The sequence below is a fragment of the Vigna radiata genome, chromosome 5 (assembly GCF_000741045.1).
Source record: "Vigna radiata var. radiata cultivar VC1973A chromosome 5, Vradiata_ver6, whole genome shotgun sequence".
Lineage (NCBI taxonomy): Eukaryota > Viridiplantae > Streptophyta > Magnoliopsida > Fabales > Fabaceae > Vigna > Vigna radiata.
In genome coordinates, this window is record NC_028355.1 from 36,629,464 (window position 1) to 36,701,552 (window position 72,089).

A 72,089-nucleotide genomic window follows, 5' to 3' on the forward strand; every position below is an offset into this window, starting at 1 on the left:
GTTCCCATATCGACAAAATCAAGGATCAATACACCGAATGATTTAAACGATGCAAGCATGATAATCAGATAAGAAAACTCAAACTATTGATAATACAAGCATATGCAAGCATATGAATAAAACAAGAATTTCAATATAAGAGAGTTTCAAAAGATTATATTGTTCCCCAACAAAAATGGATTTAGTTCACCATAGACATGGTGAAACTAGATGAATTGAATGAAAAAGATGAAAAGATAAACCCTAGATTTGGTGATTCGGAGCTCCCGCATCCAAAAACCGCCTCCAAGGAGTGAAGAATAGCTCTGGACGTCTCTGATTTCCAAAAGATTCCTTTTGAAATCGCAGTGGGTCTATTTATAGGCCATAAAAGAAACAAAATTTCGGCCTTGGCCCATTCATATAGGCGCTTAGCGGTAGCTAACACTCAACGGTGGCGACGCTGGACGCTCAGCGGTTCCTGACGCTCAGCGGTCTGTGTCTTGGATGCCCAGCGCTAGGGTAGCGTTGGGCGGTGGTCGCGACACCTCTTTTTCATCTTTTCTTGCCCTTTTCATGTTCCAAGTCCTTCCTTCTTCATCTTCATCATTCAACTTTCGTAAAATCCTGTCAAAATAATGTAAAACCAAGCATAATATCTCCAAAACCACTTTTGACTCTCTTGTACACTAACTTAAACAAAATGCAAGCTAATTCTAGGTCATAAAGGTTGGGTTTTGATATAAAATTAATGTATAAAAATAACGGTTTTTAGACCGCTATCACAACCCCAAACTTAGAACTTTGTTTGTCCTCAAGCAAACAAAACAAAACTTGACCTTCCACCTATCATCAAAATGGTTCAACACCTTTCAAAACATATCTTTTCACAACAAGTAATAACTCAATGAAGCTTTTCAATGAAATCCAATTAAGATGCAAACATGCTTCAAGTCATTCAAGTTCACAGATTGCTCACATAATCAAATTTTTTTTCCAAAAGATGCTATTTTTATGAATGATCAATCCCCTAAGCACAGATGTAATCATGAAATTCATCAATCATTTCCAAGAAAAGTGTTTCACTCAATTACTCAAGTGTTTAACGAGGTCACTCTTCTCTCTACTATCCTCTTGTCACATGCAACAAAATTGACTTTATTCTAATTCAATCAACATTCTCACACACATATGTCATCACAAGGACTTTTTCAAGGCTTATAGCGTGGTTGGGCTACAAGAAACATTGGTGTTTTAGATCACAAAATCCTTGAGTTAAGAGAGTTATTCAATATTCATAGTTCAAGCACAACTCTCTTTCAACCAATCTACTTATTCCCAACTTTCCCTTTTTCTTTTGCATTGAGCTTTATCTTTCATGCTTTTCTTTTCTTTTATTTTCTATTCTTCTCATGCTTTTATCATTCAACACATTTTACTCAATGCTTTCTCTTTTGCCTTTCAACTTCCCCCAACAACCCCAAACTTGAACCATACCATAAAATATTTCTCAACATAACTCAAGGTAAAGATTTTTATCAACAAGGTTTTCAAAGTGTATAGGCTAAGGTTCAAAAAGGGTAGAACACATGGTTCTCTTTACTTTTGGCGAAAATTTGGCTAAGTAAGGGTTTCCAAAAATGGCCTTGATCATATGACATAAGCATCCAATTCAATCAATCATACAGATTCAGACAATATCATTCATGCTTTCAATTGGATAACAAATATATCAACAATTACTCTGAAGCTCAAAACCTCACTCAATTATGCTTTCTCAATCATTCAGTCATACATCCTGCTTAGCATCATAACCACAATCATAACTCAACATGCACCTGTTCACACAACTTGTGAACAATTCACCTGTATAGAAGCATATATAGCAATCTCAATTATCATCCACATCAAACATTATCAAGCATACTCATCATGCATTTAAAACAAGTCAAACCACAATCAGATAAAATGTTCAGACAAGTTCACACAAACCTACACTACCCAACTAAAGCAAACCTATACTACAAATTCAAATTACAAAAGAAAAAGAAAAATAAACCCTGCTTTTATGCATATGACATCCATCAGTAGATGTGAAATCAGACCATGCTGTCATCATAATCATCATCATCATCTCCAACCTCTGCATCCTCAAAGGCGTCATCGTCCTCATCGTCATCCATCACTACAGCTTCAGCTACTCTAGATCCACTGCCCTGTGCCTGCTCTTGTGGCCATGCCATAGTACTATGGAACTCATCCATAGTCCACCTGTGCAGGAGGTGTGTCGTACATGCCTATGATCATCTCGACAATAACAACCTGTCCTTAGGATGGAGAGACCTTGAATGTATGCAAAATTCTTATAATTGATGATGGATGAAACCAAAATGCAGTGCTCTCTCAAACCCCAAACTTGGATTATGAAATGATGCAAAAGTGATCGAGAATGATTTTTCTAAAATGCAACAATTAAACCCTAAATACAATTCCCACTCACTTATGCAACAATTAAACCCTAAGTGCAACTAGAACAATATTAAAATATGAAACAATAATAGATCAATCAACTGGGTTGCCTCCCAGGTAGCGCTTGTTTAACGTCACGAGCCTGACCTAAACCTTTCTAACACTTGTTAGTAAGTGCAAACCTTTCCAACACCTTTCAGTAGATGTGCCTTCCTGTACCCGTCAGTGAGTACCTAAAATATTTAGCTTCTCTCAATAGAAGCTACCCAATACACACAAAAAATTTAAAAATTGTTCATAATTACATCACCAAGATTTAAAAATTAAATTACAAAAATATTGTTCTTGGATCACTGGAGTGCCTCCCAGTAAGCACTCTTTTTTGTCACTAGTTTGACCCGGTAAAGCTCAAACACCCATCAGTAGGTGTTGATACTCCCCTTGCTTGATATTCTTTTCTTTTTCTTCTTCCTACTGAATTTCTTCAAAAAGTTGAGAACACCAAGCATATATTTCCATGTCTCAATCATAGGAACTTTAATCTCCAATTTCTTGCAGATTTCCATAAAGCACGTGAATTTCGTTTTCTTCATATGATATTTCTTTTTATGAGGAAGGGATTTTTCACATGATCTTTTCTTTCTTTTTTTCTCTCCCCTTTTTTCTCTCAACTTTCTCTTTTTATTTTTTCTTGCTTTCTTCTTTATTTTCACAATTTTTGTATTTTTTTCTTTTCTTTCATCCACTGCTTTTTCCTCATCATCATCTTCTTCTTCCTCTACCTCTCTCTCTATCTTTTCCTCCTCTATCTCTATTTTTTTCTCATCAACAACCTTATCACTTTCAGAGATAATGGCTTGGCATTCTTCACTAAGGTTAATTTCAGTACTAACCCTAGAATCATCCAGAGATGCATTCACGCAACCCAATTCTATCTCCTTACATCTTACATCATTACATTCTGCATAGGAGATGGTATTCTGCATTACTTGTTGGAGTGTCTCTTTACAGCTTTCTGATAGAGATGGTTGCCGCCAATGTTGTTCAATTTCCTCCAGCCCATGTTGTTGAATTTCCTTCTTAGTTTCTTCAGGTGAAAGAGGATATTGCTGCCTTTGACGTTCTACTTCTTCAAGTGAAAGAGGATATTGCTGCCTTTAACATTCAATTTCCTCCTCTATCTTCTCTTCATAAAAAACCTCATCATTTTAATAAATAGTGGCCTGACCTTTAACCCTAGGGTTAACATCAGTATTAACCCTTAAATCATCCAAAGGTTCAAATGAAGGATTAAACATCATCTCCTCTGGACCTTTGACATACTATATTTCCCTATTCATGATATCTTGAAAAAAGTTTGTTAGAGTCTGTGTTTTTCTTCTCCTCTGCACCTTTGACATAATATATTTTCCTATTCATGGTATCTTGAAAAAATTTGTCAGAGTCCCTAAGTGGAGTAGTTTGTTGCTCAGCACCTCGCCCAAATTGGCTTTAATCCATGTATGAATGAGGTTCCCACTAGTGGTTGAAATCATTTTGGTTGAGTGCCCATATAATCAAATTCTTATCCAAATTGCATCCTGCAAACATTAGGCATAAAACCCTAGAAAACATTTATCAGAACAAAAATAAAAATAAACATAAAATCAAGTCAAATTTAATCAAAATCACACTAATAGTAAAGTTAAACCACGAGTCCCCGACAATGGCGCCAAAAACTTGTTAAACCCCTGGCAAGTGTACCAGATTGTTATCAAGTAATATAAACGGTAAGACCGAGTATCGTTCTTCCAAAGGACTCAGTGGCCTAGGCGTTCGTGTGATTTGATTTTATAAGACTTAAAAGAAGAATAATTTGTAAAGTTGATGCAAAATAGAATTTAAACACGCAGATGCAAATTTGAATCAGTTGGCAAAAAAGACTATGAATTAATGGAGTTGTTGGGGTTTACAATTTCATCTTTATCCACTCTCCTATATCTACTTGTTAAATTCGCTTTATTATCAATGTCATGCAGCTATATAATCTACTAAAAACCCGATTCCTCGACGAAGAAAGCCTATTATCAATTACTAGTTCACCATTCCGAGTTTCCCTAAGTAACCAATAACGCATGAAAAACAGAAGTTTAAAGCAATTGGTCGTCCTACTCCTATTCCTAGGTAGTATTGCTTAACCAAGAGAATTTCTATCAGTTTGAGACTTCCCCGTACGTTCCCATATTGACAAAATCAAGGATCAACACACCGAATGAGTTAAACGATGCAAGCATGATAATCAGATAAGAAAACTCAAACTATTGATAATACAAGCATATGCAAGCATATGAATAAAACTAGAATTTTGATATAAGAAAGTTTCAAAAGATTACATTGTTCCCCAACAACAATAGGTTTAGTTCACCATAGACATGGTGAAACTAGATGAATTGAATGAAAAAGATGAAAACATAAACCCTAGATTTAGTGATTTAGAGCTCTCACATTAAAAAACCGCCTCCAAGGAGTGAAGAATAGCTCTAGACGTCTCTGATTGCCATAAGATTCCTTTTGAAATCGCACTGGGTCTATTTATAGGCCAAAAAAGTAACAAAATTTTGGCCCAGGCCCATTCATTTAGGCACTCAATGGTAGCTAACGCTCAACGGTGGTGACGCTGGACGCTCAGCGGTTCCTGACGCTCAACGGTTCCTGACGCTCAGCGGTTTGAGTTTTGGACGCCCAACACTAGGGTAGCACTGGGTGGTGGTCGTGGCACCTCTTTTTCATCTTTTCTTGCCCTTTTTATGTTCCAAGTCCTTCCTTCTTCATCTTCATCATTCAACTTTCGTAAAATCCTGTCAAAATAATGTAAAACCAAGCATAATATCTCTAAAACCACTTTTGACTCTCTTGTACACTAACTTAAACAAAATGCATGATTTCAAGCTAATTCTAGGTCACAAAGGTTGTGTTTTGATATCAAATTAATGTATAGAAATAACGGTTTTTAGACCGTTATCACTTACCTTGGTTGTTTTTCTCTGTGGTTGTACTGTATTGCTTGTTCGTGCATCGGCTATGATCATCTGGTGGGTGTGAGTAGAAAGTGATGACATATCAGTGGAACAAGCCTTAGATGGAGAGGGTTCTGGCGTTTAGATCCTTAGTTCCTTTCTGCTTTATTTAGTTATATAGTTATATTAGAGAATCTCTGCATATAGTTTTGGTTTAATGTTTGTATATAAAGTTTAAATTTATGCTTATGTTAAATGACTATAATAGAACTTTATCTTCTCCTAGTTATTAACTGATCTATTATATTAATTATGTGATAGTTCTTTTATATTTAAATAATATATATTTAGATTGTTACAAAGAGAACATTCTAGGAATAATCTAAGTATAAACTTCTATCTAACATGTCGTACAAGTCGCGCTTCAACCAAGACATGATAAAGCACTAACAAGACAAATGGGTGTGACCATCTACCCAAAAGCACTAAAGAAGCCTATAAAAGGGTCAGCTCCACATCCAATGGTCATATCTTCAAAAGACTATATAAAGAAAATTTAAAGAGAGAAGATTGACAAAGCAATGAAAAGAGAAAAGGAAAAGAATGGATCATGATGCCCAAGAGGAGATCAGAGAAAGAAGGAAGAAAAGGAAAGAAAAAGAGGTTGAAACAATTGAAGTTGAAATGAAATGAAGTAGAGAAACGAAGTTAAGAGCATATTGAAAAGAATAGAAGAAAAGAAAGAGAGCACAAATTGAATATTCATTCTATTAAAATTGGGTGAATATTCAACCTAACTACTGCTCAGAGCTTACACAAACTTCGTCAAAGAGAAGAGAAGAAAGAAAGAACTAGTATTCGTCCTACTACTCTTCTCGCTTACATCGTCTAAAGTTATTCCACTCAAGAAGAATCAACCTGATGACATACCCACTAGCCATGGCCAAGCACATTTAAGAAGAGTTGGAGTCACTTGTGGAAGATGAGCCTAGACTCTCTTTCTTGGGTCATCTTGAGCTATCATGAAGCTTCTACTAGAGTAAGAATAACTTTGGACCTTGTATTTTGGGCCAAGTAGTCTAAGATTTATTTGGGCTTTGTATTATGGGCCTAATAGTGTAGGATTTATTTTGGACCTTGTATTTTGGGTCAAGTAGTCTAAGATTTATTTGGGCTTTGTATTGTGGGCCTAGTAGTATAGGATTTATTTTGGACCTTGTATTTTGGGCAAATTAGAATAAGGTTTTGGCCACTCGAGTCAACAAAGGGCTAAGGCCCAATGTTGACCAAAGTGGGACGTTATTTTGGACTTGTTGACCAAAGGGTCAAAGTTTCATCTAACTTGGTGGACAAGGAGGGGTTGGTCGTCCATGCCATGTGTCACCCTCTCTTTGGAGAATTTTTTCTCCTTGTTAGTGGATATGTGCCACTTTAAGAATGAAGAGGATTCTCCATAGGTAGTGGCCACATGTTCCCATCTAATTAGAGAGAATTTTTGTCACTTGTCCTTCTTCTAATGAGAGGATTTTCTAGTTACTAGCCAAGGTATAGTTTTTAGGTCTAGCTTCTACAAATTAAGAGACATCATTAGCTTATAAATAGAGGTGTCTCTCACTCTTATATTCATTTTTTATTTGGAGTATTGTTATGCTCTCAATTTTGTGTCATATTACTCTTATTAGGTCACCCTAAGCTAAAGCAACTCAAGTGGCCTCCTCTAGCCACCTTCCTCCAAAAGTTGGTATAACCTCTTTTAGGCCTTGTTCACTTGAGTGGATTTGAGGGCGAGTAATTGAGAGGATTTGATGATAATTTTTGTTGTTGTTTATTTGAATAGATTTAGAGTTAAGTGAGAGTGAATTTGGAAGTAAATTTTTTCAGTCTGTCATATAAATTAAATCCTACACTAATTCTCACAAATTTTACTTCCAAATCTACTTTCGGTTACCTCCAAATCTATTCAAATAAACAACAAAAAAAAATTACTTTCAAATCCTTTCAATTACTCTCCTCCAAATCCATTCAAGTGAACAAGGCCTTAAAAAATCATTAAACACCACCTGTCACCATAAACCACACAAAATTATGAACTTAACTTCCTTGTCCATCAAAACTTCTACATCATGATTTTTTTTTTCAAATAATTTTTAAAACAAAAGTATAGATTACGATTCTCAAAACAGTAGCTTAAACATGCATTTTTTTTTGTCTTGAAAAGTTAAAGGCTTTGGTTTTTCCATAATTGTAGCCTATAGTTGAGTGTAGGCTACTATTTTTAACTGTAACCTTTACTTACTATGCATATGTATTGATATACTATAGTTCAACAATTGGAGTTTAATAACGAAAATAATGGTAGTAATATCTTTCACTACACTAGTAAGAGTGTTATTTTGAATACACTAATTTTTAAATAGAATTGAATATTATCTAATATTATCACTTTTTTATTAAAATTAAATATTATTAAAATTGAATATTATCTAACGCAATCATTTAACTAAAATTGAATATTATTTGAAACATATTTATTATTTACTAAATATACACTATTTACAATATAATCTTACATATATCACACTCATTCAAAATTTCTCTCAAAATTTTCTTTAACAAATTTTCTAGTATTTTGTAACAATGAGGTTTGACTTACTTTAATATTATAACTTTGCTTTATTTTCAATCAAGAGGCATATACATTTTAAATATTAATAGATTGTCTAATAAAATTAAATATTAACTAATAACAGATTGAATAATAGGTCTAATTGATAAATGTGAGTTTCATTTTGAGGCATATATACATTAAATATTAATATATTGTCTAATAAAATTAAGGGTTAAATATGTTTTTGGTCCTTTAACTTTTAGTGAAAATTGGAATTTGTCCATTTTCAAAATTTTGGTCTAATTTAGTCCTCCAACTTTAGAAATATATGAATTTAGTCCTTTTAACCAAATTTTGTTAACTTTAATTGATGTTTCAAGCGCGTTTCATGATAGCATTTGGGCTGTTTACATTGTTTGACGCATATTTGTTTCAATGTTAACTGAGAAACACGTTTCAAACATCAATTAATGTTAACAAAATTTGGTTAAAAAGACAAAATCTATACATTTCTAAAGTTTGAGGACTAAATTAGAGTAAAGTTTTGAAGGAAGACTAATTCCAATTTTCACTAAAAATTAGGGGACCAAAAACATATTTAGCCCTAAAATTAAATATTAATTAATAGCAGATTGAATAATAGGTATAAATATTAACTAAGAACAGATTGAATAATAGGTATAATTGATAATGGATGGTATAATAGATCATAAACCCAAAAAAAATTCTTGCTAAGATAAACAAGGAATAATTCTAATACTACTTAAAAAATTAAAAAACTTTAAATAAAAATTAACTTTACAAAACCGATTTAACTTTACAAACTGATTTATAAATTTGTTTGAAAGATGTAAAATCTCGAAATTCCATTAATAAATTTAATCTCCATATTTATTCTTATTATTTCAATAATATTTTGCAATTAGTTACATTATTAATATACTTACTATATATATATATATATATATATATATATATATATATATATATATATTTTTTTTTTTTTATGTTTGTAACAATGTTTGAATATCTCATTGATATACACGATAAAAAAATATAAAACACTGTATTAACTATTAATATTCTTAGTTATGAATATTTAAAACTGTAATGAATGGGATTAATTATTTTTCCCATGTGCAAGTGTTTTTTATATTTCGACTTAACTTAATTGTGGTAATTTATTAATTAAGAATTTGTCACACAGAATTTGTAGTGCAATGTAACGTAATATGAGAAAAGAAAAAACTGTCGTATTTAGTGGTGAACAGAATATGGTTCCAAGTGGCATTAATATATAATATTGCTTTTACCAAAAAAGTTATACAATTGCTTCTTATCTCCAAAGAAAGCTAGTTATGTTCATATACGACACCAAAAAAAGAGCATATAACATCAAACTTCAATGTTTTATGCATTACTACAATATCTTAAAAGTCAAAGAGCAACGTTAAAATTTAGTACATAGGTTAATTTAGCACATATGATTCCATCAACTCTTAGCTACAGTGTCATATTCAACTATAACTATCATGGCCATCTCCAAGATGGCCCCCCAAATCTTCAGAACATCTGTATTCAGCAGTGTCCACAACATTGGTATCAGCCTCAGCCGTGGTTGTCTCTGCAACAAATTCTGCAGTCTTCTTTGCTGTCTCCTTTGCCCTTTCTCCCACATTCTCCACCGCCTCTGTTGCATTCACTCCCCCTTCTGCTGCTGCTCCCACAATTGAGTCACCACCCTTAAAATCAAAAGGACAAACAAAAACATCATCAAATTTAACGACCATAAACTAATGATATAAACCCTACAACAGTCTTATACTATGAAATGATCACTGTAAACCGACAAAGAAGTCATACATAACATTTAAAGTAGTTATATAATACTATGAAAAAAAACATTCTACTGTATGATATGATCTCATAAGGGTTAGTTGTACTTGAGTATGCACATGAGCATCCGCATTTGGGATGCAGAACCCTCTGCTACTAACTATAGCAGTTATAGGAGTGGTTGATTGAAGGTGTTTGATGAAGTTTTTGTTGGAAAAAACATGGGGAAATCTCTTAGGCATATTTTCTGTGTATATGATGATACCCTAATAAAAGGACGATGATGAGAAGAAGGTTATATAAGAAGGAATAGAGAGAAGGAAAAAGGAAGAAAAAGGAGTGTGACACGCGGTGGAAGAAAGGAATATGGTCAGCATGAGTCATCAGAAATGGAGAATTAGCAACTCAACACGTTTTGTGTGGTATTTGCATGACACGTGTTAACAGCTTCATCGGTGAAAATGAGGTGAATTCAATGGAGGAGACAAGAACAAAGGGATAATATAATAACACACTATGTTTTGGCAGACATATCTTTCCAAAATAAAGAGATTTATACGCTGAATCTTCTGGTTACATCTGTTTCAAGCTTTTCTCTTTCTCCAATTATTGTACCATGATCATACCTGCACATGCTATTCACTTCTCTTCAGGATTACCTTCTGCTTCTGAACACAAACTTTCTCGTTACTCACATTTTCTTCATTGTAATTATCTTAACCTTTAATTTTATTTTTCATATATTTTTTATTTGTTTCTTTTCATCTAGAATGCTTCTCTTTTATATCAACTATGCTACAAAGTGGTGTTTAGTACTTGAGAAAATTTTTATACCCGGAAAGCATAAAATATTGCAAATCTTAATAAATATAATTCTTATAAATAAATAAATATAAAGTGGATAATAGAAAAAAAAGAAAAAAGGGCATAAGAAAAAATAAGATTAATTTCAGTATGATTTATTACTAATACAACAAAATGTTATTTATAGATATAAAATATAACTAAAGGATACAAATCAAATAGTTAATATAAATATTTAAATATTATAAATAATAATTAATGATTTAATATCATCTATCATATATTTTATTTATTTTCTTCATTTAAATTCGTCTCATTGTAATGATAGAGTTTAATTTTATAAATTAATTGTTCAAAAGTTTCAATAGTAAAGACTGTATAAATGTTAGATTTTCAATAAATAAATCTTTTACTATAAAAAAAACTTCACACGAAAGAAATTCTTGATAAATACTTGTTGGCAATGAAAATTTTCTAATGGATTATGAATGAGTCAAAATCTTTTGATAATCGGAAACAATTATGATGGATCTTGTTCTTCGATAATTATCGGTAAATTTTTATTATCGGTAATTATCAAAAATAAGGATTCGTCGATAGTGAAGGAAAAAAAAGAGTTACATCATCAAAGACCTCAGTCCTTCGATAATTACTGATGGCAAAGATTCGTCTATAATGACATGAAAACGAATTACTTTAACATCGCACAAATTGGTCAATAAGATCGTCTATAATGTCTGAAACATGATCATGTGTAGTGGACAACACTCCCTATCCACCACAATAAACTTGCCAATAATACAATCAATGCAGACATATATCTCAATTCAGACAATGCAATCATCAATCATAATTAAAATCCATATCATTGAATATCATAGTTATTGTGTCATTCAAGCAAGAAAAGAAAACAAATAAGTCTTAAAGTCTCTAAAAATATTTGTAAAACTACTACAAAAAGTCCTAATAGTCATTATAGTCATCTGAATCATTATCTTCTTCTTCATGCTCATGTTGAGGTTGTTGGGGATGTGGTTGTTGTAAGGGAGATGGTTGCACTAGGGTGGGCTGGATTAGAGGGCGTTGTTGATGGGATGGTGATGGGCTGGATTGAGTTTTTCCTTGTTGAGGCAACAATGTCATGACCAAAGTTTCCAGATTCTCAAATCATTGTCTCAATTCATCATAAGTTTGGTCATGAGCTTGTAGTTATCGTTTAAGGTGGACAACGCTATCGCCAAAAGTGATGGATTTAGATGGTTGGTGCTTCAATATACCTCTTCCAGTAGTGTAATTGACAACAAGTTGTCATGTCCTATATGGTCATTATTTCTTTTTACCATCAACGACGTCAATCCAACATTATGTCATAATGATGTCATCATTATCAAGATTTATTTTTGATGCATCATCAACACATAATCCCACCTCTGATCTGGCTTGGAAAATTTTTCCAGTTAAATAATATACAAAGTGTCAGTACAAAAGGAGGAAGTTTAAAAGCAAAAAAATAGTACAAGTTTGAAGTTTGTAAAACAACTGGCTTGCATGTGTCCTGTGAGACCTCTCATCAACAAATAAGTCAGATTCCTTTCGAAGATGAGTTTGTTAAAACACCTCAACAACACAACCAATTACAAAAATAGGGGCTTAGAATAACCACTGCTAAGAATTAACACCTTGTTACCAATAATAGTGACTCAACATTTTCCACTTCATTCATAAATAAACTTACCTCGATGGTAGGACCTCTCGACAACACCAGCCTCTTAATGGTATTGTCAATGCAGGGAACCCTCCACGCTCATCGGTCAAACCCAATGTTGAATTACGGAATGAAGCATTGAACAAAGCTCTGCAATGGAGGATCTACGATTTCGATTGGGTCTAAGCAAATGATAGAGACGTTGTCTGATAAAGACGGCCTCTGGCACTTTGAATAGGGGAACACGAGAATAAGGGAACGCTAGGAGAAGAAGTAGAAGAGCGAAAATGAAATTTGAGGAATAGGGAAAACTTATTCTTCCCAAATCCCTAATCAAATTAACATTGATGCTTACCAATAGATCCTAATTGTCGGTAAAGACTCATACACCTTACCAATGGATTATTGATTGATATTAACACAATTAGGCATTTACCAACGGAACTAACATAAGCCATTAGTAAATTTATCAGTAAATAACAATTACCAATGAAAGTAGATCGATTGTTATTGGTCCATCGGTAATTTCCTTAGTTCTTGTAGTATTTTGGATCTATTTATCATCCTTTCAATTGAACAATACATTATTATCTTCATATATGATGATTGATTCCATTTTTCCTGAGGATATACCATAAGTTTGTCACACATTTTAAATTATAGACCTTAACCAAACATATCCACAACTTACCTTATGTAATGCTAAAATTATGCATAATTTGACGATGTTGCTATTATGGTTTGTTTCACAGGCTGCCATGAAATCGTTGTTCCATCACATGCGAACAAATATTTTGTTTGTGATCAATCATTGTAAGATATGATAAATAACCTACAGTTATAAGGTAGCGAAGCATATGTTTTACTTCACTTCAATGTCTTCTTATAGGTGAAGAACTACATCTTGCTTAACAAATTTACTACAAATGTTATATTAGCTAGGTCGAGTATAATTAGCAAGATGCATTAGTGCTTATATGGCACTAAGATATGATAGTTCTGGACCAAGAAGTTTTTCATCCTTTCCTTCAGGTCTAAAAGGGTCTTTATTAACATCTAACGGCCTCACAACCATTGGAGTGCATAAAGGATGTGATGTGTCCATATAGAACCTCTTAAGTACCTTCATAATATAAGCCTTTTAATGTATAAAAATATCTTTATTTAAATACTCAATTTGTAATCTCAAACAAAACTTTGTATTTCCAATATCCTTCATATCGAATTCTTTAAACAATCAATTTCCTTTGTGAGCTCTTTAGGAGTTTCAATGATGTTTAGATCATCTACATAAGCAAAAATTATGGCAAATTCATTTTCTAATATTTTGATATAAATATAAGGAAAAATGTCCTTCTTTTAACAAGATTTCACTAGGATGGTTATACAACATACGACCTTTTTGTTTAATCCATAAAGGGACTTGTTCAATTTTATTGAATAACTCTCTTTAGAATTTGTCTTGTTAGGAAAATTAAATCCTTTAAGAAGTTTCATATAAATATGATTCTCAAGAGAAGTTCACAAATAGGTTATAACATCATCCATTAGATATAAATGCAAACCATCTTTTGCAACTAGGCTATACAAAGATTAAAATATTGTTTCATCCAATAGTGAATATGTCTCTTAAAAAATCAATACTAGGTCTTTCTGAAAAACCTTGAGCAACTAATCGTGCTTTGTATATAACAATTTTACCATTCCCATTTTGTTTTTGCACAAAAATCCATATGTATCCAGCATGTTTTACACCCTCAAGTGTGTGAACTATAGGTCCAAAATCCTTTCGTTTAATAAGCAAATTTAATTTTGGTTCTATTGCATCTTTCCATTTTGGTTAATCATTTTCTATGACAATCTTCAATGATAATTGGTTCTTGATCTTCTTTATCACTCATAACATTCAATATTATATCATATGTAAAAGCTCATCAATGTTCATTTCATTTTGGTTCCATATTATCTTATTCATGACATTATTTATTAAGATTTCATTATTTTCAACAATTTCAAGTACTTGAGGTTCTTTTACAATTGAATCATTAATTATGTTAAATAACTCTTTTGGGATTTCCATTTTTTTGTTTAAGTTATCTTGTCTTTTAGCTCCTTTTCTCATTCAATGGTTTTTATCTTTGGAACCTATTGATAGGGGGAGCAATGTGAAAGCTTAACACATCCCTTATGTGCTTTGTTTTTTATGATGACAACAACTTTGTTTGATGATAACAACAACAAAAGTATTTCTATACAACAACATAAATGTTTCTATGTTTTTATATGTGCTTATTTGATGATGATATTAAACTGATTGGTTTGAATACCTACTATGTTCATACATGTGTTTATATCTGTTTGTATGCATGTTCATATTTCTGAATGTCAAAACTACTTGCATAATGCATATATGTATCGATTATAGTGTTTATGTAATCCATTAGATTCATCAGATTTCAGCTAATGCTTAAACTGTGACAAACTACAAGTTTGAACCGATTACATTATATGCATAATCGATTAAAACTCGTGTCTTTGCTAACACTTGTTTGTTGTGTGTTGTGATGAGTGTTAAGGAGAAAAAGTTTTCAAAATTGCTTAAGTGTAGTACTTAACCAATTACACAATTTCCTTACTCGGTTAAACTCTATACATATTGAAAATTGTTTTCACAATAAGTCCTAACTAACATAACTGTCATAAAAAGCGTCATATAAATAATTGTCTTGCACGCTGTTCCAAAAAATACATGGGATATACAATTTTATAACTAGCACTGTGATTGAGTTTTGATTATAGAAAGTGTCCAAGAACCATCTTGAAGATTCAAGGATTAAAACTAGGTTGATACATCAAGATTTTGTCAAGAATTGTGCTCAAAGGTTGTTGATCATATATGTTCTATTGGAGAGTCTGTTGTAAAGACCAGGTTTATCTTTTTCAATCAATAGATTGTGGTTTCCTTGTGCGTGTTGCCAGAAGAAGAACGTGTGGTTCTTGTTACTTTGAGAAGGGTCTCAAAAGGGTGTTGTAGAAAGATGATTATTCTTTCTGCATTGTTTTTATCCTATATTAGATTGGTGAGTTGAAGAGGAGATTACATTAAGAGTTGGTCTCTGTAAGTCTTGCTATATAACTCAAATCTTTATAGTAAAAGTTCTTTCAATCTAAGGTTGATTGGAAGGGACTGGATGTAGGTATTGAGGTCAAACCAATATAAAAATCGCTGTGTTTGTTTTCTATCCCTTGACTCTTTTACTGCATTACAATATTTGATTGCTTGTGTTTAAAGAAATTCAAAAAGATTTCCTAAGATTTGAAAAAGAACATATTTTTTATAATAACCAACTCAACCCTCCCCCCTCTTGGTTAGAGAAATAAGGCCTAACTAATCTTGCATAACCAATATACCTACCATGCTTCAAGCATCTATTTGGATCCAATAGGTCCAACAAGCCTACCACGCTTCAAATGTGTTATGAATTAATATTAATTACATTTGGAGCATTAGCAATTGGTATATGTGATTTAGTTACCCTTTTTGTGTCGGTAAAAACATTTGGTAATTGATTGACTAATTTTACAAATGAATTATCTTTTGAACTTTCAGTTCACATTATTTTATGAGGATTAAGACAAGATAATGATAATTCATTGTAATCAATATCTTTTTCCAATTTTTTTTGTCTGCCCTTAATGTTGGAAAAACTTTTTCATCAAAATGACAGTCGACAAATTGAGCTGTATATATGTCTCTTGTTTATAGTTCGAGATATTTTATTGTTGATGGAGAATCATATAAAACATATAGTCTCAATTGTCTATGATGACCCATCATAGTCCTTTTTGGTGGGGAGATTGGAACATATACAACATACCTAAAAATTATTAAATGAGAAATATTAGGTTACTAACGAAAAACCAACTCCATAATAGAGTATTTACTATAATTTGTTGGCTAGATGCGAATCAATAATGTAGTATACAAATTTGCATATCCTTAAGTATCCATTGGAAGATCAACTCTAATAAGTAATGATCTTGCAACTAGTTTTATACGCTTTATTAATGGTTCTGCAAGACCATTTTGAGTATGGACATATGCTACTAGATGTTCAACTTTAATTCCAATTGACATATAGTATTCATCAAAAGCATGACATCTAAGTTCACCAGCATTATCAAGACAAATTTTTTTAATTGAATAACTTGAAAAATTATCTCTTAACATGATTAATTATTCTAATAACTTTGCAAATGCTTGACTGCAAGTTGATAATAAAAAAATTTGGGATCATCTAATCGATGCACTAATATCATGAAAGATCTACATGGGTGTATTGAACCACAAATATCACCCTGCATTCGTTCTGAAAATGAGATTCACTCATATCTATATTTCTAATGATGGTCTTATAATCAAATTTCCTTGTGAACATGTAGTACATGAAAAATCATTGACTAAAGAAGTCTTTGACTCTTAAACGGGTGTCCACATGAGTTTTCAACTATTTTTTCACTCATGATAGATCTAGGACGACCTAATCGATTATGCCAAACAAGAAATTCATTTTGATTTGTAAGCTTCTAGCTTACAATGACACTTATTTCAATTGTACAAATATACGTGTACTGCAAACCATAAGAGAACACTCATAATTTCTCCTATACACATTTTTTATTTAACTCAATTCTAATGATATAAAGATATTTTATATTTCCTTCATTGTTTGTCTCAATATGATATCCATTCAGAAGAACATCCTTGAAACCTAGTTTCTATTATGCTTCTTGGTAGAAGTATAGTTTCTCCTTTAAAGTATTGACTTCTCACATAACCAAAATAGAGAAAAAAAAAAGTATTACTCTTGAGAGTTGTATGAGTCGTTGCACTATCAATAAAACACACTTTATTAGTCTATACAACACTACTACATACCAAATAATCATACATAGGGATGACAAAATTACACGTGCCCGCAAGTATCCGCAGATAAAATTTGTGGTTGATAGTTAATACCGACATGTATTTATTACCCATAGATAATGGGTATTTTAATACGTGTTTATAAGTTGGGCGTGGATATCATACTACTTGTACTCGTGGCATCCATTACTCGCAAAACATTAAAGTTAACTTGTAATTTATATTTTATTAAGTTAAAATTAATTAAAATTATAATTAATTAATATTTTATAAAGTTAAATTTAATTAAAATTAAAATTTAATTTATATTATATTTTATATTTTCTTTTTGTAATTTATTTCTATTTTATTTTAAAAATTGATAAAAATAGCTATTTTTTTTAAAATATTTGCAAGTATCTATAAATACTTGCGAGTTTTAAAATACCTGCGAATATTTTTTGAGGAGGTAACCAAGCGGGTAACGAATTAATTTTTTTATTGTAGATCATGTAACAAGTAGACACTATTTGTAACAAGTAGATCATGTAAAAATGACATGGAAATGGAATTGAGATGGGTTGCAGGGGTTTTGATTTTGGGGCTTCATTTGAGGTTTCAAAAATTAGAAACGTCATTTTTTGCGAGAGGAGCATCCTTCCACCCACAATCGCGAGAGAACCCTTGAGAGAGCATCCTCCCATCCACAAGCATCGTCTGAGCAGAACTGGCCATTCACAGACTTTTCACCATTCAGCAGACTCCCGTCGTTAATCAAAGTCTTGTTTGTCGATGTCTGTCGTTCCGAAGCACCAACGAACACCGAAACCAACATTGACGTAGTTTTTGAAGCTTCCCACCATTTCTTTCGTCAATCCTTTGTTGTTATTAAGTGGATTTAATTTTCTTTTTAATTATTTTTACCATTTAGGGGTTGTTCTGTTTTTGGGTGTTATTCTGATTTTTTTTTATATTATCTAATGTAGGTATTGTTGCGATGAGGTACTCCTTCGCTACAATGATCAATTCAAAGAAGTTGTCTTCTTTGTTGGCATTGGACATACAAGTGATGTTCATGCATTGGTTATCACATTTATATCCAACTCCATGGTCAAGGAACTATTCTTTGTAAAACTCATGGTGTAGAAACAACACTGGGAGCAAAGGCTAAATAAGTGGGGAGTTCAAACAAAGTTTCTGCACACAGGGGTCATATGTTAAAATAACATTGATTTTTAAATGAACTAATTTTTTTTAAGACTTATGGGACATAAAAGTGATTTTCTTATCTTTATTATCACATATATATTAACTTCATAGCCAAGGAACAATTCTTTGTAAAACTCATTCTACAGAAACAACACTAGGAGCAAAAGCCAAATAAGTGGGGAGTTCAGACAAAGTTTCTGTACACAGGGGTCGTCTATTAAAATGGAATTGATTTTTAAGTGAACTAATTTCTTTTAAGACTTACTGGACATACAAGTGATCTTCAAGCATTGATTATCACATTTATATCAAACTTCATGACCAATGAACCATTCTTTGTAAAACTCATTGTGGAGAAACATCACTGGGAGCAAAGGCCAAATAAGTGGGGAGTTCAGACAAAGTTTCTGTACATAGTGGAAAACTGTGAAAATGACATTGATTTTTAAATGAATCGATTTTTTTTTAAGACTTATTGGACATACAAGTGATCTTCAGGCATTGGTTATCACATTTATATCGAACTCCATGGCCAAGGAATAATTCTTTGTAAAACTCATTGTGCAAAAACAACATTGGGAGCAAAGGTCAAATAAGTGGAGAGTTTAAACAAAGTTTCCGCACACAGTGGTCAACTGTGAAAATGACATTGACTTTTAAATGAACCAATGTTTTTTAAGACTTATTGGACATACAAGGGATCTTCAGGCATTGATTATCACATTTATATCGAACTCCATGGCCAAGGAACAATTCTTTGTAAAACTCATTGTGCAAAATCAACACTAGGAGCAAAGGCCAAATAAGTGGTGAGTTCAGACAATGTTTCTGCACATAAGGGTCATGTGTTAAAATGACATTGATTTTTAACTGAACCAATTTTTTTTAAGACTTACTGGACATATAAGTGATCTTCCCACTTATTTGGCCTCTGTTCCCAGTATTCTTTCTGCATAACGAGTTTTGCAAAGAATGGTCCCTTGGTCATGAAGTTGGATATAAACGTGATCATCAATGTTTGAAGATCATTGGTATGTCTAGTAAGTCTTAAAAAAAACAGTTCATTTTAAAATCAATTCCGTTTTAACAGATGACCCCTGTGTGCAGAAACTTTGTCTGAACTCCCCACTTATTTGGTTTTTGCTCCTAGTGTTGTTGTTGTGGAATGAGTTTTACAAAGAATTGTTCATTGGCCATGAAGTTCAATATAAATGTGATAATCAATGCCCACAGATCATTTCTATGTCCAATAAGTCTTAAAAAAATTAGTTCATTTAAAAATCAATGTCATTTTAACATATGACCCTTGTATGCAGAAACTTTGCCTGCACTCCCCACTTATTTGGCCTTTGCTCCCAGTGCACAATGACTTTAACAAGGAATTGTTCCTTGACCATGGAGTTGGATATAAATGTGATAATCAATGCCTGAACATCACTTGTATGTCCAATGTCAGCAAAGAAGACAACTTCTTTGAATTGATCCTTGTAGCGAATAGGGATGACAACGGGTCGGGTCGGGCACGGATAGTGCCTACCCGCAACCCGACCCGCCGGATAAAAATGTGCCCGCCACCCGACCCGCTACCCGCCGGGTACCCGCTTAAAAAATACCCGCGAGTATTTTAAAAATCCGCGGTATCCGCGGATATCCGCAAAAAAAAAAAATATGTTTTATATTTTTTAAAATAAAATTTAAATAAAATAACAAAAGTATATATATAATATAATATAAATTAAATTAAATATAAATTAAAATTTAATTTTAATTAATTTTAATCTAATAAAATATAATTTTATTTTATTTTAATTAAATTTAATTAAAAAATATATAAATTAATTAATTAATTTATTTTTTGTGGGTAGCGGATACCCGTGGGTCGGATAGTATACTACTCGTACCATACCCGTTTAGAAGCGGGTATTAAAATACCCGCTACCCGTTACCCGCGGGTAATAAATATTTGCAGGTAGTAACTACTCGCCACGGGTTTTACCCGCGGATACCCGTGTCCGCTGATTTTTTTGCCATCCCTAGTAGCGAAGGAGTACCTCGTCGCAACAGTACGTGCAATAGATAAGATAAAAAATCAGAATAACACCCAAAAACACAATAACCCCTAAATGGTAAAAATAATTAAAAAGCAAATCAAATCCACTTAATAACAACAAAGATTTAACGAAAGAAACGGCGGGAAGCTTCAAAAATTACGTCAATGCTGGTTTCGGCATTCATTGGTGGTTCGGAACGGCAGACGACGACATACAAGACTTCGATTATCGGCGGGAGTCTGCTGAATGGTGAAAAGTCTGTGAATGGCCGGTTCTGCTCAGACGATGCTTGTGGGTGGGAGGATGCTCTCTCAAGGGTTCTCTCACGATTGTGGGTGGAAGGATGCTCCTCTCGTGAAAATGAGGTTTCTAATTTTTGAAACCTCAAATGAAACCCTGAAATCAAAACCCCTGCAACCTATCTCAATTCCATTTCCATGTCATTTTCAATTTTTAAATTTTTTTCCACATGGGCAATAAGACTACAACACATGGTGGAGTAAAAAAATTATTATAAAATAGGTTTCCAAGTATCATTACCCTATCATATAATATCAAATAAAACTAAATATATAACAAATTCTGAAAATCTTTGAACCTTTTATATATGTATAGTATAACAAAATCAAAATCACAAATTTATACCAAAACACCTATTTCATATTCTTACACATAATACATTAACTTAAAACATATCCATTTCTAATATATGTATAATGTTGGTATTTGAATATTTCCATTCACACTTCTATAACAATTAGTATATAAGATCTGTTACACTCAATTCACATATATATTTTATAATAAGAAAGAAAAATTATGCTTATACATATACATAATAATAGCATTAGACATACATGTTTTAAACCAATATATAGTAAAAATACCATAAAAATTCAGTGATATTATATTAAAAATAAATTAAAAACTTTATCTCATCTCATAGAGACTTCTTTTGTAATTTAAAAATTCCATAAAAACTTTTTTTTTAACACTATTAGATTTTTCACCTATTTGTAGAATTTTTCTTGTCAAAATTTGACCTAGCGCAAAAACTTGATTCAAATTCTCAAATCAAATTCTCGTAAAAAGATTATATCGAATGTATTTTAAATAAGGAGTTGTTTTTTTTCTTTCTAATCTTAAAACATTGCTTGTAACGATTTGAGTGTTTGGCATAAATCATGTAAAAGTAATTGCGGAAAGTAAACAAAATTAAGTTGGATCAAATAATCACCTTCTGTGGAATCCGCCCAATCTTATTTGATGTAGAACAACTAAATTTGGGTCATTTCTTTCTGCACTCCCATTATTTCAACCTGCACCTGTATAAATTTTTGTATTCCAAAATTTATATGTCATATGACGTTATTCGAAATACAAGAATCTATGAAAGTGTAAGAAAAAGATTTATGAGGTACAAGAAGAAGCTTCCACAGTTTGGGCTGCTGGACTCGTAATAAAAATCCAGTAGGAAGTTGGAACAAATCATATCCGAATTATGATATTTGAAAATAATAATTGTGTTAAAGAAAACATATTAAACTCAAGCAAAAGGGTGAATTAGTTTTAAACAAAATGATTTTTTAAAATTCAAAAACAAATCATGAAGATTTTTATGAATTTTGTTGACATATTTAGAATGATATACAATTTATCTATAAATTTAACAAACTAGAAAGCACAAATAATAAATTTTTGACATATGACACTCTCTGATTAATTAACATAAAAAAATTATCACTTAATCAATAGAAGAAATTAATCTCATTATGTCACAATTTACAATTTCGACACTTAAACATCTACTTTTCTTACTTTTAACACCACAATAACCGTTTTCTACATTGCACAAGATATTATATTTATATTTATAACAAATTAAATTTGTATATGTAAAAAATAGGAAACAAAAATAATAAATTTTTTACACATGGCACTCCTTTAATTTACATAAAAAAGTTGGAAAAAGACAATCTCTTACTTAAGTAAAAGAAGAAATCAATCTTTCATTCTAGAATTTTTGTTAACTTAGCAAATTTTTGATACATGACACTCCCTTCATTAATTCACATAAAAAGATGAAAAAATGTATTCCTTCACTTAACTAAAAAAGAAACTAACTTTACCATATGATAATCTACAATTTTGAAACTCCAACATCTACTTTTATAAACCTAATAAATCACAAGCACAAATACAAATATAAAAAATATTTGACAGATGACACTTCCTCGTTAATTCATACAAAAAATTCAAAGAAAAAAAAAATTATTTAACTTAACTAAACGAAGAAATCAACCTCATTACCTGAAAGGGTAGAATTTTGACTTGTAAATATATATTTTTCTCACACATGACATCACAAAAACCATTTTCACATTACATCAAATATTGCATTATAGTATTATATTACATTAGATCACATAAAATATTAATTGCATATGTAACATGCTAAGTATATAAAATTGAACTATAACAGAGTTATCATATAATTAATAAAATAGAACACTTAATAAGATCAAAAATAAAAAGTTACATTACAGTCATTTATTATAACCATAAATTAAAACTTTAAATACAAGTCAACTAAAAAAACTATATATAATGCAGCTAGTGTAATGAACAACTAAACATTTATTGTTTCTTCAAAGCTTGTTTTATAGTCACCTCATCTCCCTTTGCTTACATCCACCAGATGATCATAGCTAAGACAGAAGCACAAAAACATAAAACAATGCACAAACAAAAAGGGTAAGATAGTGATACAAAAACTATTCATATAATACAAAAAAAAATGATTTACATATCACAATCCAAACATCTTAAACATGTCAAGACCTAGACTGGCCTATCCGAATTTAGTATGAATGTCGAGCTATGGCAGGTTGTGCACTTGTAGTGGCCTCTACTTCTTTACAAAGTTATTATCAGTGGGTTTCACCCTACCAAACTCACAATGTTGGTTTGTACCGCGTTTTAAGCCATACTAGAAGCACCTAGACTAAGACCTCCTGCTACTCTCACAACATATATCAATCTTCTCTAATTGAGAATGAATGACCACTAGAGTTTTAAGATAACCCTCAAGATTAAGCTCCCTGCATTCATACTAACAACACTTGAAACCACCATTAAGAAATTCCTCTTTGAAATTATTTTACATACTTTCCATTCATAGATACATATAACTTAATCTAACCCATCATAAACTCACATAAAGCCATTATATCTTCATCACAGTATCCAAAGAAGTGCATCAAAAATCATAAAACAACTTAGAAACTGGAAAACCAAAAACCTGCAAAAGGGCACCTAGCTCCTGGAATGGGGCGCTCAAGGACGCTCAATGCTAGACTTCTCAGAAAAAAGGCGCTCAGGGGTGCTCAATGCCAGTGAGACAGGTTGCTCACTGGAAAATGGCGCACAGGTACCCTCAAAAGGGGGCTCAATTCCATACCAGCCCTTAAAACACTTCTAAAATGATTTGGTTACCCTCTACCTATACTTAAATGGTTCATAAACCTCTTATGCACTATGAAAAATATGAGAACACATTTCTAACTCAAAGTAGCTACCTTAAACCAACTTCACTACTATAAACTACCTAATTTCACTTCTACACATTTTAATCCATAAATTAACTACCTAAGGGTCTAAACAAATCAGAACTGGTCTAAAAACAAACCTCAAACTCCCCAACTCAGTCCAAACCTTCTACTTCAAAATCTCACTACTCAAAACACTTAATTTGCACCTAAGACCATCCAAAACACCATTAATGGACTACCCCTTAGATCTAGATCATATTCCAACCAGTTCACCACTTCAACAAGTCTCAATTAACACTACCACAGACCTAAAATATCAAACTTATCAAATCAACCCTTATCTCACCAACTTTCCCATTACAACCTTCCTTTTTAATTATAAACCCATAGCTTTAACAATTCATTACTCCATAAACCTTACCACCAATTCCAATTATCAATGCCACTTCACAACATACTATTCATGTAACAAGTAATATCAAATTCACATCATATAAGAAATCACTCTTCAAATAATCAAACATACATATTTAAAGGACACAATACTAACATAAATAGTATGATCATAATTACATCAACTTAACATACATACAAGCACCGAATTTACAAAACAAACATAATTTAAAGTTAAACATGTAGCTTTCCTTACCTTACACCAAAGCTATTGAGCTCTAAAAGCACAAACACTCTTTCTTCCGACTCAAGGAATCTTAGAAACGCCTATAAGGAAAATTACAAACAAAGTGAGTCCTTAGAACTACTGATCAACAAGAAACAAGAAAAGAGAGGTGGACGACACATATGTCACCCTTAAACAGAGATTTTAGAAACAGACAATGAAAGGAAAAAGGACTATAAACTTACATGCTCTAAATCAAGAACTAATAGGTAGAAAATGGAGATTACTCAGTCTTGATCTTCTAAGAACTTCCTAATTGTCAAATAGATGATCAAAAAATTAAAAAAGTTAGAGAGAACTCGTAGACAAAGCTTTAGACAAAAGACTAGTGTTTTAGATAATAAGACGAGTTTAAGAAATTCTATATATATATATATATATATATTATTAATTTATTTTAAAATAAAATATTTGGTCTTATTATTTTAAAACATTTATCTACTCTAATCCTTTATTTTCTAAGTTCTTACTACATATATATAAAAATTATATACTTTATACATTATTAAGTGACATATTATTAAGGTTTAATACCTATTTTGGTCCCTCTTTTGGGAGGGTTTGTTCAAAGTGGTCCTTCCTTTTTTAAAAAGTTCACTTAAGTCCCACCTTTTGCAAAAATTGAGCAAATAGGTCCTTTTTGGTAACGGCGTTAAGTTTGTTAACGGCAGAACTACCAGGTGGCTAATATCTGATGATGTGGCATTATTATGTGTTTTCAAAAAGTAAAAATTATGACGTGTAAATTAAAATAGTTAGGGTTAAATTAAAAAATGAACGAAACCGGTTTTCTGCTGAGGTTCCTTCGTTTATAGGAAATTTGACAGCGCTGAAGGTTCTATCTCTTGGTGTGAACCATTTCTCTAGTTTTGTTCCGATGAGTTTTGGTGGGCTTGTTTCTCTTGAAACTATGAGTTTAAGAGGTAATAGATTGAACGGTTCAATGCCAGAGGAAGTGATGGGGTTGAAGAATTTGACAGTGTTGGACCTTAGTGGCAACCAATTTTCTAGTCATGTTTGAGGAAATTGAGAATCTGAATAAATTAATGGTTCTGAATCTGAGTGGTAATGACTTCTATGGAGAAATTCCTTCTACTTTGGGGAATCTTTTCAGGCTCACAACACTTGAGCTATGGCTTTCTCCGATCTTTGATTGTTCTTTCATTGTCTAATAACCGCATCATGGGAATGATTCCCCCGGAAATTGGAAACTGCCTTGAAATTGAAATTCTCGAGCTTAGATCAAATTACTTCGGGGGTCCCATTCCGCCGGATCTTTCTGGCCACGCTCATTTGAAAGTCCTTGATTTAGGTAAGAATTGTTGGAAGTCCCACATCGACTAGAGACAAGGCCAAACAATAATATATAAGTAAGGTGCAAACCTCACCTTACAAGCCGGTTTTGTAGGGTTGAGTTAGCCTAAACTCACATTCTAATATGGCATCAGAGCAATGATTAGAGCCTATCCTAGCGAGTTCTAAGTGACATTTCTGTTTCCACCCGTTGTCGGGCCGATATTGGACCACCCAATTTCTACTATCACACACGAGATGATGTTTATACCTCGACGTGAAGGAGGTGTGTTGGAAGTCCCACATCGACTAGAGACAAGGCCAAATAATAATATATAAGTGAGGTGCAAACCTCACCTTACAAGCCGATTTTGTAGGGTTGAGTTAGGCCTAAACTCACATTCTAATAAGAACAACTTAACTGGGGCTTTGGCTGTGGAAATCTCCAAATGCTTAGAGCCATCCCGAGTCACCGTGATCCATGGTCGCACCCACCAGCATCTCCATTGACGCCACCACCATCAACCACCACCGAGAACCCGGAATCGCGATAAACAGAACCCAAAATGCGAATCAAAAACCCAAATAAAAATTTCTCCTTTCTTCTTCCTTGTGGCTGGGTTTCGCGAGAGGGAGGCGACGAGATTGATTTACTGGCAACAAGAGTTTTGATTCCATAATTTGGGATTTTTGATTCCATGATTTGGGCTAGGGTTTTAATTTGAGTTTCTGTTCTTGTAATTTTTAAATTAAAAAATTAAATAGTTACGTTACCCAATTTCATTTTTTAATTTAATTCTAACTATTTTAATTTACACGTCACAATTTTTTATTTGTTTAAAACACATAACAATGCCACATCATCAAATATTAGCCACATGGCAGTTCTGCCATTAACAAGTTTAACGCCGTTACCAAAATTGACCTATTTGCTCAGTTTTTGCAAAAGTTGTGACTTAAGTGAACTTTTTAAAAAAGGGAGGACAACTTTGAACAAACCCTCCCAAAAGAGGGACCAAAATAGGTATTAAACCTATTATTAATTATTAATTATACAATAATAATAATTTCAACTAATAATTAATAATTTAACCAAAAACGTAATATTTATAAATTTCAATTAATAATATAATAAATTTTAATTTAGTTTTGATATGAATTGAGATAGGAAGATAATTAATAATAAAATAACTAATTTCAATCATGGATTTAATTATATATATTTAGTTTAAATTATTAACTCTCTGTAAATTATTTGATTAAGATAATAAGACTTTAACGTAAATGAATATTTTTAATAAATAATTAATTGACTAATATAATAAATTGGAAACATATTTTTAATTTAATTTTAATAAAAATAAATATGAATTGAGATATAAAGATTATTAAGAATAAACTAGTTAAATATAGTAATTGATTTAATGTTATATGTTTAGTCTAAATTACTAATTTTCTATTATAGATTTAAATTATTTGACTTGAGCGCATGAGACTATTATGTAAATGAATATTTTCAACAAAAAAAATTGATTAGCTAATATAATAAATTGTAGTAATAATTTCAATTTAATTTTAATAAAAATAAATATGAATTGAGCTATAAAGATAATTAATGATAAAATAACTGATTTTAGTAACAATTTACCAATTAAATGTATCATTTACATATATATATATATATATATATATATATATATATATATATATATATATATATATATATATATACTTCACACAAACAGTATATTTTCACATGAAACATCTTATTTACAAGTCATCAGAGGTTACACAATAAAAATAAATTCTTTCATTGCAACTTGATACTCACATTTAGGCTAGGAGAACAGTTTTGAAACTCTCACTAACAGCTCCAGAAAGGTTCAAAACCCCCTAAAACTACTTAAAAAACGTCCAAAACTTTAAGACCCCAAAAACTAAAAAAAAAAAAAAAAACAAACAAAAGTTTCAAAGTGGCGCTCAGCGCCCCAAAAGGGGCGCCCAGGGGCGGTCAAGATTGCCTAGGGTCACTCAGGGAGCGCCCAAGGGCGCTTAAGGGGTGCCCAGAGGCACTCAAGCGAGTTTTTCTCACAAAAATAATGCTAGGGGCTCCTTGGAAGGTGCCTAATGTTGCACCAGATTCTAAAATTCACCTATTTTGAATTTGGTGATCCTTTACACAAGGTTAAATGATTCGTAGACACTCTTAGGCACAAAGAAATGTCTAAAATCATACTTTTAACTTGAATTGACTACTCCAAACCAAATTGACCTACGAAAACCCAAATTCACTCCTACAAGCTACCAAATTTCAAATTTATACTTTTAAACTTTCAAACCAGTTTACAACCTGCATAGACCAGTCCAAATACACTTGTTAATACTCTCTAAAACCTCATATTTTTCCCACCTGTCCTACTTTCCATTTCTAACCCTTAAAGCCTCTAAAATGGGATAAGAACTCAACCTATGAAGCCGTTTACCATTCCATAACAGATTTTTTTGGTTTTAGTTCTTAGACAAGTCTAAATAGTTGTAACAACATACTTCTAACCTTCCAAAACAGAATATACCACTTACCTAAACATTTTACTACTCAAAACCCGTTTTTAAACTAAAAACACTAGACAACAACCACTATAGACTACCCTTTTTGCTACACACAATTTTTCACCATTTAATCCTCCAAACAAGTTTCAAATTACCTCATGACAGTACCAAATAAGCTCCCATAACATTTCAATACCTATTTCTAATTTCCACTACCCAAAACCCTTTTATTTTAAGCTCGGAACCTAAATGACTTAATCAATACTATCAACAACCATTTGCATTCAGTTCTAAACAATGAAATATCATCATCATACACAATTATAACAGTATATAACATCACAATTTCATCACACCAATTTGTACACAACACCATATTACCAAAACATCAATTTAACCTACATAACATTTACCCAATTACACCAATCACTAAAACATCTATAAATCCTAGAAATACCAAATTTATACTACAAACACAACTAAGACCAGGTCTAGCTTCCCTTACCTCACAAGAAACAATCCTAACTCAAAGAATGTTCCACCAATTACTTGAACCACAAGGAATGCCAAGACAAACCCACGAAACACCAAATTGAAAACGAACAAAGTCCTTAGAACTCTAAATGAACCAAGAACAAGTAGGATAGGCATGATTACACATGCAACAGTACTATATTCTTGTAAAACAGGTTTGGAACGGAAGAGAAAAATGAGTCGAAACTTACTTACTCCAAGACAGAAATTGATCGGTTAAATTTGTAGACCTTGACGGCGTGATCGTCTAGGCACCTCTTGATCGTCAAATAGATGACTTAGGAGAAAGAACACTTAGAGAGATGTGATAGGAAACAAAGAGAAAGAGTTTTAGAGAGATGGGGTGTGTTTTAAGTAATGGAACAAGTTTAGAAAATTTTATTTATATTATGAAATTATTTTATAATAAAATACTCTATCTCATTATTTTAATACACTTATCAACTCTAATATTCTATTTTCTAAATTCTTACAAATAATACTACTAATAATAATTCTCGCTAATAAATATTAATTTACACAAAAAACGTAATTATTATTGAATTTCAATTAATAATATAATAAATTGTAATAATAATTTTAATAAAAATTAATATGATTTGAGATAGAGAAATGATTAATGATAAAGAAATTTTAGTAATTGGTTTAATGTTATATGTTTAGTCTAAATTACTTATTTCCTTATATGAATTTAAATTATTTGAATTAAGGTGATAAAACTTTAATGTAAATATATATTTCTAAAAAATTAATTGAGTAATTAATATAATAAATTGAAATAATAGTTTTAATGAATTGATATATAAAGATGATTAAAGAAAAATTAACTCATTTTTGTAATTAATTTAATATAGTTCAGTTTAAATTATTAATTTTTTATTATAAATTGACTTGAGAATGTGAGACTATAATATAAATTAATATTTTAAGAAAAAGAATTATATAAGTAAAAGTATAAGTTGCGATAATAATTTTAATTTAATTTTAATAAAAATAAATATAAATTGAAATACAAAGATAACTAATGATAAAGTAATTAATTTTAGTAATTGATTTAATTTCACCAATTTAACAATTTATCAAATTTGGAGACATGATATCTTCTATATATATATATATATATATATATATATATATATATATATATATATATATATATATATATATATATATATATATATATATATATAAGTATACATATATATAAATACTTTTTTTTCTTATTTTTGTGTTGTTATAACCCTTTGATTTTAGTATCTTTATGTTGCAGAAATACTTCTCTCTCTCTTGAAGGAGAACAATCTTCATCGTAACTTATTGATTTTATGCTTTTCTGTTTCAATTTATTTGCTTTTTAAAGTTTCAAAAGTCCAAATATTGTCAGTGTAGTAAAAGAAAAATTTGACAAGTGTAATAAGAAGAGGCTACTTCAAGTTTTATTGCTTATAAATCACCAAACTATTTCAGTTTTAAAATATAACATATTTCTTAACTCCCTAATCATTATATTTTAAAATATTCAATCATAAACTGTAATTTTCTAATATTCATTTTAAAAATTATAGTACGATCATTTTTAACCAACTAACAATGTAAAAAAATTAAAATTAATAATATATAAAAATTACACTCTTTTAAATTAATTTTACCGAAATTCATAACCATCATGTTATCTTTTTATTTTCTAATCAAGTTCAAACATGTATATATATGCTTTCTAGCATAGGACATATTTGCCAACAAAATTACTAGTATCGCGCAGTTTTTGTAAGCAAATAAGTACCAATTAAATATTGTTTTATTTAAGAAAAAGACTAAACTAAAATATACAAATAAAAAATTGTTATTATATGTTTTAGGGAATTAGAAGATTATTTTAAAGCGCATTCCAAATCGTAATAAACGCTTATTAATGTTTTTCTAACATGTCTTCCTCATGTTTCTCATCATTTATATTCATAGTTCAAAAGTTCATTAAAAGCGACGTATTAAGCTTAATTCTCAGCTTACTAACGTGTGTTTACTGAAAAAAAAAAAAAAAAAACTCTCAATATGTATCTTATTTTTAATAATAAAAGAATTCTCAACGGGTCCAATTCTTTCATACAAAAGAAATAAAAGAGTTCTAGTAAATACATGAAAAATTAAAATAGGCAATTCTCCTATTTTTAAAATACAATAAATACTCTATCAAAGAAGTATTTTCTTAATAATAAAAAACATTATCTTTATAATAATTGAGATTAGTCTCTCATTATTATAATAAAAAAAATAAATATTTTGATGCTCTTTTCAATTAAAATAAAAGAGTGTATCTCGTTAGAAATTATAAAAAAAAAAAAGAAAAAAAACATTAAAAGTTTATCAAAATGAAACTCGAAGACAGAAAAACATCTAAAAACATTACGCATAAAAAGTTTAACAAGGAATTGCTAAGAAAGAGTATGATTTTGATTTTGGAAGATGAAATGAGTGGTGATGATGGATCTTCAACCCTTGTTCTCATTGTCTCTAACCTTGTGTGCTGTTTCTTGAGCTGCCATCCAAGCTCCATCCATGGACTCCTTCGCACTATCTCTCACCATGTCAGACCCTTCCACACCCTTTATAGGATCATCTTTTGCCACTTCCTCTTCCTTCACTTCTCTCTTCATCTCCCCATCCTCACCACTTCCTTCTGCCACTGCATTACTACCCTGCAACATTAACATATTCTATTCAACATCTTCATATCATTATTCCATAACTCTTAATATATGTTGCCACAACTCATATTCCATGCTAAGTTCTTTTTTTATCAACAAAAATTCAGGTCAGAAATTCTTAACCCATGTTTTTTCTTCAAACTGTCTCAAAAACTCAACCAGATACTATGACTATATGCATGTACGTAGGAGATATAAAAAAAAAAAAAAAAACCATGTATATGTATACCTCAGCACGTTCATAAGCAGTGGATAGAGAAGCTGTGGAAAGGCGAGGGACAAGATAAAAGCGAATTGATTTGGAGATACTGAGGATTGTTCTTTTGGCTAACAACATAGTCAGAACGTTGGTGTTGCTATTTTTCAATCTCTTCTAGAACTTGCTACATACCTCTGTTGTTGTTAGGATTCATATATGCTGGGATTGGGACAAAATGAAGGAAATTTTGATTACCAGTGTTTGAACCACACGTCGAAGAGTGTGCATGGACACGATTTGACACGTGTCATTCAGCATTTGATGAGTCATAAATCATAGAAATGCACACACACATATATATATATATATATATATATATATATATATATATATATATATATATATATATTTTGTAACTATGGTGGTTCACGGTTTGATTTTAGCTTTTTTTTTATCTTGAAGTCTTCACTATATCGTGATCTACCGTTTGATTATTATAATATGATGTCTTAAATATGATCAAGTTATTTTACTTTCGAATCGAACTAATAATAATAAGGATGTGATATTTTAATAATGGAACAAAATTTTGACAACGTGTCAGCGTTGTATTGATTTATTTTAATTTTTTTTTTCAAAAAAACTGATTTTGAAAAGGGTTGAAACTTGAACATTTGAATTGTTCCGAAATTACTTCCTTCCTTTCAACACTTTCTCATTCTTTCGAAACACTCTCTCTTCTCTCCTCCGTTTTAGGTTTTTAGTTTCTCTCCTCAAGTTCTCTCCATTTTAGGTTTTTATTTTCTCTGGCCAAGTTCTCTCGCTCCATTTAGTGAAGGCCTCATAGTGGTGGAGGATTTTGTCTCTTTCTCTCTCGTTGGGTGTCCATTTGGTGATTTCGTTATCGTTTTTTGGGTTCGTTATCGTTATTGTGCAATGGGTTCATCCGATGACATTGGTTCTTCGAACAAAGTATGAATTTTTTCCCTTTTCCGTTATCGTTTTTGGGGCTCGGCTTTTGGTTTTGGTTTTTTCCTTTGATGGTCATTTTGATGCTATTTGCTTTTGTTCATTCGGTGACATTGGTTCTTCGAACAAGGAATGAATATTTTCCCTTTTCCGTTATCGTTTTTTGGGGTTGGGTTTTTGGTTTTGTTCATCCGGTGACATTGGTTGTTTTCAAATGTTTAATTCATTGAAAACCAAGTTTGTTTATGGTTTGAATGAAATTTTGAGTAAAAAGCACAAGTCCATTATTTTAAAGAAGCAATTTGGTTGGTTTTTAGAACTACATGATAACCTTAAGATTGGTAGGAATATTTTGAGCGATTTACTCATTAGATGGATTGATGAGAGAGGTGGTTTTTTATTTGGAGAAAATTTTTTGGAATTCAAGGAAGTAGATATTACCTTAAGCTTAGGTTTAGGTTTAGTTGGTGACCAGATTAAATTGAATGAAAAAAAAAACTTACAAAAAGTCATTGTCGGAAGTACTTTGGTAAAGGAAAAGGAAAATATGAATTGCAAGTCATATATGGTTTTATTTTGAAACAGCACAAGAAGTTGTCTTCAATAGATTTTTGTAGGTTGTACATTTTGGAAGGAATTACTAAGATATTGTTACCTAATCGTACCAAAACAATCTTTCCAAATTTGTTTGAAATAGTTGATAGAATAAGTGATTTCGGTACGTTTTGTTGGGGTCGTATAGTGTACCATTATCTACTTAGTAGTTTCTGCAAAGCTTCTACAGCGTGGAATAGAGGAAAAGGTTCAACAACTATGTATGTGGATGGTTGTGTATACGTGTTCCAGGTAATTCTTTTACATGGATTGTTTGTTGGTAGTGAATTCAGATGACTAATTATGATTTGTATAATGTATTTCAAGTTTGGTTTTGTGATCGTTTCATTCCTTCAAATGTTTTTGTTCATAAATACCCTAGAATTTTGCATTGGATGAATGTAACTGTAGGTGACAAGTTCATCAAATGTGCAATGGAGACGGGTGTGGTATGTACTCAATGGTTTTAATAATATATTTGTTTTAATCATTAGTTTTAAACAATGATAATTTTGATGAATTTGCAAATGCTTGATGATTATGGTGTATCAAGGACAGAAATTAGTCAGACATCTGTGATAGCATCAGTTAATCCAAGTGGAGATGATTTAAGGAAATCAAGAAATTCAACAAGCAATCAAAAACAGAAAAATCATATTGATGTTGCTTTAGCTGCTGCTTTAGAGGAACAAGATGTTGTAATTGAAGAACTTGAAGAAGAGTTATCTGCATTGCAGACTGCGTTGTTGGAAAAGAAGAATAAATATGATGGTTGTCACACTACGCCATGTAAAGAACATGACAATTACAATTACTTTGGATGTGAGGGAGGAATTTACAGCCATGAAACCGTTATGAAGGAAGGAGTACAACGAAAGCATTTCAAAAGCAAAGCTTGTAGAACTCCGTATACCGGATATAATCCCAAACTTGAATGATTTATGTAATTTGTTAATAGTGCAGTATTTGGTAGATCTTTAAGTATGGATAGTTGTATTTGGAACAAATATTTTGATTGTTAATAAACAAAGTGGTTGTTTGAATTGTGATTGTAATATTCATTCCATGTGTTGTTTGGTAGTATTATGTAATTTTCATTCTTAGTGCTTGTTAACAAATGTCCATGTGTAGGGAAGACCCACTGAGCGTGTTTGTAGGTGGACAAGTGAGTTCATGAACCATTTTCACAGACCTGATGTTGTTGTAATCAATTACAGGGGCCTGGTTATCGCTTACCAGTGGCAAAATCCCCTATTGTACCAAAAGTTCAAGATTGCTACCCAGTCATGGCTGAACCACTTCCCAAGGGTCTACAACATTGTTTTTTCAGTGTTTTAAGGATTGAATAACCCTGTTGCACATGGTTAAAGGTGTCCACAACAAGAATTTTATGTTGATGGAAGACCAAGTGTAGGTGTTCCTAGGTTTAAAAGGGAGGCCCTCCCCCATTGACCCAGGTCTGATGCTGTTGTAATCGGTTATAGGGGCCTGGTAATCGCTTACCAGTGGCAAAATCCCCTATTGTACCAAAAGTTCAAAACTGCTACCCAGTCATGGCTGAAGCACTATCCAGGGGTCTGCAACACTATTTTTTCAGTGTTTTGAGGATTGAATAACCTTGTTGCCCATGGTTAAAGGTGTCTAAAACAAGAATTTTCAAGTTGGGTCACCCCTATGTGGATGGAAGACCAAGTGAAGGTGTTCCTAGGTTCAGAAGGGAGGCCTTTCCCCATTGACCCAGGTTTGATGTTGTTTTCATCGATTATAGGGGCCTGGTAATCGCTTATCAGTGGCAAAATCCCCTATTGTACCAAAAGTTCAAGACTGCTACCCAGTCATGGCTGAAGCACTCCCTAGGAGTCTGCAACACTGTTTTTTCAGTGTTTTGAGGATTGAATAACCCTATTGCCCATGGTTGAAGGTGTCCGCAACAAGAATTTTCAAGTTGGGTAACCCGTATATTGATGGTAGACCAAGTGTAGGTGTTCCTAGGTTCAGAGGGGAGACCCTTCCCCATTGACCCAGGTCTGATGCAGGTGTAATCGATTACAGAAGCCTAGTAATCGCTAACCAGTGGAAAAATCCCCTATTGTACCAAAAGTCCAAGAGTGCTACCAAATCATGGTTGAAGCATTCCCAGGGGTTTGCAACACTGTTTTTTTAGTGTTTTGAGGATTCAATAACCTTGTTGCCCATGGTTGAAGGTGTCCACAATAAGAATTTTCTAGTTGGGTCACCCCTATGTTGACGGAATACCAAGTGTAGGTGTTCCTAGGTTCAGAGGGGAGGCCCTTCCCCATTGACCCAGGTCTGATGTTGTTGTAATCGATTACATGGGCCTGATAATCGCTTACTAGTGTCAAAATCCCCTATTATACCAAAAGTCAAGAGTGCTACCCAGTCATGGCTGAAGCACTCCCCAAGGGTATGCAACACTGTTTTTTCAGTGTTTTGAGGATTGAATAACCCTGTTGCCCATGGCTAAAGGTGTCCACAAGAATTTTCAAGTTGGGTCACCCCTATGTTGATGGAAGACCATGTGTAGGTGTTCCTAGATTCAAAGGGGAGGCCCTTCCCCATTGAACCAGGTCTGATGTTGTTGTCATCGATTACAGGGGCCTCGTAATCGCTTACCAGTGGCAAAATCCTCTATTGTACCAAAAGTTCAAGATTGCTACCCAGTCATGGCTGAAGCACTCCCTAGGTGTCTGCAACACATTTTTTTCAGTGTTTTGAAGATTGAATAACCCTATTGCCCATGGTTGAAGGTGTCCACAACAAGAATTTTCAAGTTGGGTCACCCCTATGTTGATGGAAGACCATGTATAGGTGTTCCTAGGTTTAGAGGGGAGGCCTTTCCCCCATTGACCCAGGTCTGATGCAGGTGTAATCGATTACAGGGGCCTAGTAATTGCTTACCAGTGGCAAAATCCCTTATTGTACCAAAAGTTCAAGAGTGCTACCTAGTCATGTCTGAAGCACTCCCCAGGCGTTTGCAACACTATTTTTTCAGTGTTTTGAGGATTGAATAACCCTGTTGCCCATTGTTGAAGGTGTCCACAACAAGAATTTTCAAGTTGGGTCACCCCTATGTTGATGGCAGACCAAGTGTAAGTGTTCTTAGGTTCAGAGAGGAGGCCTTTCCCCATTGACCTAGGTCTGATGTAGGTGTAATCGATTACAGGGGCCTAGTAATCGCTTACAAGTGGCAAAATCCCCTATTGTACAAAACGTTCAAGAGTGCTACCCAATCATGGCTGAAGCACTCCCAAGGGTTTGCAAAACTGTTTTTTTCAGTGTTTTGAGGATTCAAATACCTTGTTGCCCATGGTTGAAGGTGTCCACAACAAGAATTTTCAAGTTGGGTCACCCCTATGTTTATGGAAGACCAAGTGTAGGTATTCCTAGGTTTAGATTGGAGGCCCTTCCCCATTGACCCAGGTCTGATGTTGTTGTAATCGATTACAGGGGCCTCGTAATCGCTTTCCAGTGGCAAAATCCCCTATTGTACCAAAAGTTCAAGACTATTACCCAATCATGGCTGAAGCACTCTCCAAGGGTCTGCAACATTGTATTCCTCCTTCCACTCGTCAACAAGATGTCCTTGAAAACGAAGACCAACACTAGGGATGGAAGTTAGTTCATGAAAAAGAGAAGGTTTGATTGTCATTTTCACCTTTTTAACCTCGGTTCGAGGTAGTAGTAGCGTCAATAAGCGACAAAATCATTTAGACCAGCATTTGTCAAGATCTCGTAGAATTCGAATTTCCAGGTTCGAAAAATGAGTCAGCAAGATACTTCCCTTTGAGGATTGGATGCTCAAAGAAATGTGTAGAGAACCTTTCATATTGGTTGTCGTTGGAGAACAGTTCATTACTTGTAACTGAGGGCGAAAGTGGAGCGGATTGCGGTCGTCGATTTTGAGGCCCCCCTATCAAAGACGAAGCCCTGGGTTTCTTGTGAGCGCGAGATGCCATTTGGGGATATTAGGGTTTACAAAGGGTTATGAGCTTAAATGGATTGTGGGTGATTAATAGGGTTTTAATACAGGGAAGTAGGTTACACTTGTATTTAATTCGAATGGGTTAGTGGGTGACAGCAAAAACTGTCAACGCATCCTGGTTTGTAACAGAAGGAAGGATATCAAACGTGGTCTGCAACAGAAACTGTCAGGTGCAGTTATATAATCGATTACAAGTCCTGTGTAATTGATTACAACACGTCTGTAATCTATTACAATCAAAGTGTAATCGATTACTACTGCAGTGCATCTCCTATCCTCTATTTTGAAGGATTCACCTGTGTAAATTATGGACATCAACATATACATCTGTAACAGATCACGTACAAGCATATCATCTAATGACCATATACATCAACATTGTGTATTATCAAAATTGTTATGAACAACAGATAACAAGGACATAAATCCAATTGAAGCAACTTCAGATAGTTGGGATGCTTGATGCGTTTAGGTTGAATATTCCACGTCCTCTTGGATTTGTGTAACAGTGGATGTTGTGGTTTCCTGAGTGTAGAAAGGAACACATATTACAAACATGCATCAAAATTAATGAATATTTATAGTAAAACAACATTTGAAGTACTCACTTTTGTTTGAACAGTTGTTGTTGAAGAATATTTCCTTGAAGCCATTTTCCATTTTTTTTAGTTCTAGTTTCAACGGCTGACTTAAATCTGTTAGTTCTCAGTCGGCCTTTTCGCTTAACAACAACATGACTGCGAAAAAGTACATCACTAGTTGCACATGTATTGTAGGATGGAGTATCGGTCACAGGATTCTCATACCTTAGTTGTCCTCCCTCACTTATGATATTATTTTTTAGTGATGAAGTGAAACCGAACTTTTTAGCAAGAAATTTCAATTCTTTGTCCAACTCATTAGAAGCACATTCAGATTCACATGCAACCTCGGCTATATCATAGAACCGCTTACACAATGATTTGTATCTTTGCATCTTGGGTTCCTGTTGTAAAGAACTATAAGCTGCTCTAATAAGTGTGTGCTTTCTTCGGATATTTTTCCTCCAACGTCGAAGAACATATTTGGAGGGGACATTATGTACATCTTCCTAACCGAGAACCAATAGGGAATGACGACATATGATGCCTCTAAACTGAAACAGTAGGCAAGAGCAACTTGTATCGTTTGTAAAAGGATCAAATTCAACATGGTAATATTTTGTCGCACATTTTCCATCTGACATGCAATATTCTTTGATAGTGTACTTTTTGAAAATACAGTCCATGACCGTGTCTCTGATGAAACAATTCATCCTCGACCGAAACTCAATTTGTACTTCCTCAAATTTTGAATATGTGTAGTCATCTTGAAATTGTCTCTCAATTGATGATTGAGACCCACATGCAACTGTGGTATTCAAAGAGGAGAAGTTAGCTTCTATTTCTTTTTGGGGCCTTGAATTTAAGAGCATTATCGTATTGAATCACAAATTGCTGAAGTGTGGTACTCGAATTAATAAATCGATCAAAGAAAGCTTATATTCCCTTACTTCTTTGAGTTGTGGACATACCAGCCCAAAAGTGATTCTTCAAGTAACAAGGGACCCATTTTTGTCTCTCTTCATATGGATTACATTAGCTATTCATTATTTTCTAATAGCCATGTGTGGAAAATAGTTTTTTCCAACCAATGTCAAAGTCTATTACATTACCATAGTCATAGACAAGCACTTTTATATCACACTTGATACCAACATAATTTTTATACCCTTGAAATTTTTCAGGTATCTTTTTCATTATGTGTCACAAACACCACCTATGCTTTGTTTTCGGGAAGACTTCTTCAATTGCATTTCCCATGGCCTTACATTGATCGGTTACGATACTATCAGGCGCCTTGTTTCCTATGCATCTTAGCCAACATTTGAATAACCACACAATGATGAAGTGTCCTCAGGTGAGAGCAATCCACAACCAAGTAGAATGGATTGTCCATGATGGTTAACTCCTACAAATGGAGCAAATGACATGTCGTACTTGTTTGTTAAGTGTGTGGTATCAAAAAATACGACATCACCGAATTCCTCACATGCAGCTCAGCTTCGAGCATCTGACCAAAATACACTAGTAATTCTATTATCTTCATCCATTTAGATGTCATAGAAGAAATCGTTATTGAGGTCTCTTATTTTTTAAAAGTGACGTAGCAGCACTTGACTATCACCCTCCTTACACAGTGATCTTCTATGTTGACCGATGAAGTTCCTAGCATCTCGCTCCATAAATTGCATATTTTCATATCCACCAGCTTCACCAACCATGCTAAGAAAACTCTTATTAATGCGCACATCCACATCATCATTCACTTCCAATGTGTGCTTCGCATGCATGTTCAATTTTCTATTGGCACGAATTAGATTTGAGGTTTGTGGACAAAGCTCATGATTATGGTCTAGAACTACAATCCTTACAAACCATTTGTCATCTTTACGGGTAATTGTTACTCCAGCAGGGCATTGATTAGTCTGACTGGGCAGAGTTTTCACTTCTGGACGAATGCTCGAAACATATTTACCTTCCCTTGAACAAACCAATCTTAACTCTTCGTTATTGTCGTCTTTTTTAGAAGTTCTTGTTTGTATGCCAAAACCACATCTTTTTCCATAGTCTGAATAAAATTTATTTGCTTCTTGCATTGTGTCAAAACATGTGTTCAAAGTAGGAACCAACTCCAAACAACTATCATCAAGGGTATTAAATTTGTCATTGCTTTAATCAACCACATTGACGTTGTCTGGACAAATGTCCATAAAAATAATCTATTACCTGGAAATATTGCTTAATAAATAAATAAATATAAAAAGGAATACAAAAATGAAGATAAATCTAACAACCTATAACAAATGCTACCACTAATACAACGAACAAAAATGGAAGGAATAAAGTAATCATAAATCAAAGTTATAACCAGCTAAAGGTATCATTAAAGGCGTTGAATGAATTTACTTCTCCTTTAATGATGTTGTTGTGCTTCTCACCAACAACCAAAGAATGTCAATGACCAAAGAATGCTTTTAATGTCTTCTTTAATGAAGATGAAAGAAAGAGCAATGAAAGTGGACGTCTAAGAAGATGAAGCAGAACTAATGCACAAGCTAAAAGTTCATTTTTTTAAGGTAGAAGCAATTAATGCAAAGAAGATGAAGCAGAAGAAATTAACATGGTACGGGTTATTGTCTTTAAGGAAGGAGCATTTAATGCATGTCATAAATTTGGTGAAATATGGCAAGACGTGGAGCATTGAAGTCACTTACCATTTCCCCACATTAAATGCAATTTTTATGAAGGAAGCAAAAAGGTTAGCTATAGCATGGGAGAGTGTGAAAAAGTAAACGGCAAATAACTTTTCATGGTGCATCCTTCATTAAATGTATGATAAAAGTGAAGAAATAAAATGTTAAAATACTAACGAAAAAATTAAATTATATTAAGTTATTGTTAAGCCTTCATTAGTCATATCATTAATAAATGAAATTAAAAATAATATTTGCACAAAAACTTAACGAGTAAAACATATTTTTTTCCTCTTTATATATCAACTACCTTTGTAGTGTAGGAAGTCACTCTCACTTTCATTCCAATCAAGTTGTTCGAAGTAATCTGTATTTCTAACACGCTTACATAGTCTTACTTAATATGTTCGTTAAAATGATTTATTGTTCTTTCACATACAAATACCATGAATGCTTAGGAAGGTCTTCAATTTGACGATGACGTCCTTGAATCATTCTTGAAGAAATGTCATAGTTCATCATCATTGATACCTGGTCCAGATGAGAATTTCCTGGCAGCTATTATGAATACCACGTACCACCCAACAATTTGCTGAGGAAGTTGCTCAAGCAACGTATGAAAGAAATTTCAATTCCAATGCCTGGAAATGGGCTAAGATGTACATACAACACCATGATCAGTAATTCAATAAACCTTCTCATTGTATTTTATTTTTGAATTTTTCTAAAATGAAGAGTCAAATGCAGATCTTGTGAAAGATGGAGATATTAATAACGTCAATCACCTAGATTCAGCAAAATCATTGTCTGTGCTGCCACTTGTTGTTTGCATTGTTAAAGAGTGTAAGCCCAATGGTCTGGGAGATATGCAACTGACTCTTAAGGTAATATTTAACCAGAACATAAACTTTGGTCCTTTAACTTAAATAATGTGACATTTACTATGACCAGGACCCTACTGCGACTATGAAGGCGTCCTTACATAGGAAAGTTCTTCAAGATCCAAATTTTGGTCCACATATCGGCCTTGGTTCTGTTTTGATACTTAACCTTGTAACCCATCTTATTCATAGTTAAATTTATCACGGATAACTTTTGGAAGTATTAGTGATATTATTTGCCTCTTTTGATTTAGGTACATTCATTCAGTGCATTTGCCACAACCCATTACCTTAACATAGTGCTTTGAAATGTAATCAAAGTCTTTGCTGGTGACATATGTCCTCCAACAAAGGAACTCGTGATGGAAACATGCAAACTAGTCATTCGACCCCTTCTATGGGAAGAACCAAATGTGGCTGAAATTATGCGAAAATTGAGAAATCCAGACCATCAACCATCTACATCAAAAGTACCAGACAACAACAATGAACAAAACTCTAACGCAATGTAATAATATTATGTAGACATATTATTGGATGTTTACTTTCTTTTGCAGGTGACTTCCAATCATTTAAGGATGATTGTACCAATGTTTACTATTAGTCAAATTTATTTAGGATGACTGTAATATTTATTGGGATGATAGTATCAACGTTTATGATGACTGTTTTAATTTGTATTCATATGGTTTTATGTTATGAATGTACACACCATGGACAAATCAATATGAAAGAATTGTTGGAGTATTGTACTAAATTTGGTTTCTTTATGCTATTATCATTTTAAATTTGAACAACTTAGGTCCAATCAATCCATGGGGAGCTACTCTTAAAAAACATGGGAGCAGTGCTAAACTTTCAGTACAAATTTCCTTTTTTCCATTGGTAAGCGATTACAACATGTTTGTAATCGATTACACACGCACATAAGTGCCTCTCTGACTCTCCTTGATAGCACCCTTTGGATGGAATCCTTAGCAATCAATCATGTGCACACCCTTATTCCTTTCAACCAGTAATAAGTAGACCCACAACTCCTTAGTCCTAAAAATCAACCAACCAAAAAACACCCTTCACTAGATTTGACCAACTTAGGTCCAATCATTCCATGGGGAGCTACTCTTAAAAAACAAGGGAGCAGTGCTAAACTTTCAGTACAAATTTCCTTTTTTCCACTAGTAAGCGATTACAGCCTGTTTGTAATCGATCACACACGCACATAAGTGCTTCTCTGACTCTCCCTAACAGCACACTTTGGATGGCATCATTGGCAATCAATCATGTCCACACCTTTATTCCTTTCAACCAGTAATAAGTACACCCACAACACCTTGGTCCTAAAAATCAACCAACCAAATCAACACCCTTCACTAGATTTGACCAACTTAGGTCCAACCAGTCCATGTGGAGCTACTCTTTAAAAAATGGGAACGGTGCTAAGCTTTCAGTACAGATTTCCTTTTTTTCCACTGGTAAGCGATTACAGTCTGTTTGTAATTGATTACTCATGCACATAAGTGCCTCTCTGACTCTCCCTAACAGCACCCTTTGGATGGCATCATTGGCAATCAATCATGTGCACACCCTTATTCCTTTCAACCAGTAATAAGTACACCCACGACTCCTTGGTCCTAAAAATCAACCAACCAAATCAACACCCTTCACTAGATTTGACTAACTTAGGTCCAACCAGTCCATGGGGAGCTACTCTTAAAAAACATGGGAGTAGTGCTAAACTTTCAGTATAGATTTCTTTTTTTCCATTGGTAAGCGAGTACAGCCTGTTTGTAATCGATTACACACGCACATAAGTGCCTCTTTGACTCTCCCTAACAGCACCCTTTGGATGGAATCCTTAACAATCAATCATGTGCACACCCTTAACTAGAAACATTTGTGTTCTTCTAACAAAACAACCACCCAATAATCAACACCAAATTCAGTATACCTATGGTTTGAGTCCAAGTCCAAATGAGTACAAGGAGGGAGACGTGAGTTTTGAGAAAAACATGTAACGAATTTCAACAAAAATTAATCAAGAATACTTAACCTATATTCATTTGCTAAAAATTCTCAATACAATAGTTATTTACAATTTTGCCAAAATTCTCAATACTATAAATTTTGTAATACATTGTTTATTCTTTTCATATAAATTAACAATCTAAACCAAAATGACAGTTTAATTGTAGTGCTAAATCAATCCAAAAATTATACAACATTTCAAATCTTCTAACGTTGTACTCGTCTAGTATCCAGTCACATATAAACTTCTTTTTAAATACAGCTAATTCCTCCTGAAATGAAGAAATTGGAATGTAAAAATAATATCATCACAAAGACAATGTAATTTTTAGAAATTCATTATTTACCCTACATTTGTGTAGTCAGGCATGTTTTTGCCATCATATTTCTCCTTTCCATCCCAAATATCAATAGCTTTCATCATTATTACACTGATGGGTGTCGTCGCCCAATCAAATTTGATTGCATAATAAGAAATGTAGTATAGCTAGGGAATGACCCCTGGGTCGTCTCTCAAGGACCAACTGCGGTTCAGAATCAAGTCAAACACGAAGTGGGGGGGGGTTTGTGAAAGGTTTGCGTGGTGAATGCGGAAAAATTAAAATGAAATTAAAACAGTAAAAACGAAAATTCACGCTGGAACTGGGCAGCTCTGACCTTTGCTCAATGTTTTAACCATAACTTTTTCTACAGAGCTCTAAATGAGATGAGGTTTTTTTTTCCTGNAAAGTAGACTCAATTATCTTTCATTTGATATATAAAACGTAGCATTTGGACCTCTGGTCTGGTTGCAGTTATTTTTTTAAAATCGAGTCCAGAGAGTGAAAATGCTAAACCAAATACTAGACTAAACAAATATCTAAACACAGTTAAAGTTTTTTTTAAAAAAAAACGATACTAAAACTTAAACACTAAATGCAACACTTTAAAAGAAAAAGCAATGAAAAGGAAATTGAAATAAAATGACTAAGCTGCCAGAACGTAACTCGTGCATCAAACAACAATTAAATGAAACCATGTGCACCTCCTATATGTAAATCAGCGTGACCTATTTACTATCTCCAAAAAAAACAAAAAGGCAGCGCTGTTCCCAAAGTAAATGAAGCAATTCCATTGAAGAGAAATACCGAAAACAAATTTCCTATACCAGCAACGTCCCTGTTTCAGCTGCTTCCTAACGAAACCAATACCTTCTACCAAATACCTTGCATTGTAACGTGTGTGCTCTGGCTTCAAGCAAAAGACAAAAGCAGCAGCAGCAATTGGAAATGGAATTCCNTGAGAGCCCCTCTCTAAAACCGTGACACACTTATAACTTTGCAAGTCAAAACCCAAAACTTTTTCCTTCAAAGTCTCCANCGTAAAGTATGCCTACTCCCATCTAATCACTTAGCTTCTTCTTTCTCAAATAAATAAAGGAAAAATTGCTACCTCTAGCTACCATCTGTCCCATCACCATAAGCTCCACCTAATCTCTTCTTCAAAGGGAAATGAAAACTCCAAAAGCAAATGAGTACCATGATAAAGTAGCAGCTGCACTCTTTTCAATTTAAGTCAAAGCATCACATTTTAATGGGAAAGAAGATTGACAACGTGGCNATTTCTTCCAGTTTGTGAATGAACGTTTGGTGCCTCCAAAAGCAAATTAGCATCACCTAGTTTTAGTTCCTCAAAAACCGTGGCTCTTCCAACAACCGTGAATCAACACCATACCCCTTTTCATTCAATGGAGAAATCTCAATAGAAAAAAATGTTGCACATGCATTAAATGAAAAGGAATAAAATGTTGCTTTTATTCAATTCCCCAGAAAAGAACCGAGAATACCCATTGNCCTCACACACAAGAACGTGTAACAGCCCCAGAAAAATATGAAGTGTCAGCTAGAATCCCTAGGGGCCGTGTATCCTATTCTAAAGAGGGTGGGGTCCACCCTAAAAAAACCCTAAGGTGCCATCTCATGTGTCTTTACAATTGGGCCTTATCTACACTACCAAAAATTGGNCCAAAATTACAAAACATTTGTCTACAAATTCTAAAACACTAGATTAAAGTTTAATTAATTCTAAAAAGAAATTGTAGAAATTCTTCAATTGCTTGTGCCCTTCCAAAAGTCTCCCAGTGTATTTCCAAAATTTCCCTGAAAATGAAAATAGAAATAATTAAGCTCAAATAATTCAAATTAATTAAAATATGAATTATTGGTCTAATTAAACCCAAATAGTGAAAATGACACAATAACTAAGAATTAAGCACAAATCATCACCACAATTCGGCACGAAAAACTAAGTTAATGATATAAAATATTGATTCATCATACACCACAATCATAATTGTTACAATAAAATAAAAATCACGCATTACTTTTAGTAATGGAAACACCAATATTTCAATATATCACTAATATAATATAAAATTACGTGTTTGGTTGGACTGAGATTTTGGCTTGTTTAACTAATATAGGACACTTAGAATCTTCAAGTGTATCCGTAAAGAAACCCCAAAGGCGTTGAATCTTTTCAGCCTGTATTGTACAAAAATAATAAAAATAAAGTTATAAATAAGTACATTTTAAGCACTCCAAAACAAAAAAAAATTGCAACCATTCAATAACATACAATGCTTCTATTAATCCGAGCACGTCCTTTGATACCCTTCTCCAGTGAGTCAATGACGAAAAACTGAAATGTGCAGACCTTAAATGCATAACACCACCAATGACCATCACTTACAACTAGGATGAACACCTACAATATTTTTCAAACAAGTAAGACTACTAACAACCACATACAAAAAACAACTATATGCTTAAAAAGTTACAGTTTACTTACCCAATCAGCAAACAATAAGTCTTTCAGTTTTACCAGATCGTACCGGAAATATCACTGGTAATCAAGAAATTGCGCAACATGTTGATTGTTTTTTCGTTTCCTATAGTCGTTCAGTACATGGGTCTTGAATAAGAAAAAAAGCATTCATCAATAAACAACCATGTAAATATCAAATTAGACCATCCAAACAAATAAGCACACTCTAATCAAATCTTTTACCGCAAACATAGGGCTGAATACCATCCTCTTTATGACTCCAGACAACCTTTTTTCAAAATACATGAACATTGTTACTATAAAAATTAAAGTCTACAAAAGAATAAACAACTTTAACATCAACTTGTTCAACTTTGTAAATTGAATGACAACATTAATTACAGTCAAATGTATAGTTACCATGTTGTCTACACATTGTCGAGGCCCTAAAGAGCTACAATTAGTTGTGTCAACAATTGACCCATTATTTCAGACACATGACTGAAAAATCAACAACATTAAATCAGGTACCAATATCATTCTTCATTAATATATACAAACGGCATACAACATCTACATCAAGATCATCATTATGTACAAGGACATTAAACATCTTTAGCAGGTGCTTCAATTTTGTTGATTTTGAATTAAAATGTTCACCAACTTTACCCACAACTGACTCATCCAAAGGAACCTCCAAACCTCCTACTCCTAACCTTAAACTCATGACCACATCCAACACATTGAAAGGCACCAATTTTTGCCTAACTCTAAATGCTTGATGGTTGGGAACCCATCGACGAACCATCAATTTCAACAATTTTAGGTTAACTTCTAAAGGATCTTCAATTTGTAAACACATCTTAAATGGAGTTCCAGAAATGCGCTTCATATGTCTCACTCGCAGTAACGAATTCATTTGGGTAATATAGGATGTATACATCGAAGCTCTAAGGCGCCACAGTTCAATAGTTGAATTTTATAACAATCAATTTATAAAACAGTGCTCCAAAACAAAACAAAAAAACAAAAATCTTAAAAATCTACTTACATTGCTTTTACAGGGTACCGTTTTGAATTGTACTAATACCGTCAATCAAATATTAACCTAAGATAACAAATTACAAAAGGGGAGAAAATTAATTTCAATACATGGTGTTAAAAGACGAAAACCATAACAAAATTTTGTCAAGTAATCGTCCATAAAATGTGCCAATAAAAAATCACCTAAAAAGTGTGCGAATACGAAATACCTTTGGATTAAAAAGCAAATCACAATGCAGAGAAACTCAACAGCGCACTTAATACCCAAATCCACAACGACGACAGCGAAAAAACCTCTCCTTTCAGAGTTCTTCGCCACCGCACCCAACACCCAAAGGTACAACGATGACAGCGAACCCAACACCAAAAGGCACAATAAAGACAGGGTCCAACGACTTCAAGGGCGGATAGAGACAAAGGATAGTTCAACCAAAACAGCAAGAAAGGGGACTTAGGTGGCACGACAAAGTTTGCGAGAGTGTTTCGATTGCAAATCTTTGACAGAGAGAGCTTCGTAAGAGACTGAGAGAGATGAAGGAGAAACTTTCGTAAGAGAGTGAGAAACAGACTTTCGTAAGAGACGAAGGCACAAACAGGTTTCAGCATTTCGTTCTTCCAATAATGCCCTCGATAACAAATTTCAACTATTTTAAAAATTTAATTAAAACAACAAATGAGACAATGACACGTATCGTTGTCAAATTGTTATCAAAACAACATTGTTGAAGAAGCGTTTTTCTAATAATAATATTAGGACTATAATTTTAAATAGGAATAGATGATAGATATTTTAGGACCAAGCACTACTAGTGATATTTTAATTATTGTTTTTTTACCCAAATATATAAATAATAGGAAATTGCTTCTACACCCAATCAAATTTCTCCCAACACCCTATCACTTCCGATTTATTTTCCAAAATAAAATAAATTATATATATATATATATATATATATATATATATATATATATGTGTGTGTGTGTGTGTGTGTCATTTTCAGTTTGAAAAACACTACATTTTAATTCTTTAAACAACAATCTTCTCAACTTGAAGTTTCTTCTTTTATATACGATTTCCTTCATTTTCAGTCATATTTGAAACTTTCTTCATTTTTGTTCATTTTCATTTGAAACATATACACTGTTTGTTTATTTTTTTTCTTCGCTTATACTTTTGTTTTATGAATAGAAATTTTATATTTACTTTTATTATATTTTGTATGCATTGGATTTCAAAATCCAATTTATATTTTGCATTCATTGGATTTCAAAAGTTATAAACTAACTGCATTTTGAAATTCAACTTAGAAAAATGTCAAATTTTGAAATTCATTTTAGAGGGGTGCTTTCGAAATCTGATTAATTAACACAACAAATTTAAGAACTCGTTAGATTTTGAAATTCGATTTAAGGACTCACTAAATTTTGAAATTCGGCTTAGGAACTTACTTCAAAATTTAGGTTAGAAAGTTAATAGATTTCAAAATCTAGTTTAGGAACTCATCGAATTTCGAAATCCAGTTTAGAATCTCATAAGATTTCAAAATCCAGTTAAGCATTCTCCCAAATTTCGAAATTCGATACTATTTTTTATTTTCTATTTTTAAATTTTTTTTTTAAAAAAATATTCTTCTTTCGATTACTATTTTTGATTTCTTTTAAATTTACTTTTCTTATTTTTGCTTTATGAATTTGCTGATTTTCAGTTATTATTATTGAAAAAGGTGAGGTATTATATTTTCATGTTATAGGTGGTTAGAGTCTCCATATTTCAGATGGAAAATTGTCCTTTAAGTTTTATGGAATCACAAATAAATTTTAGTTACATGTCATATTTCTCTTTTATTATAAATAAAATGTGCGAGGGAGATTACACAAATAATTTTACAAATTATCATATTTGTCTGACACGTGATGAGTTAATTCAATAGGTTCGAAAGATTACTTTTGATCTTTGTTTTGCTTGTTGTCATTATAAGATCTTATCAAGTTAATGGCCAACCTTGGAGAAAGATGTATGTATTGTTAGAATGTGAAATGGGTGGAAAGTCCCAAAAATACAAATATGATGTTCAACTTAATATATTTGGCACAAGAAAATGTGATTGTCATTTTAAATTGAGAGCCAAACAAATTTCTAGTAAAGTGGGGTGGGTATTGAAGGTAATATATCTAACCATGATTTTTCACAAACTTTTGTTGGTCACCATATTGCTAGGAGGTTAAAATCCATTAAACAGTTATTGTTTATTGATATAACTAAAAGTCAAGTGGAACCTCAAATATTTTCCTTTCTCTCAAAGAAAATAATAAGTGTAATATGACAACAATCAAGTATATAATGCAAGATACACTTGCAAACAATCATTGAAATGTTTGATAACTAAATTATAACAATTGATGATGATGTTAGAACGTTATAAATACATCCACCCGAATAGATATGTAGACGAATCTGACATGCACTATTATAGATTGGGTTTTCTACATGAATTAAAATATTCCTCCAATGACGTCGTTAAAAGCCCAACAAAGTTGACGATGATTAAAATAATCATTGTTGAAAGGTTCATAAAGGAGCCTTGCAACGTAGGGTAAATAGCTTTGTGGAGGAGCCACATGGTGTGAGTTTTACGGTAAGATGTGACAAAAACTTGCGGTGTACAATGAGATCAGTAATGCTTCACAACTAGAGTTGGTTCGTGTAGAGCAGTTCGTGATTAGTGGAGGCTAATGGAGTTTCACTATTGGCAGTATAGCAACGACTGTGAGATGCAATGGGTAGAGAACATGAAAAGGCAAGGGGAAGAAAAAATAAAAGTGGGATATTCGTTTGTCCTTCAACAGATACTCATATCCGTCGACGGATGTCGGTATCCGTTGAAGGCCTAACGGATATCTCATTTCCGTTGTGGCCTTTGTAAGAATCAAAGACATCAACAACACAACACATATTCAAAGCAAACAAACAATAATAGAACCTAAATACACATACAAATTAAACTACATGCAAACAAAGCTAATGAAAAAAACTAACTTGGATCGAGACGAAAACAAGCCACAACGAACCTGGATTGACGCTCCTCCACACCAGGAATCAACCACCAATGGAAGCAATGAAATCCAAAAAAGAAATAGGGAAGAGAAGAATGAACGAAAATGAAAGGGAAGGAAGAAGAAAGAAGAGGAACTCAAATGGAAATGGAAAAGAGAAGAGAGAATCTGTGAGAGGTAGGGATGGGAGTGCAGCGATGTAGTGAATAAATGAGGTAGAATTATGATTTTTAAATAGATTAAAAAATCCTAAAGGGTAAAAGTAATAAAATTTTAAGCTAAAGGTAGTTTTGAAAATAAAAGAATTTGAGAAGATGCAGGAAGCCGTGCGTGTGTGTAGTAGTGGAAGGAATAAGAATCTTTAGAAAAATTTGGAAATACAGAAAGAAAAATTGAAATTGCAGAAAAAAAAAAAGTCCTTTACTTATGATTTGAAGAGGCCCAAAATATTAAGAGTCCCCAATTCATTCCGCTACGTTACTATTTGCGATTTGGGGTGGTCCATTCACATTTTCCTTTTCATTTTTACTCCTATTATTTTATATTTTGAAAATTAATTTTCGAAATGTAAAAATGATAATTTTGAAATCTAATATTGGAAATAAGAGAAGATATGAAGAGAAAAATAAAGACTATAGAATCATCCTAATGTTTGACTTTGTTTCGTGTTGGGCTTGTCAAAAGATAAATACAAAGTACAAAAGTCCAAATATCTAAACAGACTTTTCTATATGTGCCATTTGTAGGATACTATAATCATTTCTTCAGTTTTGGTAAGTATTTCTCAATAAGAAAGAGAATATATTCTTAATTCTTTATGTTGTTTCTCAACTTTTAAATATTGATAATGTGTTTGAATTTGATATTTGCAATCATATATTCATTTTTCAAATATAAAAAATAGAAATTAGTTAAAGAAACTTGAACTTAAACTTGATTATGAATTTGAGTTGAAGTTTCGTGTAAACCGAAATATATATATTGAATATTACAATATAAATAAATAATTATATATATATATATATATATATATATATATATATATATATATATATATATATTATCACTGGTTTTTAAACACTTGGATTTCTTTTCATTTAGTATATTAATTTGCTCCAACTTTATTACTTTTGTTAAATTTCAGTTATTCATTTTTATATTATTTTGTTGTAACTAAATAATTTAGAATAAATATTTAATACATATATTTTCATTTTTACTACATTAAGAAAAAAAATTGCATTCTTAGAATAAAACTTTAGTTTTGTTAGCGTTTTTGTTAGCTTTGTTTGTAGTTTGTTAGTGATCAAAGTAATTATTTTGATTATTTTCACATTGTATATTTATCAAAGTGAAATTAAAATTAACATGCAATTAACCTTAAATGAACATTTGCTTTATGTTTTAGTAATTATATATTAACACGTTAACTTTCACTTTAATAAACACACATTATAGTTACTACAAACTAAACACAAGTACAATTAATTTAACCATTAACAGCAAAAATTAATGAAATTAATTTTTTTATATTAAGATTGTAATATCTTTTTTACTATTCTAAATGCAAAAGATATTTATTATATTGCATCTATTATTTACTTAACAATTTAATATATAATAATACATATTATTTAATAAAAAAACAAAAACAACATTTTTGTTTGGGTGATAATATTTTGATACCCACCAAATACATTACATCCACTTGATAACTTAAAATAATAATATTTTAATCATATTTATTTCATTTTTAATTTAAAGTTTTAATACACACTATAATATTACTATGAGTTGTACGGTAAGTGCATTTTTTTCAAGGGCAAAATATTATTTTCCTTGTTCTTAAAATTGGTTTATAAAACAACATTTATGGCATACTAAATAAAGAAGAGAAGGTAAAAGATAAAGATATAAGTTAATCATAGTTGTTTCAATAAAATCAAAATTTGAATTTTTATAACTCAAAATTACTTTAAACTCTTATAAAGAGAAGACTTAATTTTATTTCAAAATTCATACATCTTCCTTTTTAAATTACAAACAAACATTTTTATAATATTGACAATTCAATTCAATAAAAAAATATATAACAAAATTTACAAAGATTAACCAAAACCTATATTAACTTAGCTCTCTTTAAATTATATTCTTCTAATGAATTTATAAATAGATTGAGGAAAAGAGAAAGAGTACAACATTATAATGACTAGGAGCATGACAATAGAAGATATTGTCCCTCACAAAAATAATTGTTTAGTGTTTTTATTTTTCATTTTTTAAACTCAATGTATAACATTTATCTTTTACCTTTACTAATATGTGCAAATAATAAATTTTGTCCATATCTTTTCCTTAGGATCTTATGTTGTTAATATTAATTTCCTTTTTTACATGTTACTCTTCTTATATTATCATCATAAATTAGTTTTCACTCTTATACATTGGAATAGTTATTTAAGCTTCTCATAAGCTTTTCATGGTTTAAAACAACATGAGATCCAACTTTAGTTAAATTATATGTGAATTTTTTTTTGACATAGCACATATTGTATTTAAAAGTATGAGGATAGCATATTGTGCTCTATATTTATACAAGTAGTACACTTTTTTTTAGGTCAAAATTCAGTTTCTTGAAAATTGAATTCTGACTTATATTCTAATTTTGTTTTTATAATCTTAGGTAAGAATTTCAACTTTTGGAAAATCGAATTTTGACTTATATTTTAATTATTTTTATATTCGTATGTTAGAATTCGGTTTTTGGAAAACCGAATTTTGACTTATTTTTTAAACATTTATAAGAAAACTATATTGGAATTGGGACAAACCGAATTTTGATTTATATTTTGAACCCTTTATGAGACCTTCGAAAAGGGAACAATGGTCATGTACCTCTCCTCAAACCGAGTTTTATTTCGAAATTCATACATCTTCCTCGTTAAATTACAAACAAACATTTTTATAATATTGACAATTCAACTCAATAATATATATATATATATATATATATATATATATATATATATAATAATAATAATAATAATAATAATAATAATAATAAAATTTACAAATATTAACCAAAACCTATATTAACTTAGCTCTCTTTAAATCATATTCTTCTAATGAATTTATGAATAGACAAAGGAAAAGAGAAAGAGCGCAATATTTTATAATAACGACTAGGAGCATGACAATATAAGATATTGTCCCTCACAAAAATAATTGTTTAGTGTTTTTATTTTTCGTTTTTTGAACTCTATGTATAAGATTTATCTTTTACCTTTACTAACATGTGCAAATAATAAATTTTGTCCATATCTTTTCCTTAGGATGTTATGTTGTTAATTTTAATTTCATTTTTTACATGTTACTGTTCTTATATTATCATCATAAATTAGTTTTCACTCTTATACATTGGAATAGTTAATTTAAGCTCCTCATAAGCTTTTCATGGTTTAAAACAATATGAGATCCAACTGTAGTTAAATTATATGTGATTTTTTTTTTGACATAACACATATTGTATTTAAAATATGAGGATAGCATATTGTGCTCTATATTTACACAAGAAGCACACTTTTTTAGGTCAAAATTCAGTTTCTGGGAAATTGAATTCTAACTTATATTTTAAATTTTTTTTATATTTCGGCTTCTGGAAAATTGAATTTTGACTTATATTTTAATTTTTTTTATATATGCATATGTTAGAATTTGGTTTTTGGAAAACCGAATTCTGACTTATTTTTTAAACATATAGGAAAAGTATATTGGAATTGGGTTTCTAGCAAACCGAATTTTGATTTATATTTTGAACCCTTTACGAGACCTTCGAAAAGGGAGTAGTGGTCATGCACCTCTCCTCAATTTGAGCAAACCACCTTATAAATGGACATTTTTTTTGAAGAAATCAAAGACCTAACCTCATCATTGGTGCAAGGAACACACCTAAAAGCATTGAACTAACTCACCCATATCAAAAAATGGAAAATTTTTAAAAAAACGGAGCAAAAACCATCATGGGGAGTGCTATTGTTCCAACTAGGGAGTATAGTTGACCTTTCTATACAAATGGCCCTCAAGACCCTAGTAATCGATTACTGGGTTCCTGTAATCGATTACTGGGTTCCTGTAATCGATTATAGGGTTCTTGTAATCGATTACATGGTTCATGTAATCGTTTACCAAGGGCCTGAGGGTCATTTGTACAGAAAGTTCAACTATACTCCCCATGATGGTTTTTTGTCTGTTTTGGGTCAATTTTTCCATCTTTTGAGATAAGTGAGTGAGTTCAATGTCATTGGGTGGTGTTCACGACAAAAGTTAATTGAAATTTAAGTTTATGAAAAACAAAAATAACATACCATGGATGCAATATACGCAGCTTTATGTTTTTCTTGCCTCCACAACAACATCTTTGAAGTGTTTTGGTCGTCTGTGATTTAATTGATGGCAATAATATCAGTATGTGATGAGGTTATGAACAACCACAATTGAAGATATATGTAGACAATTGCTCACTACATAAATTCAATGTCATCCGTTGGATTAAAGTTAACAAAAAATATGACAATCTCTTATTGCAACAAGTATATGTAATTTTTTGTACACTAGTGGAAAATGGGGATAAGAAGTCAGGTAATACGTTTCGGTTCCCCGAAAACCGAAACATATGAAAATGCGGTGGCATATTTACAATTTCAGCGAACTTATACGCATCGGTTCAATAGGAACCGAAGCATAAAGGGTCAATTACCTCTTTTATAGTTCCCAACCAATGCCTAAGGTTCTGCAACTTCCTGCCTCCAACTACAATTTTGCCTTACGATTATTTTAAATTAGACCTACTGCCTCGGTTCTCTGTTAACCGAGGCATAAAGATGGTATTACCTCGGTTAAAGTCCCCAACCGATGCTGAATGTTCTGCAACTTTTCACCTACACCACTGACTGTTTCCCTGACAGCTTTCTGAAATTGACCTACTGCCTCGGTTCCCAGGCTAACCGAGGCAGAAAGGCTTTGCAATTTTCCACGTGGACCTGACTCTTGTGCAGTTAATTATGATGAGATTGACCTATGACTTGGGAAGCTTTTATGCCTCGGTTTCTCGAAGACCCGAGGCGTATATGTTGAGTTTAGGCATCAGTTTTATTGAACAATCGAGGCAGTATCTGGTTATTACCTCGGTTCAGCTGATAACCAAGCCAGTATGCCTTTATATTTTCACTCATCAACGAAATTACCCTACGTGCACTCTTTTCTTCCTCCATTGTTTTTCATCCTCTACTATCGCCACTACAACCACTGCATCCAATCACTAACGTCGCCACTACAGGGTTATCGATCCGCCTTTGCCACCGCTAGAGGGTCGCCACTCCGTCGCCCCTGCTACAGTGTGCTTGTGGTGCCTCTTCTCGCAAAATAACTCAAATCGTTGCCTTATCGTCGTTGCGTCGTCGCCACTGCCTCGCCTCCATGTTGTCAAGACTTCATTGCCTCCTTCTTCTTACTACCATGGTCCTCCTTGGCCCTTGCTGCTGCACCGCCCCCTACATCGCTGGACTTCGTCGCTTCCTCCATAGGTTCATCTCTCCACAAGTTCTTCATTATATAGGATATGTAAATTTGTGTATGTACTGATGATAGGCATGGTGATGGGAAAATTTGTGTATGCACATGTATTTGTATTAATTGTGTTTGTATTGTAATTGGTTGAATTAGATTTTATATAATTTGTGTATGTAAATTTTGAAATAGGTTAGTTTTAATTGGTTGAATTAGGTTTTATATAAATATTGAATTAAGTTTTATATAATATTTGAATTAGGTATTGTATAATTTTGAATTATTTTTATTGAATTTGTTGATAATGTAAATTAGTGTATAAATTTGAATTCGAGATATAGGAACATAATCTTGATTTGGTGATGAAATAAATATTAAGGTTAGAAATCATGAAACTAACTAATGCGTTGTTTGTTTTTGTCTAGATATTGTATTTTTGTGGTAAGGTTTTATACGTGGATATTCTCGATAGTTGACCGGCTTTCATGCTCTCAAGTTCCTATTCTTAAAATTTTCCTTTTAATATGAACTTGTTTGCTTCAATACATTGTTTGGTTGAATATATTGTATGTTGCATATGTAATTATTTGTTTGTTTGAATATATATTATTGTTGTGCATAGCCTTAGTTTCCCGTTTGAGATTCAATACAAAAATTATTTAATATCTCCAGATTTTTTTGAAGAAATGTAATTTTAAAAATGAATAGAGAGGTAATAATAATTTACAAGTATTGAATCTTGAATTGTCCATTTGGACAATTTAAGAAGAGTAATAATTTTTTCATAGTTTATTAATACATATCAATTTTAATATACATGTCCTAAATTTCATGAAATTTTGCAGTTGTGTTTTGTATTGATCTTCAGGTGCATATTTCATTGTGATTTATAATCATTTTCATTTCGTGTAACCTGAAGACCAATGTGAAATGCTGGCAAAATTTCGTGAAATTTTAGATATGTTCTTTAAAATTTATATGTATAATAAACTAAAAAAGTGAATCTTCTTAAATGGGATAGGGTCACACCTTGAATACAAATACGATCAAAGTGATCATTCAAGATTATTGAAATTTCGTAAACAATTTCAGTAAACATGTGTACGGATCGAGGGTGGATTAATTTACCACGCATCAGCACTGAGTACGAGATAGGGGTAGAAGAATTTATAGAGTTTGCGCAACGTAATACGAGTACAAGTGGTGATAATGAAGTCAAGTTTAGATGTCCATGTGTGAACTGTTTGAACGGGAGGAAGTTGAACGCAACTGACATTAGGGAACATCTTATCTGTGATGGTTTCGTACGAAGTTATACAGCATGGATATGGCACGGCGAATTAATAGACTTTCCAATTGTCTCTCCAACTAAAAATGTATATGATTCCACAATGGATATGGAAGATCGACCAGAAGAAGACAATTTAGAGGACATGATCTATGATGTTGGCGTAGAAGCTTTTGCCCAAGCGCATGTGTATGAAACGATGTCCACTGATGTGGAGACTCCTTTGTATGTCGGTTCATCTAAGTTCACACGGTTGTCAGCGGTGTTAAGGCTAATGAATTTAAAGGTGACCAATGGATGAACTGATAAGAGTTTTACAAAATTGTTGGCGTTGTTGAATGAAATGTTGCCAGATGAAAATACATTACCCAGTCGTAATTATGATGCAAATAAAATTCTTTGTCCGATGGGTATGGAGTATAAATGGATACATGCATGTTCGAATGATTTCATTTTATATAGGAATAAGTATGAAGTTTTGAAAAAGTGTCCAAAATGTGGGTATCACGATACAAGTCAAAAAACAATAGTGAAGATAGTGGTCACACATAAAAGAATGGTTTTGCTTTGAAAGTAGTTTGGTACCTTCCACTTGTGGCTAGACTTAAGCATTTGTTCGTGAATCCCAAAGACGTTAAAAACCTAAGATGGCATGCAAATGAGAGTACAATTGATGGGTTGCTTCGTCATCCAGTTGATTCAAAGCAAGGGAAAAATATTGATCAAGAATTCTCCCAATTTGGACAAGAATGTAGAAATCTTAGATTTGGCTTAGCTACTGATGGAATGAACCCATTTGATAATTTAAGTACCAATCACAGTTGTTGGCTCATCATACTGATAACTTACAAGTTATCTCCTGGATTGTGCATGAAAAGAAAGTACATGATGTTGTCAATGTTGATATCTGGTCCAAAGCAGCCTGGAAATGACATAGATGTATATCTAAGGCCACTAGTTGAAGACTTGAAGTTGTTATGGGTTGATGGGGTTGAAATATTTGATGTCTTTGCTTCAGAAACTTTCATGATGCATGCCATGTTATTTTGCACCATTAATGACTTCCCAGCTTATGGTAATTTGCCAGGGTACAGTGTGAAGGGTCATAAAGCATGTCCTATATGTGAAGAAAACACTACAACTCATCAATTAAAACACGGAAGGAAGACGGTGTATATGCGTCATCAGCGATTTTTACAATTTAATCAACCATATCGAAGGTTAAAGAAAGCATTCAATGGAGAACAAGAGAAAGACAATGTACCAATTCCACTTACTAGATGATGGAAAAAGGCTCCAAGGAAAGGCCGTCTAAAACTATGCGAAGACGAACTGGACCTCCTCGAAGGTTCTCCGACGAGAAGACGCAGCGGAATGATGAAGAACACTCCAGATCGGGAGAGAAATCGAAGAAGATAGGTTGACAAACCTAATCGGACACAGAGGAACCCTAGAATGGTGAAGGAACCCTAGATTGACCGATTAAATGGTGAGAATCGAAGTTTAATCGGCGGAAAAGTTTTGGATCGGTTCAAAAGAGGTTTTAGTTGACGGAGATTGAAAAATGATCGGTGGAAATGATTTTGAATGGTGAAATAGGGTTTTTGTTCGATGGAAAGGATGAACTGAGGAGAAGGAACATAGATCTAACAAGAGGAAATAGGGTAGAGGCTTACTGAGATGAACAATGGTGGACGGCGGCGAGGAGCTCGAGAGAGAAAACGAAGCTCTCTGATGTGTGACGCGAAGGAGGAAAATGTGAAATGAGAGTGATGAAGCGCTGATGCTTCGAGAGAATGCTCGAGTCAGCGTATTGAAGACGTGGCTATGGAAGAGTGGCTGAGGCTTGCACGGGAAGCTGAAGACGTGTCTGATGATTAATGGAGTAACGTGTATGAGAGAGAAAGTACCATGGAAATGGAAAATGAGAGTGAGAGAGGTGCTTGGAAGGTGGCTAGAGGGAGTCTCTGGACTCTCTAGCCTATGACTTTCAAGAGAGAATTAATTCTGGGTTTCAGAAATCTAATTCTCATTAATCTCAAAAGTGGGAAATACAATGAGGAGCTGGGTATTTATAGTGACCCATGCTCCTTGCAAGCTACACTATAGATACAATAAAATGTAAAATTAAGAAAAAGAGGACTACGTCAGAGAGGATTCCATCACTAGACTTGAAGTTCTTGAAAAAGTTAATAGAGTACATCATGTATTTGGGAAAACGTCCAAGAAGTCTTCTGTAATGACCCCTTGGAAGAAGAAATCAATATTCTTTGATCTTCCATATTGGTCAAAGTTAGATGTTAAATATTGCATAGATCTCGTGCATGTAAAGAAGAATGTTTGTGATAGCTTGATTGATACACTACTAAACATCCAGGGAAAAACAAAAGATGGAGTGAATGCACGTTTGGATTTGGTTGACATGAAGATCCCAGAAGAGTTGGCACCAAGAGAGATTGGTAAATGTACTTATTTGCCCCCTGCATGTTACACAATATCCAGACAAGAGAAGATAAGTTTTTGTCTTTGTTTAAAGAGTATCAAGGTACCGTAAGGATACTCTTCAAATATTAAGAGCTTAGTATTAATGCAGGACTTAAAGCTTTTTGGACACAAGTCTCACGATTGTCACGTCTTAATGCAACAATTATTACCGGTGGCAATTCGTGGAATTTTGCCCAAAAAAGTTAGGCATACCATAACTCGATTATGCTCATTTTTCTCGTCAATTTGTAGTAAAGTCATCGATCCTACAAAGTTAGATGAACTTCAAAGCGACATTATCATCATCTTGTGTCAGCTAGAAATATTTTTCCCTCCATCCTTTTTTGACATCATGATGCATTTACTTGTTCATTTGGTCAGAGAAATAAAGTTGTATGGACCAGTATACTTAAGATGGATGTATCTTATTGAGTGTTATATGAAGATTTTGAAAGGGTACGTCAAAAATCAATATCGTCCAGAAGGTTCAATGATTGAAAGATATATTGTTGAAGAAAGTATCAAGTTTTGGTTTGATTATATGACTAAAGCAAATCTGGTAGGAGTCCCTCAGACATCATGGTTGAATAGATGTTCTACAAGTAAAAGCATTTGAGGTGTGAATGTGGTGACAAAAAGTCATGAAGAATTGATGCAAGCACTTATGTACATATTAAACAACACAGATGAAGTGATCCCATTTTGGGAAGCACAAAAAGTCGTTGTAAAGGACAAGTATCCAAGACAATCAGAGAAATGGCAGTTGATGGAGCATAACAGAACATTCTTGTCCTGGTTCAAATATGAAGTTTTGAAAGAATCACGGTCTTCTGAGACTTCGTTGTGGCTAGCAAATGGTTTGAAGTTTATGTTGTATGTTGTACATGCTATGAAATTAATAATTGCACATTATATACAAAGACTTTTTATGATAAAGGCACAGGTACAAAATAGTGGCGTTAGTCTAGAAGCTGAGTCGCTACAATTTTCCACATCCAAAGATCAAAATCTTGTAATTGGATCAATGAGATATTATGGTAGAATAGAAGAGATATGGGAGGTGGATTACACTAAGGTTTTTGTTGCACTCTTCAAATGTAAGTGGGTTGACAATAAGAGTGTTGTAAAAATAGATGAATCTGGTATGACACTAGTTGATTTTCGAAAGGTTGTTTATGGAGACGAACCATTTATCATGGCATATCAAGCAAGTCAAGTTTTTTATGTCAAAGATCCTGCGTCTGACCATTGGTATGTCGCTCTTCAAGGAAAAAGATAAATTGAAGATAAAGAGGAGAATCTAGTAATCTTCATATTGTTGACAACCATCCATTTAAAATGACAATAAACTTAGATGGCGACCCTCTAATTGATGATATACATGAAATTTGGGAAGACCACAATGAGAAAATATACATATGACCAATCCATATGATTATGTATGAATTTCAAGTTTGTGTAAATATTTATGGCTTTTGGTAATAATACATGTTATTTTATAAGTGTTTTATTAATCTTTCAACTTATTTATTGTGATAGATATATCGTTGAGCCACCTCATTCGTCAGGGGATGAAGTCCCCACCACTTCTAGACGGACGAGAGGAACGATGAGGTTACGACAGCTTATACATAGAAGAAATGCAGGTGACAAGATACCTGTCATTATTGACATGGTCACTAGAGTTGCATCTAGCCCAAATGCAGATGTATTTAGGTCTTACCTTGGAGTACTAGCACGTGACCGAATCTCTATATTTACTCCATCCTTTGACCATGTATCTAAGGTTGATCGGAATCTTATCTGGCAAGATCTATTGGTAAGTTAAACAATATTGCTGATTCATTATATTGATAAATTTGTATTGATATCAGGTTATTACTTTATTTGTTGCAGATGACATTTGATATGCCAAATGTCGAGATCCTAAGAAGTAGGTGTTTATTTGCAATTGCAGAAAGATTTCGGGGGTTTGAGACAAAATTGACGTCCATATATATATTTGAAGCAAAAAGTAATGAAACTACATTTCTAAATATTCTACAATTGGCGTTAGTTTGTACAGCTTAGGACATCCGAGACGTGGCAAGTAAGTGTAGGTAAAATCATTCAATTTAACATTCATAATTTTACATCATAACAATTGTTTCATTTTGTCACAGGAAACAAGGTCAAAAGCACAAGGTATAAGTGCTCAGAATAAAAATTCGTCTCGTGGTGGATACAGGAAGCTTGAGGAGAAAATAATGAAGCAGAAGTCAGATAGTAGACTTTCACTTTCTGAGAGTGGTGACCCTCCTCCTTCACCACCATCTCGACACGAGAAGTGGAAGTTAGCTCGTTTAAGATCATCGGGCTCCTACACTTCTGACACTGCCAAAGAGATATCTGAAAGAATTATAAGATGTCATTTCTTATATTTAAATATATCTAAAGTACATTCACTACCTTTCTAATCCAATGAACAAATCTAGAAGAACTCTACAATACATTTAGTAGCTTTCTAACCCAATAATCAAACCTAGAAGGACTTACAACAAGTTAAAATCTTAAAAAGCACCCTATAAACCATATCAACACATTATTGTTTCAAGATCTCTCCCTCATCCTTTGGTCTTCAATTGGCTTTGTTTCATAAAAACAAGGTTTTCATTGATCAAGAGGGTGAAATCCTTAAATACTTCATTGTTATGTCACTTAGAAGTCATGAGGTTGGTAAGAATTAATACTTAATGTTATAATGATCCACCTCTATAATTTTCTATCATCCTATGTTTATGACAAGTTTAGTCGGTTTAATTAAAAACCATAATATATATATTATTTTACTAACTCGTTTCTTTAGATAATGTTGTTATTTGTGGTATATCAGGATGGGAAAGAAAAGTAGATCTTAATGAAAATAAAATATACATTTATTTCTGTTAAATAATATTAAAATTTCTTGTAATTAATCATGTACACATGTGATTCTCCAATTCTTAATTTTGCTTTCCAATCCCTGAAATATTATAGTCTTGTCTTGTGCAATTAACGATAATGTTTCAACTTAAATTAAATTATTTCAACTATGGTACTTTAGTGCCAAAGTTTTCAACTTAAAGTAATGTCTCTTGTGCAACTATCTCAAACATAACCAGAGTAATGTATTATCCCATTTGACTAAATTTAGCTCATGACCAACTAGGCACAATTTTTAATTAACATTAATTTCTAGAATAATATTAAATAAACTAAACACATAGTACAATTTTTTTTTCACCCAACTTTGGCATCAAAAAGAAAAAAAAATCTTCTTAGGTTTAAAATCCATAAATAACTAATCTTTTAGACGAAAATGTTAATAATTCCTATAACATTTTGTACACTTAAATTGATTTGTTTTCTTTCACTAACTTCCAATTAATTACAATTTGTAAGATATATGGTTTTCTCTTGTCTACACATCAACAAAAAGACCTTGTACAAACGCTTTTTGGTTTATAGATAAACATATTTAACAAAAAAGGACATTCTTATTTTTAGAAAATAATAAAAATGTAGGGATATGATATTTTACTACATATATATTTTTTATCTTTATTTGATACTTTTTTTTATTTTTATAATATATGTTAAATGAATGTAAATAGGTGTTAACCTGTAATTATTAAAATTATTATTAAAAAAGTATTATGCGATTATCTTTCTCCAACTTACCTAGTCTCATTTGTTGAAAAACTCTAATTTAAAATAATGGTATGGATTCTGCTTTCATTGATGATGACTTGACCTATATCATTTTAACTTTTTGATGTCTAAAGTACATCATTAAATATAAGCAATTATTGGTCACCATACGCGGAAGAGAGTATGCTTGGATATGTTTATAACCACTCAATTTGTGCATTTGAAGAGTTCATCAAACACACCAAGTTGCTACAGAGAGAGAGAGAGAGATTTCAGCAGCGCAAAAAGATTAAACATATATAAATGTGTTGTTGCAACTTTGTGGTTGGTTTCATGGGATTTTAGGTTAATCAAAACTTTATGGCTAATACAGAATTTCAAGCACCCATAGAAATTTCCTCCATTTCCCACAGAAAGCAACTTTTTGAGTGTTGGGAAGGCTTTCAACATGGAAAAGACACTCCCATGTATAATAATACATGGCAGTGGAATTTCACATCACTGCTATGATGGGGTTTGTTTCATCACCCAATTCAAATTCCTTAGTGCATATTCCACTAATCTTGTTATGGCCATCATCATGCCCCATCTTTCAGATTTCTTTTTTCCTTTCTCCCTTGACCACTCAGAAATGTTGCTCCTCTCGTGATTCAGGTACCATCACCAATTTTGTTACAAGAGAGTAGTCAGTGTTTTCTTCCCATAAAAACTACTGTTTGACTTGAAAATTGAAGTCTGCCAAATCTTTTCCAGTCTTTGTTTTCCAAAAGTAAATGACAGGTTGAAAAACAAGGCATCATGCATTCTTTTGATTCCAATCAAACTTTTGAAATACATATAAGGAGTCACAGACAGATATACCTTACATATTGCATAGGTAAGGTTTTCATGCAGTTATTTCTCCCTGTTGAAATAAGGATAAAGGAAAGACCTACATGGAAGTGTGCAAACTAATTTTGCAATATCATTTGTAAATACTTGGAACCAACTCTTCTTAAGAAAAATAAATGATGCATGCATGCCTTTTAAGTAGAACGATAGAACACTAGTATTAGCCACAAAAAGTGAATCTTACCAACAATCAGGAATAGACAAAAAATCCAAAACTGAGTGATTTAGACCATGACAAGAAGTCAGCCCGAGAAGAAAAGGCAGGTACATTTGGAAGTATTAGAAATAATTTTGTCAGGAATCACTATGCATCACATGCACATGCATGGCACAGTAAACAAGTCCGACTAAGACATTACATTATAATCACTAACAATTGTCCACAAATTATCAACGGGAAAAAAAAAATACTCAAACTGTTTATTGCAAGACCATCTCGTTGCCAAAATTATCATTTATACATATTACACCTATCAGTTTTAATGAACTAAAGGACTAAAGAACGATATAAGGCAGTAACTATATCAATAACATTCCACCTTCATACAATAAACTTGCTTTACAACTGTGTAGTCAATGATACACCAACCAAAACCCAAGGACACCAGTCCAACTAAGATCACTGATGAGAACCATCAAATCTTACACTATCAAGCCATGAAACAACTACTTCAATAGCGGGTCTCTGCCTAGGATCTTGGTCTAGACATTTACAAGCAATGGCAAACACCTCTAGTAGCTGTTTCTCATGATCCTTATGCCAAATTGCTGGATCAAAAATTTCCTGCTCCTTATTCTCAGATTTCATCTGGAACACCCAAGAAACCAGATTTCTGCAATTTTTCCCCTTGATGACTTCCACAGGTCTTCTACCTGTTAGAAGCTCAAGAAGAACAACACCAAAACTATAAACATCACCCCTGAAGGTTGCTGTCAGTGTCTGACTATATTCTGGAGGAATATATCCTAAAGTTCCTACCAAGTCAGTTGTCACATGAGTGTCATATGGTTGAAGTAGTCGTGAGAGACCAAAATCAGCCAAATGAGCTTCAAACTTGTCATCCAAAAGAATGTTGCTGGATTTAACATCACGATGCACTATGAATGGTTCACAACCCTTATGCAAGTAAGCTAATCCACGTGCAGCACCTTGTGCAATCTTCAGTCTTGCATCCCATTTTAGAGCTGCGCTTTCATCCACGCACTCATGCAGCCAATAATCCAAGCTTCCATTCTCCAAGTACGAGTATATTAACAGTCTGTCATTGCCATGCCGACAATATCCTTTCAGAGAAACAAGGTTCTTGTGTTGAGCTCTTGAGAGGGCCTCTACTTCAGCTTGGAATTCACGTTCCATCTGACCACAGTCACCTGAAAGTCTCTTGATAGCTGCTTTTGTGCCATTTGGAAGATATGCCTTGTAGACAAGACCAAACCCACCACAACCAATAATATTTGCCTGGTTGAAATTGTTTGTGGATTTTAACAAATCTGCAACTGTAAGATCCTTGCAATCTGAATTCTGGAAAAGAACCAACTTTGACGAAACAAGTGCCTCGGATAACCTGTGTGGCCTGCTATTGAGTTCCTCATCATAGTTGTCGATGGGCTTATCATCATCCCTCCTTGACATTCTTAGCAAAATAAATGCAAGAAGCAGTGCAAGCCCTATCCCTATACTTATAGTTATGCCAAGGACATTGCTTCTACCAAGCTTTTTGGAAGACCCGGAAGAACTGATGGGCTTAGTATTGTTGACAATTTTGCAAGGAGAATCAATTTCCCTACAAAGCCCTTGGTTTCCCTCAAAGCTTGAACTTGGGAAGCCTAAAAATTGATTCCCAGTTGGAATTGATCCCTCTAACCGATTATATGCCACACTGAACTTTGACAAGAAAGTGAGGTTGTTAAATGATGAAGGAATTTCTCCAGTAAGATCATTATAAGACAAATCTAAGGTTTCCAAGTTCTCCATCTCTGAAATAGTGCTAGGAATGGTACCAGTGATGTTATTCCTGCTTAAATCCAAGACATGCAGTGCTTTCAATTGACCAATTTCGGGCCATATATTTCCACTCAATATGTTATTGCTCAAGTAAATTGAAGGAGGGAAACTTGAGGCCTGGTTATATTGCAGTCCACTTGCACTTGTGTTTCTCTTAACAAAGAGAGGAATGAATGCAAAAGCAGCAAGATTTTCTCTATTACAGTTTGCACACATGAGTCCCTTCAACTCTGTCAAACTTTTCGGTATTTCTCCTGTGAGAGAATTATTCGAGAAATCCATATAGAACAAACTGTCCATCTGACCAATCCAAGAAGGAACACTGCCATTCAAACGGTTCCAAGACAAGTCAAGAACTGCCAACTTCCTGCAATTGGATAACCAAGAAGGAATGTGACCTTTAAGACCACAATTTCCAAGTGCTAAAATCATAAGGCTCTCAAATCCTACTATGGTACTTTCCCGAATTTCCTCACCATGGAAATTCTTGGTGAGGATAAGAGTAGTGAGATTTTTGCACTGCTGCAAAACAGATACTGCCCGAGATAAGTTCTCAATGCTGTTGTTTGAAAAGGACACAAACAAAAGTGAACTTAGGTTTGCATAGTTTTCAGGGATAGAGCCAGTTAAGCCATTCCTAGCAAGGCTTAAAACCTTCAATTCACGACAAAAGGACAGGGAAGTTGGAAGGTGTCCAGTGAAATGATTAGTAGCAAGGTCGAGTGTTTGAAGATTAGACAAGCCAGTGAAATTAAGACCAATAGGCCCTGAAAAGGAATTGTTTCGGAGGTTAAGCACCCTAAGCTTAGAGCATGAAGCCAAGGTGGAGGGCAAGGATCCAGAAAATGAATTGCCATGAGCTTCTAATTCTTCTAGCTGCAAAAGATTCCCAAATACATTTGGAAGTTCCCCAGAAAACCTGTTTCCACAAAGCACCAGAATTTTTAGGTTAGAGAGCTTACTTAGTTGCTTGCTTAACTGGCCAGAAATATTGTTGGAAGAGACTGAGAGCTCCTCCAAGGCTGACATTGAATACAAGGAATCTGGAAGAGGGCCAGTAAACGAATTGGAATCCAAATGCAGCCGTTGGAGAGATGCGGTGCAGTTGTCCAAGCCTTCAAGACCACCAATAAAATTATTTGCTGACAAATCAAGGGTGTGAAGTTCTTTGGTAGCACTGCAAATTTGTGAATTGAATCCGCCAGTGAATGAATTGTTGCTCACGTTCAGAGCATGGAGAAGAGGGAACTCCCCAAAAGGGAAGAGAACTCCAGAAAGTGAATTGCTAGAAATATTCAATACTTCAATGGATTGCAGACCAGAAAGAGCTCCAGCAACAGGTCCAGACAGCATATTATGGCTCACATCAAGGAACTTCAACAGCTTCAACTGGGAGAACTCCACAGGCAATCCACCTTTAAGGTGATTTAATGAAAGATTCAGCACACTGAGCTGATCTAGCTGTGCTAAAGAGGGTGAAATTGTACCATTAAGACCCATTTCAGGCAGGATCAACTTGGTCACTCTACTCGTAACTGTTCCACCACCTCCAGTCACATTATCACAAACAACTCCACGCCAGTTGCAGCAGACAGAGTCATTGGACCATGCTGCGATGATAGAGCCACTTGTAAGTTCTCCGGCAAACTTCTTCAGAGCTGATAAATCATGAGGGTCACAGGGGGCTTGATTATTATTAAGCCCTAGTGACAAGCAAACTAAGCAAGCCAAAAAACACCATTGCAAAAGTGTCATTGAGAAACATCTGAGCAGCACCATTGCTGAAACCAAACTGATATATACTCTGCTCAAAATCAGGACTAAGCTCCCATGAGCACAGCAGAAGCTAGTATCACTGAAAAGTGCAGCGTTGAACTTAAGAAGAAGAACTACAATGAAGTATCTTTTAGTCACAGCTCCAAGACTTTCAACCTCAAACTGCAACAAACAACTGGCAACTTGCAAAGGAAAACCACAATTTGAAGGAAAAGATTTGGACTACCAATCCCCACCAAAACCAAATCCCAAGAACAAGAGATCTAGACAGTGGGAAAACCCCTACTCAAACTGCAGATTCAGAAACACCTCCCTCGAAGAAAGAGATAAGATGCCCAAATGAAGATACTTATATCCCATATCCCCAAACACCAAAGTAAGTAGAACATGGACCATATGGCAACAGCTTGCGGACGAAGCAACCAACAGTGGCCATTAAAAAAATGAAAGTAAGACAATAATCAACAACACAAGTGGAGGGTGTAAGATCCCTCAATTCCAACCTGAAATGTAAGATCTTTGAGCTAAAAAACAAAAACCCATGACCTCAAAACTCAATTCAACTCAACAGCTACCATTTAGCATGAAGAAATCCAACGGGATCTCTCGGACTAAAAACACAGCACAAAGACAACCCTTTCACACAACAATGAAATTTGTGTTTACTTGGTGCAGCAGAAACCAGAAAGGTTTGAATTTAAGCCCAAAGGTGAACTGAGGAAGCAGAGCAAAGAAAAGGGTAGCCAAGAACAGTGCCCTGAGAACCTACTCTCAACAAACTTTCATCAAACGGGTCCCCTTCAGCTTCCAAACCAAACCCTTTTTTTATTGTTTTCTTCCTTCTAAGATTTTGATTTTTTCTTTCTTTTTCTTTCCAAGAGTAATAGCTGTCAGCTCTCTCTGATTTTCAAACCTAAACAGTGACCGATAGAATCTAGAGGAAGACAAGGATAGCAGAAATCTCAAATCAAGAAACCATGATGTAGGAGAGATGTAGTAAGGTAAAAGACAGAAAAGGAAAGTTCTCTCTCTTTACTCAGAATCCCTAAATATTTATCAGAAGAAATAAACCTTTAACATATTTTTATTAATAAATAACGTGTAAACTTGTATATGAATTTATTAAAGCATTCTAGTCCATGTTATCGTGAATTTTTACAAATGGATTCTGTTCATTATAAAATATACTAATTATCTCAGGTAAGAATTTAATAGATTTACTTTTTTAGTTTATTTTTAATAATATTTTAAGTTACCATATAAAATTCATAATTAAGAATAGAGATGTAAAGAATAAAATGAAAAAGAAATTAAATTATAGTAAGAAAAAGGACTAAAAGATAATAAGAAGATACTCCCAAGTAAATTTAAAAAATAATTATCCGTGTTCTCATTATATATTCATTATAAGTTTTATATATAATTAAATTGTTTTATTAACACTGACCATAAACAATATATTTAAGTACTTTACTTTTAATATCACACAAAATAAAAATAATAATACTTTTATTTAAACAAAATAATAATGTATTTTTAATTTTATTCATTGAATAAAATAAAATATTTTGTGAAAAAAAAAAATATGAACAATTTATCTCAATTCACTTATTTATTACAATACAATTAAAAGTCATATGAGATTTATACAAAAATATATTTGAGTCAATTCATCACCAATTTAATTCAAACTCATTTAATAAAAATTAAAAAATATTATCATTAAAATATTAAAATATAACATGTAAAATTATTTATTATTTATATTATTATATAAAGAAAATAACGCTTATAATTGATTTTTTTATTTTTAAATTAAATAAGTTTATCTTTAATCAAATTATAACAATTTTTTATTTAATAAATTAAATAATAATACAAACAAAGCAGCTACATAATTTTAAAATTAAAAGATATTACATAACTCTTCACTTTTATCCTTAATGAAATAATTGTTTTTATTTTTTAAATTATATTATTTATTATAGAAACGTAGATACACATATAATAGCATATGTATCCTTACTTGCTCTAAGAATAATTATATTTTTCTTTTGCATAATATTTAAAATTATAACTATAAGTTTTATTAAATTTATTGGAAACAAAATTTAAATTTTAAATAAGGTTACTATGAATATTATCGTAACTTTTAAATATTAGACTGACATATAAAATTCATCAATAATTTCTTCACATAAAAATTTATTAAAAAAAAATATGAGAGATCGTATTAAATTTATATTTATGATAAAAAAATATTTTTACAAAATATAAACAAATTACCTATTATGAAAAAAAGTTTAAGTTTCTTTAATGAAATATTTAATGTAACTTTTTTATGTTTGTGGATCTCTCATACCATGTTGATGTAACCACAAACATGTTTATAATTTTCAATGTAAGCACTACTTTTATACGTATGAAGCAATCACCTATGTATTATCAAATCTCTAATGTAATTTTCTATAAGTTTTTCTTGTACACCCATCTACATACAACCAAATTACGTGTCATAACTCAAAAATAATCTATATTATACAACTAAAACATAAGTGAAAACTATTCAAAACAAATTATATAATACATAAAAAAAAAAGTAACAATTACTAAAAAATAAGTCATAATTTAAAATGAATTATAGGATACAATCATTCAAAAATGAATGATAACTATAGAGTCGTCAAAATGGGTCATAACCCGCGAGTTAATCCGGCTCACCACAGGTTCGGACCGGGTTAGGTTTGAAAAAATTGAATTTTTTTTTATGCGGGTCATATTTCAATCCGGCTCACTTAAACTCAGCTCATGCGGGTTGAACCAATGGTGGACCGGGTTGTCCTGCCAATCTACCTACCTAATTTTATTTTTTTAATTTATTATTTTATTTTTGAAACCCTAAAAAATAAAATACTCTCTTCACTCTCACAAATCACTTTACGGTGTTGTCACTCTCATTTTTTCACTGAAATTCTTCAAGGTGCAGGTTTTTGTTATGTTTTTTGTGTTTGTTTTTTAATGACATTTAGATTATATTGTACTTTTTATTATTATTTTGAATTGTCTTCAGTTTAACATCATTTTTTTGGAGTGAAATTTGTTTAAATTTGAATATAGAAAGTTTGTAATTTTTTTATTTAAAAAAAATTGTAATTAAATGGGCTAGTAAGCCAACCCGTGGTGAGTCGAGCCGGTTCAGATTTTTCTGACTCGCTAATAAATGTGTCGGGTTGAGTTGACTCATTAAGTGACCAACCCGTGGTGAGTCGGGCTGAATCAAACCAGATTACTAGTTTTGACAACTCTAAATAACTACTTGAAAATAAATTATAACTTAAACTTCCATAATCATCAATCAAAATAATGAACCACGTCTTCTCTGAATATAAACTGTACTTTTTCTACCAATTTATATTTCACTTTTTTACATAGTTTCAAAGCTTATTGATCCTCGTTAAAAAAAACACAAATTTAACTAAAATCTTTTACTTAAATAATCATATAAGTTTGACAACTTTATTTACCCGAGTTTATTTAACATATAAAAATATAACTTCAAATAATGTCTTATAAATAATTTTTAATAACGCATTAATTAATTATTAACCATATAAAAGATAAATCTAACCACTCCGCTATTTTTTCTTATTTATGTTTAGTAGCATTAATTATAACAACTTCCAAAAAA

At 32.7% G+C, this 72,089-nt stretch overlaps 4 protein-coding genes across 5 annotated transcripts; all 4 read right to left on the reverse strand.

Moving 5' to 3' along the window:
• Positions 1 to 9,330: 9,330 nt before the first annotated feature.
• LOC106761756 lies at positions 9,331 to 10,177 on the reverse strand. 2 transcript variants are annotated; one of them, XM_022781620.1, is made up of 2 exons: positions 9,963 to 10,177; positions 9,331 to 9,794 (listed from the first exon to the last, which is right to left on the reverse strand). In XM_022781620.1, the coding sequence occupies exons 1-2, from the start codon at positions 10,128 to 10,130 to the stop codon at positions 9,570 to 9,572; spliced, it is 393 nt and encodes a 130-aa protein (XP_022637341.1). In that variant the 5' UTR covers positions 10,131 to 10,177; the 3' UTR covers positions 9,331 to 9,569. The 2 variants fall into 2 exon arrangements, with proteins under 2 accessions (XP_022637341.1, XP_014500813.1); XM_014645327.2 differs by having other exon boundaries at positions 9,996 to 10,174.
• Positions 10,178 to 31,549: 21,372 nt separating this feature from the next.
• Positions 31,550 to 32,300, reverse strand: LOC111241638. Its single transcript, XM_022780360.1, has 2 exons — positions 32,105 to 32,300; positions 31,550 to 31,866 (listed from the first exon to the last, which is right to left on the reverse strand). Exons 1-2 carry the CDS (start codon positions 32,210 to 32,212, stop codon positions 31,660 to 31,662), a joined length of 315 nt encoding a protein of 104 aa, XP_022636081.1. The 5' UTR covers positions 32,213 to 32,300; the 3' UTR covers positions 31,550 to 31,659.
• A 7,513-nt stretch (positions 32,301 to 39,813) lies between these two features.
• LOC106760690 (protein FAR-RED IMPAIRED RESPONSE 1-like) lies at positions 39,814 to 40,317 on the reverse strand. Its single transcript, XM_014644097.1, has one exon. The coding sequence runs from the start codon at positions 40,315 to 40,317 to the stop codon at positions 39,814 to 39,816; it is 504 nt and encodes a 167-aa protein (XP_014499583.1).
• Positions 40,318 to 65,007: 24,690 nt separating this feature from the next.
• On the reverse strand, positions 65,008 to 69,430 carry LOC106762245 (phytosulfokine receptor 2). Its single transcript, XM_014646032.2, has one exon. It carries the CDS (start codon positions 68,402 to 68,404, stop codon positions 65,240 to 65,242), a length of 3,165 nt encoding a protein of 1,054 aa, XP_014501518.1. The 5' UTR covers positions 68,405 to 69,430; the 3' UTR covers positions 65,008 to 65,239.
• Between the last annotated feature and the right edge of the window lie 2,659 nt (positions 69,431 to 72,089).

Bases quoted from the DNA above. Each gene is read 5' to 3' on its own strand.
- LOC106761756 (XM_022781620.1), bottom strand. From the start codon at position 10,130: ATGCCTAAGAGATTTCCCCATGTTTTTTCCAACAAAAACTTCATCAAA. The intron at 9,795-9,962 runs GTAGAATGTTTT...TTTGATTTTAAG, and splicing joins TTATGAGATCATATCATACA to GGTGGTGACTCAATTGTGGG.
- LOC106760690 (XM_014644097.1), bottom strand. From the start codon at position 40,317: ATGCAAGAAGCAAATAAATTTTATTCAGACTATGGAAAAAGATGTGGT.
- LOC106762245 (XM_014646032.2), bottom strand. From the start codon at position 68,404: ATGGTGCTGCTCAGATGTTTCTCAATGACACTTTTGCAATGGTGTTTT.
- LOC111241638 (XM_022780360.1), bottom strand. From the start codon at position 32,212: ATGTTGTTAGCCAAAAGAACAATCCTCAGTATCTCCAAATCAATTCGC. The intron at 31,867-32,104 runs GTATACATATAC...TTAATGTTGCAG, and splicing joins CTGCTTATGAACGTGCTGAG to GGTAGTAATGCAGTGGCAGA.